We start from the raw sequence: 69,171 nt of genomic DNA, 5'->3' as shown, positions 1-69,171 counted from the left end.
ATAATAGCCAGAACCTGAAAATAGCCTACATGCCCCTCAACCAAAGAATGGATAAAGAAAATGTGTTACATAGCCAGGAGGTTGTGGTGCACGCCTTTAATCCCAGCACTCTGAAGGCAGAGGCAGGCAGATCTCTGTGAGTTCAAGGCCAACCTGGTCTACAAAGTGAGTTCCGGGACAGCCAGAGCTAAACAGTGAAACTGTCTTGAAAAACCAAAAAAGTAAAAAAAGGAAGGAAGGAAGAAAGGAAGGAAGGAAATGTGGTACATTTCATAATGGAGTATTACTCAACTGTTAAAAATAATGTCATCAGGAAACTTGAAGGCAAGTGGATGAAACTAGTAAAAAAAAAAACATCCTGAGTGAGGTAACCCAGACCCAGAGAGACAAACATGGTATGTACTCACTCATAAGTTGATATTAGCTATAAAGTAAAGGATAACCATGCTACTACATACTACAGCCCCACAGAGATTGGGTAACAAGAAGGGCCCAGAGGAATATCTGGTTATCTACTGTAAACAGATTAGACTACCCTAATTGTCATCGAGAGCCTTCATCCAGTAACTAGTGGAAGCAGAGGCAGAGATCCACATTCAAGCATTGGACTGAGCCTGTGGAATCCTCTTGAGGAGAGTGAAAAAGGATTATACGAGAAAGGGAGTCAGGGTCATCACAAAGGAACCCACAGAAGCAACTGGCCTGCTCAGGAGCTCATAGATCATGGACCAATGGCTAGAGGGCTTGCATGGGACCTTCTTAGGCCCTCTGTCTGTGTATGATGGTTGTGTGGCTTGGTCTACTTGTGGTACTCCTAGAAGTGGGAGTGAAGCCTGTCCCTGATGTTTTGTCTGGATTTTGGATACCTGTTCCTAATGCTGGGTTGCCTTGTCCAGTCTTAATACAAGGGGAGAAACTTAGTCCTACCTCAACTTGATAGGCCATGCTTTGTTGGCACCCATGGGAGGCCTGCCTCTTTCTGAACAGAGGAGGAGGGTGGATTGGAAAAGGGGGCAGAGGGAAGTGTGGGAGGGAATGAAGGGAGAAGGGGAAACTGTGGTAAGAATATAAAATAAGTGAAAAAATAATTTAAAATTAAATAAATAAAACTCCAAAATTTAAAAAAAAACCTTTATAACTCAAAAAATAATTTCCATTCGCTGTCATCCAAAATGCATGACAGATAACTATCAAAGTGGGAATAAAATACATTTAATTTATAAAATAGGTAGATCATTTCCATACCTAACAACTTTGGCTATTGTATATATTTATATATTTATATTTATGCCCTGGCAATGCTGAAGCATGCAGGAGCAGCCCATGTGTGGTGGTTCTATTGAACTTATCCATATTGGGTATTATGGTCTAAGTTGATGAGAACTACTGACCGGGTCTCTTCTCAAGAGGGCACCAGATCTCATTACACATGGTTGTGAGTCACCATGTAGTTGCAAGGAATTGAACTCAGGACCTTTGAAAGAGCAGGCAGTGTTCTTAACTGCTGAGCCATCTCTCCAGTCTAACAACTTTGGCTATAAGCTTTCAATTCAATTAGATAACTAGTTTGCCATTTTTTTCTGTCTAATATAGTTTTCACGTTTTCTAATTATTTCTTTTATTTAGAGATCATAATATAATTGCATAATTTCCCTCTTCTTGTTTAATACATCTAGTAAAAAATGTGAACCCAGAGTAAAAAACACAATCCACATATTTGAAATGCTATCAGAAGATTCCAGTTTTTTTTTATCCTCAGACCTATCAGAATCCAGAGCTTAGCCACAGCAAATACAGCATAAATTGTAGAATTTATTGGCATGGAATTACAGATGACTTTTAGCAGGCATACGCCAACAAAGCAAAAAGCAAGTGCGCGTGGTAAAAATACTCCCACAAAACTAAGACGCTCCCACAAAGGTAGTCTCATAAACTGTCCAGAGGCCAACAACGAGTTACACAAACCCAGAGCCTATTTCACAATGCCATGACACACGGGAGCAGAACTTCCAATCACCATTATTTCTGCTCTATATAACTTTACCCCTTTTGTTATAAAACCGAGTTTTGCTCACCAACTCCCGGAGTCTGTGTTATAGTATTCTGTGTCCACTAAACCCCTGTCCCCAGGGCAGTTGGGCACAGTTGGGGATAATGATCATGATGATTGAGAGTTATCAGTTGTGATATTCTCCTTTTTCCTGGTAGCACACCTACCGACTGTAAGTGGGAACATGACCATCATTACACTGACACTGTCAAATGTTCACTGAAAACTCCCATGTATTTCTTTCTCAGGAATTTCTCTTTCTTAGAAATCTCATTTACAACAGTCTGCATTCCAAGATTTCTAACCAGCATTGCTACAGGGAACACAGCTATTTCCTCTAATGCTTACGGGGCACAAGCAATTTTTTGATCCTTCTGGAAGTGACAGAGTTTTTTTCTACAGGCTGCAGTGTCCTATGATCATTATGTGGCCATCTGCAAGCCTCTGAACTATACAACTACCACTAGCAACAAAGTCTGCAGTTGACTCGTAATTGCCTCGTGGTCAGCTGATTTCCTCATCATTCCCCCAGTGATCATGGGCCTCCAGCTGGAATTCTGTGACTCTTACATCATCAATCACTTCACCTGAAACTCTTCTTGCACGCTGCAGGTCGCTTGCACAGATACAGAGATTCTAGAGCTAATGGCATTTTTCTTAGCAGTGTTCACTCTCATAGTAACTTTGGCTTTGGTGATTCTCTCCTACACACTCATCCTTAGAACAATTCTGCAGATAGTCTGCACAGCAAAGGAGAAAGGCCTTTTCCACTTGTTCTTCCCACATGATTGTGGTTTCCATTTCATACAGAAGCTGCACTTTTATGTATGCAGAAAGATCTGCTAAAGAAAGTGAGATTCCATTGCTCCCATGCAGAGGCCCTTTGCTTACTTCTTAAGGAACCAGCAGCTTAAACATATAACAACTTCACCAAAAACTGGTGTCATTCTACAAACACCAATCATTATAAAAATCACAAACAGCCGGGCAGTGGTGGTGCACGCCTTTTATCCCAGCACTCAGGACACAGAGGCAGGTGGATCTCGGTGAGTATGAGGCCAGTCTGGTCTACAAGAGCTAGTTCCAGGTCAGGCTCCAAAGCTACAGAAAAACCCTGTCTTGAAAAAAAAAAGAAATTACAAACATACCATGAATGGATAAAAGTACTCTCTAGATGATGGGTATATATACGCAATTTAATAAACACCAAAATTTATGAATACATAGAGCTTGCTTGTGGGAATAAGTTACCCACATTAAACAGATGTAATAAAAAAGAAATGGCCTAGTAAGTTGGTAAGTGGTAGATGCTTACCAAAGAAACTTTTATAGCGTATAGAAGGAGTGAGGAGTGAAGTTCATAGTAAGTGCCCTGTTCTAACACTTCACACTCACTCTAAAATTCATTTCTAGTACAGTTTTGTACATTCAAATCAATTTTATAGACTTGATGTTTTTTATACTATCTATAAACTCATTTTATGTTCAACTCTTTCATGGATGTCAAGCATTTTGAGGTTGTACATGGTACTTGCTTTCAAAAAGAATAGATACATAAGACAAACCCAGTCTTCACAAACCTTGAATACAGTGAACGGGTTTACTATGACAGGCTTCTCTTAAGTGGTAGGCTTTCAATGCATAAGAAAATCATTTCGTCACTTTCCACATCTAGGTGGGCTATAGTGAATGCCGCAGTTGGTTGTTAAGTCTTTAGGCTCTCTTGGCTCTTTGGGGATCCTCAACCCAGCTCCCAAATAAATCACACACAGAGGCTTATTCCTAGTTATGAATGTCCAGCCTTAGCTTGGCTTGTTTATTTTAGGATAATTTTCCTAAATTATCCCAACTACCTTTTGCCTCTGGGCTTTTGTCTTTCTCCATTTCTGTATACCTTTCTTTCTTACTCCATTGCTGTGTAGCTGGGTGGCTGGCCCTGATGTCTTCCTTGCCTCCTTTTCTTACTCCTCTATATTATCTTCCCAGATTTCTTCTCCTATTTATCCTCTCTGCCTTCCAGCCCCACCTATCCTTTCTCCTGCCTTGCTATTGGCTGCTCAGCTCTTTATTAGACCAATCAGGTGTTTTAGATAGGCAAAGTAACACAGCTTCATAGAGTTAAACAAATGCAACATAAAAGAATGCAACCCATCTTTGCGTCATTAAACAAACATTCTACAACATAAACAAATGGAATACATCTTAAAATAATGTTCTACAGCAGAGTACCATCTTGAATGAGGCTTCTCTGAAAAGGTAATCACAAGTTCGATAACCCCCGGGACACCGTTCCACAATCTATGAGAGACGACAGTGGGCAGTGGAAGGTCATAACTGGGAAGTTACAGCAACACAGGCTCAAACGTTGAAGAGTGAGGTAGCCCGTGGCTCTGCCCTCTGGAAAGAAGAGAAAACCCCATCACATGAAAATAATGAAGACTAACATCCCTAAGGCCATGGCCAGATAGATGACCCTAGAATTCTCAGTCTCTAGAGCTATGTCTTGCATGTATAGCTCACTGCTGGCACTGAAACCTGTGAGCCCGTATCCAGGAGGTCATTTCATTTCTGTAGCCTCCTGCCTAGTATAAGGAGGTCCACTACTGGGAAAAATCTGAGAAGAACAGGGCGAGTTCTGAGTTCCATCAGTTCACCTGCTCCAGGGCAGGTCTCAGTTCTCTGTTTGCCTCCCCCACTCTCCAGTGCACTCCATGGGATGGATCTTAGCCATTCCACATACACAACCGGACAGTCTCTATGAGTGAGAACCTGCTTAGCCCAGAAGTCACACTCATCAGGGTGACTAGTACACAGTAAAGGTAGCTTCTAAAGTAAATGCAGCTAACACAGACCACTGTCTCTCGACAAACTTAGGCTCAGCACCAGCCTGCATGGTCATTGCTGCCGGAGGGACTAGCCTTCAGCAGCTCAGAAATTAAAGGGAAGCCATGGAGTCAGTTTTCCAGACTGAACAAAAAAAGAAAAAGGTGGCAGAATATCCTTTTGAAAATAGGTTAGAATTAGTGAGTGAATGATAAAAACCATGAAGAACATGATGGAATACCTGATGTTGCATGCAAAAATATTTCACTCATCTTGGGTTCTCTCAAGTTCTATTTTTTTAAATTATATTATTTTATTTTTGAGATTATAGTTTAATTACATAATTTTCCCTTTACTTTCTCTCCTCCAACACCTCCCTTGTACCTTTTTCCTCTCTTCCAAATTCATGATCTCCTTTTCTTTAATTGTTGGCTTTGCATTTCCATGTCTCTTATGTTTCGATTTTGTGATTTATTCAAATACTGGATCAGGCATCTTCTTTGGTCTTATTTTTGGGGAAAATGAGCCTTCATCTGGTATAGCTATTCTACTTCTTGGCATATACCCAAAGGACTCTGCATTCTATTCCACAGATACTTGTTCAGCCATGCTCATTGCTGCTCTATTCATAATACCTAAAAAATAAAAATGTTATTCAGTTGATGAGTATCTGATGAAAATGTAGTGGACATACATTATGTAATGCCATTTGGTTATAAATAAATGGGTAGGATCAGAAAAGGTCATATTAAATGAGGCAAAGCCAGACCCAGGAAGATAAATATCACATGTTCTCCATCAGATGCCCCATCTCCAAATTTTCAAATGTGAGTACATATCATGAAGCAACTACAAAACCTGTAGGAACTGTGGTTTTTGAATGGAATTGGCAGCCATGAGTTCATAGAAGTGGCACTAATAGGAAGTGTGGCTTTGTTGGAGGAAGAGTGTCACTGTGAAGACAGGCTTTGAGATATCATATATGCTCAAGACACCACCCAGAGACACAGTATACTTCTCATTGCCTTCTGATGAAGATGTAGCCAGCACCATGTCTGCCTGCAGGCTGTCATACTCTCCACCATAGGAAAACCACACCAGATATGAGAAGCTATCTTTTGAGTTGTTACTCAGGGTTGTCCAAAAGTTTCCAAAGAGATTACAAGCTCTTTCAGTTGCCCTGGGTTATCCCCCAGAAGGTGGAAGGTAGGTCCTTATTGTTAAAGGTACCATGCACCTCAGAGAGAAGCCCCAGCTAAAACTGACCTGAATGCCTCCTTCCTGAGGACTAGCTTTCAGGGTAGCTGAAGGCACCATGTAAGATTCCAGAGGAGAGAGGAAACCAAAAGTCCTGCCCAGTTATTATGCCTACGAACTACAGTAACTACCATCATGGTACCATAAGCCTAATTGTGCAGTACTAACACACATACCTTGATGGGAACAAACAGCTTTCTCTTTGAACTTAAGACTGCTCTAAAAGAGGAAATGATGTCCAGTACAGTAGTGTAATCATGGATCTTGGAGGAGAACCTACAACCATGACTTACACTGGTTTACCAGTATAATCCCTAACAACAATCTAAACATTTGTCCTTGACCCCACAGATATGAGAAGCCCTCAAACCTCGTCAAGAAAACTTCTCTTTGTGATTCCATCTTATCACAATGGCCAAGATCAAAAACACTGTTGACAACTTATGCTAGAGAGGATGTGGGGTAAAGGGAACACTCCTGCATTGCTGGTGGAAGTGCAAAGGTACAGTCCCTTTGGATGTCAGTATGGCAAGTTCTCAGAAAATTAAAAACAACCATACTCAAGACCCAGCAATACCACTTTGGGGTATATACCCAAAGGATGCTAAATCATACCATGAGGGCATGTGTTCAACTGTGTTCATAGCAGCATTATTTGTCATAGCCAGAACCTGGAAACAACCTAAATGCCTCTCGACTGAAGAATGGATAAGGAAAATGTGTTACATTTATACAATGGAGTATTACACAGCAGAAAAAAATAATTACACCTTGAAATTTGCAGGCAAATGGATGGATCTAGAAAACATCATAGAGTGAGGTAACCCAGACCCAGAAAGACAAATATCATATGTACTCACTCATAAGTGGATTTTAGACATAAAGCAAAGAAAACCAGCCTACAATTCACAATCCCAGAGAACTTACATCAATGAGGACCCTAAGAGAGACATACACTGATCTAATCTACATGAGAAGTAGAAAAAGACAAGCTCTCCTGAGTAAATTGGGAACATGGGGACCATGGGAGAGGGTTAGTGGGAAAAGGAAGGGAGAGGAGCAGAGAAAAATGTATAGCTCAATAAAATCAATTTAAAAAAGAAAGAAAACTTCTCTTTGCAACAGATGAAGACCATTACAGAAAACCACAACTAATTAAGGAGCATATCTGTGGAGCCCAGTGCCAATGGATACTGTAAAACACTCCTATATTAAGGCTCAGAGAACACATGGAAGAGCGAGTAGTGAGGTTTTAAGAGCCAGAGGATCAGGGAGTTTGCTGCAGGACCTTGACTCCTGGTAATGTCAGAATTGACGCACATAGAGTCTCACCCAATGACTGCCCAAACCTGAGTTAGGCAAGGACAATAGACATGTCTAAGTAGACAGGGAAAGAGCATGAGGTCTCAACCCTACACATGGGATGCAGGCAAATGAGGAATGTTGAGAAGGGAAAAAATAGTCTTCTCCAGGGAAGAGCAAACCAGTTTATCACCCAACGGTCAGTCCTGAAAACATCCATACAAGTAATATTATACAGACCAAGCAGGTTATATTTATGAATATACTTGCTTATAATAAAAAAAGAGGTCATGAATTTTTAAAAGAGAGCAAGGAGAAGTATATGAGAAATTTTTTTCTCATTAAACTTGTTTTAATGGGTCTCAAAATTCTGTGACAGATTTTGGTCAAGTTGTTTCCATTAAAAAGTACTGATTTTGAAAACTAATAACTTAAAACTGCCACACACAAAAAAAATGGTCCACAAAACATTCTCCTTTCCTTCTGAAGGTTTTACAATGCATTGTTATCAAATTTTTGAGGGAGCCAAAAGAAAGAGGAAATGACCTAATTCTATTAGAATCTAAAAAATAAAAGAAAAATACTTTTAAAAGAAAGCGGGAAACATTGTACCTTTTGCCATCTCTAAAGCCATGTGACTGCCATCTTTACGCATGCCTAGAAAAAAATGTATGCACTATATCCTGTGTTTTCATCCATGTGCTAAGAGCTCTGTCACCAGAAAAATCAGAGCTAAACTTAGAGGATAAACTAGGAGAAGCTTTGCCTCACTCTCTGCTTTCCATTCCTCCTGTAGGAGCTTGAAGCTTGGCAAAAGCTGTGCCATGTGCCAAACCTGAGCTATGAACAAGCTTGGAAGATGTGCTGCTTAGCTTTCTATACTCCAGAAGACATAAAGAAAGGCATGTAGTATGAGTTGGAATAGAATTTAATGAGGGATCTGCAATTTATGTCAAAACACTATCTCTATATACCAATCTCTTCCAACCCTAAAACAGTCTCTACAACCAAAGCAAAACCTCTGTCTTTTTTTTAGTGGAAAAATATTTTCACACATTATGAGATTAAGGTAGTCTTAGTGTGTTCAAGGTCTTTCTAAAAAAGTAAAATTTCAGTTGAGACTTCAGTAATGAAATTTATATGTGCATGTAATAACAATTAGTTAAGAAAGAGGACATTAATCTGAAGGAGAGTTGGGAGGAGTATATAGAAGGATCTGAACAGAGGAAATGGAATGGACAAATGCAATTAATAATTATAATTTCAAAAATAAAAATTTTAAAAAGTCATGTATGGATAGAGCTGTGGTGGTGATGATTATATAAAAGAAGAGTACATTTTAAAAAATTAAAAAAGGAAAAAGAAGATTCCCCCATTGGATTGAGAAATGAGGGGCTGGTTGGTGATTTCAGTCAGAGTGGTGTGGTAAGGACAGATGAAGAAAGAGAGAAATGGGACAACACGTGTCAACCAGTGGGCATCAGGGATTGAGGGAAAGGCCAGGTTGTGTCAGACACACAGAGGTGTTATTTATTCTACTCCCAGACTCTCCAGCTTCCACCATCTACTCCTCCTTCCCCAGACTAATAATATTTAGAAGGCTGAACTCTGAAGTCCTACTCAGTACAACTGGACTAATATGAGAGAAATGGTTTGTCAGAATCCCAGTCCTTCTTAAATAAACCCCTAAAGTAACCACACAGGCAATGAGCTCACTAGAACACTTTTATTTGCAAAGCAAACCCAGCAGGAAGAACAATACGACTAAGTCAAGATTTAGTCATTAACTAAGACTATCTGCCAGAAGTATCTTTATTTATCAGGGATATGAGATTTCATACACAGGAATTAAAGTCCCAGGGGAGAGTCTACACATGAGGCAGGGAGGCCCTCAAGCCTCATGTCATCTGTGACAAAGAGAAGGTCATGGCATCCAGGAGAGGGAACAGGAGAGATGAGAGCAGGGAGAGCCATTAGCTTTTATTTTAAGAAAAAGAAGATAGATATAACGGACATTGGAGACACAGCAACAATTATCTCACCCAATAACACTACCATAGCTCAGTGCCTCCAAAGTCCCCTGGAGATAAAGACACTGTACTAATCTCAAAATAGTTGTGGACACCGCAGCGGCTGACTTTCAAGGAGGAAGAAGAAGAGGATAGCCACTCCTGTGACTAGCATCTCTTGCCCTGACCAGGTGACCACTTTCACATCCCCTGGGTAAGGACCACACACAATGCAGTACACACTTCGTCTGATAAAGCTGGACTCTGCCAGAAACAGAAAGAGAAGGCAAAAGCCAGAGCAGAACCCACTTGGATCTTAGAATTCTGTGTCTGGGGGACCAATACCTGTTCCTGGGCACAGGAGAAAAGAATCTTGGAGAGGGTTTCTGAGTTTTGACTTTTTCTTTACAGATGTACAACCCAGATTTCACATCTTTATGAGGAGAAAATCTCAAAAGGATCTAGGAAACAGTGGGGAATTTCTTCCAGATAAAATTGCACATGACATGTAAATATATGCCAATGTATATATAAGCCGATGTACATAAACAGACAATGCAACCTTTGATATGTACGGTAAGCCAATACACTATTGTTGGGAAGATATGCCAGGTGATGTGTTGTGACTATATGCTGTGTATAACCGTGTTGTGTATGGTGAAACAAAGACTGAATATGGGTCTGAGAATTTCCATGGGACCTGACAAGTGGTAATCAGGATTCCATATTCGATCTCCCTCTCAGGGTTAACAGAAAGAGCTGCCTGTATTCTATTTTTGCTGTCCTACACCTGCCCTGATGAGTGTGCACTCACAGACCACACACATACACAATGCACATACACACATGCATACACACAAGTTTACTTCACAGACACAGTTCCTATTGATACTTTAGGCAAAAACAAATGAAGTCAAAACTTGACAGACCAAAGAAGAATGTCTTGCGGTGCTCCCTGCCCTCACTGACCCATAGGGTCATCACTGTTCTCTCTCCCACATTCCCAACTATTCTCCAGAATCCCCATTTTCTTTGTACACAAGACACCCAGTCTATCGCTCAAGCGTTGTTTTTTGCTATATTCACCCTCTAAGAAACTCAGCCCCTACATTCTACCAGGTATCCAGAGAACCGGACACATTGCTGTCTGTTAGTGGCATCACCTGTGTCTCCACCTGAATTTGCAATAGCTGATCAACGTATCTGGCTGGTTGTGTCAATGAGATTTTTGTTGGAGATGCAGGGGAACCAGCTGTGGGGTATTGTTAAATGGGTACAGTGCTTTAGTTTTGCAAGATGAAAAATTCAGTAGGTCAGTTGCAGATAAGGACAAATGTGATAGCAGTCTTGAAATATGAGAATTAAAGAGGTACGCTTTATATGTCTACCACAATTGAAAATAAAAATTTAAACCTCAGATAAGAGTCTTGTGAGTTTGTGGGATGAATAGCAAGACCTTCTCTTTAAAGCCAAAATAAACAGGTAAATTTTAAAAATCCTTACCCCTGTCTGTGGCTCAGAGTATGGTAATTCTTTGTCACATCTGGGCTTCTGTGGTAAATTTTGAAAAGTAGCTTCAATGCCAGCTTCTTTGTGAACACAGTCCCAACTAAGTTAGACAAATAGATGACAAAGCAAGCTACAGAGAGAAGTAAATAGTCATAATAGAAGCAGTAAGGGGAGGAGAGATGTAGGGAAGGGGTGCTGAAGATCCACCTCTTAGATGACATATTGAAGAAAAATTTAGTCAGAGGATTGAGTGACGAGATGATCACAGTGTGGCCATGGTAACACGGAAATGGAAGAGAGAACAGACAGGTTTCCTCAGCTGTCCTTAGAAAGGAAGATTGGGATGCTTTCAGCAAATCTTCAGGAGATTTTAAAAAACATATAACACAACAGAGCACGAAAAATGTCTACACAACCAATACTTCCATTTCTGGACGGATTTACCCAGAAAAATATGGAACAAAAGTAAATAGAGATACCCACAAAGATATTGTTTGCATCACAGATAATAGTCACAAAATGGAATGGTTTATTAACTGCAAAAGTATACATTGAGTTTATTGTAACTAGAGAAAATCATAGATTACTGCAAGAACTGATGTTTTTATTGTTTGTGTTTGTGTTTTGTTTTGCTTTGCTTTGCTTTCAAGGACCATTGGATCACTACGTGATTTTTTTTCTGTGTAAAAATCATTACAAAAAATATCGAAGTGATTGGCAAAAGGCAAAATATGATGCATTCTATAGTTACAAGCATACACGATAGATGTTCGGTGAAACAAACGCTTGAGAGCAATTTACAGGGAAGGAAGGAATCCAGCAAAGGTGATCAAAATCACAAATTTCTTTATTACAAATATTTTTTAAATATTCTACTTGAAAAAATAACACTTGAGACTTTGTAAAACATATTAACTAAGTGGATGTGGGCACTGGAAGAATCTGTGACCACTGAGGTTAGACACTTCTGTTCAAATTTACTCAATGCAAGTTCATTTCTCCAAAGTAAATGGCTTAAATGTAGATTTAAGTATATTTAAGTAGTTCCGGCTCTGCTTCCCACTACCTGATCTTAGGTGGGTAGTTTCAATCTTAGGGCTCTAGTTCCTTTTCTACAATGACAATTAGATTAGTACTCATGCTTGTATGCAGACAACTGAGAGACCTTAGACTTTCCAACATGTTGAGATCTCTAAAAGTAAGTTTCAGGCAAAAAAAAAAATATGGCAAAAGACAAAGGCAGTGAAGGTCAGATACTTGAGCAATGACAAAAACTGAAACCTTCTTTCCTAAGTAAGAAAGCAAATAAGCAAATGGTTAGACTAAACTCATATAGGATATGACCATAGAGAATGAATGGTTGGTAAATCTTTGGACCTACAGCTTCTGGAAACTAAAGACATAATGTCCTCTTTTCTTAACTAGTTACCTAACTTTTAATTAGTCATGTTGTCTTTCTTTGCATGTGTTCCCATCTATGTAACTGGGGCTCATTATAACTCAGTGACTATGGACACAGATTCCAGAGTTAGAGAAACTCGGACTTGAGCCCAATGTCACTTTCTAGGTACATGGCTTGGGGGAAGTTACTAAGGCTGTTTGTAATTCCATTCCTTCATCTTCAGAACAGAGGAAAGAAAGGTTATATACTGTGCGGTATCCATGCTTTGATGAAAATTAAGCCTCAGTCAGAGTAAATTGTAGCAATGAGGCATCTGGGAATGTTAGCATCTCCTCCCCTCACATCCTGTAGGATCTCACACTGTAAGGAACACTATGAAGTCCCGTGTCTGTGGCATATGTATCTCATGAGAGTGAATAAAAATGTTCTCTTCGAAAATTATATTCTTCAAATAGTTGAGGACTTCCTGGTCCTCAACAATCCGCGACATGTATGTCCAAACACACTTAATTAAGACTTTTCCTGTAGCCAGAAGAGGCCAATGCTGGAAGGAACTGCCTCAGCCCACAGTGAGTTCCCTGTCACCATTACTGTTCAGACACAACAAATAACACCTTTCAAAAATGTTTTACATAAAATGTTAATTCTGTTCATAGACATATTTAACCTTAAATGTTTTTATGATGCTGAAATGACATAGATAAGTATTTCTAAGTAGAATACACACGCTGCCATGGGCACTGAACTGAAGCTTGAAGGAGAAGTGGAATTTTCACCCACATAGACTATTCTAGCACAGTGTAACATGTATAGCTGATCACAAGGACACAGATAAAAAGAAAGGAATCAGAGAAGGTGCCAGATGACCTAATTATGATGTGTCTATGCCATAATGTAGCAAATAATCACATTACTATGGGGCATCCTAAATCCTAGGCACATTGTGATGATCACCAGACTCTACCTTGGGACAGTCCCTACTGTCGCCAATTGAGTTTCCATTTCAGTGTGTTGAGTACAAAGGGTATAACTGCTTCACTTAAAGCCCAAAGCTGGGTCTCTCCATCTGGAAGGTGAAACAGAGAAAGTGACCATGGTAGATACGCAGGCTTTGGAGACAAAAGCCTGGACCAAATCACAGCCTTGCTATTTCCTCATTACTAGTTCAGTTGAGTTTAATCTCTGAGATCCATGGTACATCTAAAAACAAAAGACACCAGCTGTCTTGATTTGCAAAGGAACTGTGTGGAAAGTGTTTTACTGTATTACAGAAATGTTGGTTATTTCAAACATATTTCTCTTTCTTAGCTGTGTAAAGTTGTGCCCTAGAGTGATGGCTGAGGAAAACCAAACTATAACATCTGAGTTCCTCCTACTGGGGTTCTCTGACCTCAGAGCCCTTCAACAGCCACTGTTCTGGTTGGTGCTTCTGGTCTACCTGATAACATTGCTGGGTAACTCAGTGATCATCTTTCTTACACAAGCTAGCCCTGGGCTGCACTCGCCCATGTACTTCTTCCTACGCCATCTCTCGGTAGTGGAGTTTCTCTACACCACCGACATTGTGCCCAGAACCCTGGCTGATCTGACCACTTCTCACCCCCAGACCATTTCCTTCTGGGGCTGTGCGGCCCAGATGTATTTCTTCATTGTCCTGGGCATCTCAGAGTGCTGCCTGCTCACAGCCATGGCCTACGACCGTTATGCGGCCATCTGTCAGCCTCTACACTATTCCTCATTAATGAACCCGCGGGCCTGTGCAGCCATGGTGGGAACCTCATGGATCATGGGCATCATCACAGCTACTACTCACTCCTCCCTCATCTTCACTCTGCCTTTCCCCAGACGCCCCATCATCCCACACTTTCTGTGTGACATCCTCCCGGTACTGAGGCTGGCGAGCGCTGGGAAGCACAGGAGCGAAATCTCTGTGATGACAGCCACTGTGGTCTTCATCATGATTCCCTTCTCTCTGATCGTCACTTCTTACGCCCGCATCCTGAGAGCCATCCTGGCAATGGCTTCCACCCAGAGCCGCCACAAGGTCTTCTCTACCTGCTCCTCCCACTTGCTTGTGGTCTCCCTCTTCTTTGGAACAGCCAGTATCACATACATCAGGCCCCAAGCAGGCTCTTCTGTCACCACAGACCGAATCCTTAGTCTCTTCTACACAGTTGTTACACCCATGCTCAACCCTATCATCTACACCCTCCGTAACAAAGAGGTGACAGGAGCCGTAAAACACATGCTGAGGAGGTGGGTTCCCTAACCCGGAGGGAACTGAGGAGCTCCTCTCCTTCACTGCTCCTCCTCCCAGCGTTCAGGCATCCAACTTAAACTTCAGCCTAACAGAATGCTTAAAGAAATCTCAAACAAGTAAGTCCTCCTGCAGAAAGTGCTAAAACTGAGGAACAAATATGCATCTTAGCTCTGTTTCCATACCCCAGATAGTCTCTCAGAGTGGGGGCTGGGTACTACGAAACAACAGAATGGAAGAGATCCTTGACTTGGGAAAAGAATATTCTCTAGATTGTCCTGTACCCTGGGCAATGTTCCAGAGAATCATGTAAGCCATGAAGGCAGATGTCTTTAAACTTGACCTCCAATAGGCCCCTAGACCCTGGAGAAATTCACCTACTTTTAGTTACATCTTTCTTCTATTTGTGTAAAATTTAGTGATACATTTATTCTGGGGTTCCCTTCAAGAGGAAGAATATATCAGTGAAATAGTCACACAATTTCCCTCCAAAGACACCACTGTGAAGAGAAGACAGCTTAGGACTTAGGATATCTGGTGTTTGGGAAACCTTTTTCCAGGTGATCTTCCAACAGACTTCCACTTCACAGACATCCCCTGGAGGAATAACTTCACCACAAGAATCCTCTTATTCCCTCCTGTCTCCTCAGCTAAGTTCATTTCCACAGAGCCTCCTGTTCCCACTAATTCTTCTTATAGCTCTGTCTTTTCAAAAGCTATTTAAGAAATTCTTCATACACATCTTACCCAATATGTACACCGAGCAAATTTCCATTCATCCTGTTGCTCAACTCCATTATTCCTCATTGAAATTTTTTACCTAAACACATCTCATTATTACTTTATGCCACAACCATTAAAAATCTTTTTCAAAAATTGTAATTATTTTTATATTTCTTCATTTAATATATATGTTAAGTACTAATATTTAAATGCATATAAGGGAAACTGAAATGACTTTTAAGATTCAATACATTCTTTTCTACTTTATAGTTACAAGGAAAATAGAATACACAACAATAGAGTAGTCTTTGAATGTTGATTTTTTTATAAAACTTCCTGAAAAATTTGCTTCTGTGAACATAAATTTTATACTTAAATTTTTTTAGATGCTTCTTCTTTGGTATACAGCTTGCTATATATCTAAATCATACTCCAAAGAAATACCTGTACACGTGTTTAGTATGACATTATTCATAATAGATAAGGATCAATGACTCCTGTATTATTTGTCATTCTGTGATCTGATTGTTTGGCTTAGAAGTGTCTTCCAAGTTCATTTATGTGTTGCATGTGTCAAGATTTACTGATAACATAAAGTTGAATCATATTCTACTACATGATATGTATTTCATGCATTCTCTTTTTAAATTATTTCTTATTTTTTGATATTATACGATGACTTCTTTAATTAGAAATCTTCAGATAGACATTCAGATTATTTATATGTCTTCCTAGTGTAAATAAAGATAAAAATATGTGAGTATAAAAAATGCTTATTGAAGATCATTGTGTCTGTTCATTTACAAATATATCCAAGGTAGGAATTCTGGATCATATGGTCGTTCTGTTTTTAATGTTTCTGGAACAGTCATGTTCTTCTCTGTAATGATTTTTAATGTTTCTGGAACAGTCATGTTCTTCTCTGTAATGACTGTCACTGAGTCAAAGTCAAGCTGTGTCTTCAGACTGGCTTGGAACTTGGAACTTCAGCACCAGTTTCCTCAAAACTAAGATTTCAGGCATGAGCATTGTAGCCTCACCCCATGCTTTGGCTTCACATTTTCCCAATGACAAGAGACTGAGAAATTGTCCCCAAGCAAGATGACTCAGTGTATTCAGGTCCACTGTCTGCTTTATCAACTGGGATATTTTATCCTTTTAAATTGATAGGGTTTCTTGAATATTTTGCAAATTAATGTCCACCTACCATGTTTATGAGTATTTTCTTCTATCCCATGAGTTGACTTTGTCTCTATTGTTTCCTTTGCTACCCAGAATCTTTTCGGTATTTTATTTTCCCATTTGTCTATTTTTGCTGACCATATATATGACAAACAAAACAATATTATACAATTCTTTCACTTGCTTAGTCATAGTTATGCCAAGATATTTTGGAGGCTATTGTAAAAGGCATTATTTTCCTGACTTCTTTCTCAGTATATTTGCCATTTGTATATAGAAAAGCTACGGATTTTGTGTGTTAATTTTGTATTCTGCTACATTGTTGAAAGTGTTTATCAGCTCTAGAAGTTCCCCGATAGAATTTTTAGGTAATTTTTATTATTAAAATATGGTAATCTCTTAATAAAGATACTTTAAATTCTTCTTTTCCTATTTGTATCCCCTTGATATCCTTCAGTTATCGTATTGTTTTAGCTAAGACTTCAGGTATTGTCTTGAATAGGTATGAAAAAAAAGACATCCTTTTCTTGTTCCTCATTTAGTGGAATTGATGTAAGTTTCTCTCTGTTTGAGTTGATGTTTGCTATGTGCTTACTGTAAATTCCCTTTATTATATTGAGATATGTGTCTTGCATCCCTAGGCTCTATAGAACTTTTATTATAAAAGGACATTGGGTTTTTGTCAAAGGGGTTTTCCAAAACTAATGAGATGATAATGTGTCTTAGAGAATGGGAGAAAGTGATGCTACATAGATGGGTTACACAAAATAAGGCAGAACTTCATCCATTAGAATATTCCGTGTACATATTTATCTGGGATTGTGCCCAGATATCTAAGCACCCCTGTTCCTGCTTGGTTCACCCTCAGCCTCTCAGCAGTCCAATAATGGTTGCTGTGAAGGAGGCTTGTTCACTCCTGAGTATCAGAGATCTCTACTTGTTATTGACAGACCTTCCCAAGACCTAACCGTGATGTCATTTATAATAAGGAAGAGGAACCGTGTGTTCTTAACTCTACCATCATCTATCTGTATGCATTTTCAAATAAGTCTTTCTAGTAGAAAGGAAAAATTCTGTTTTTTCTCGAGGCAACACATTAAGATTCTCCCCAAGGTAATCAGACCCACTCAGGTTTTTCCCCACATGGAGGCCTCACAGATTTTTTTAACATATCTGATAAAAACTACCACAACAATATGAAATGTTTCTACCCGAAACTAGGAATGCCTGTATGAATGGTGTGGTATACCATCGCATGTGCCAAAATGGTCACACAAAACCTCGAGACAACGTTTTATTGCAAATAAGAAATACTAACAAATGTCTAAATTCACAATAGACATTGCAATTGTGATAATAAAATATAAATTTCAACACAAAATGATACCCAACAAATTTTTCAGGTTTCCTCCCCTGATTGTTGAGTTTACCCCTGTTTTATTTTGAATTTTTATTTTCCTTTTATTAAATAATTTTCATAATGTCCATGAGTTACTTTGTAAGGATAAAGTCCTCTTATGCCAGTTTTATTACCATGGACAACACAGAAAAACTTTAAGTAGTATTGTTTGACTCCTGCTGTCCAGCACCAACAATGTGTCTAATGTAGTTATATTTTCTCATCCCCTGGGCTTTTCCCAGCTATTGCCTGTGAGGGTGTGATTGCCCAAAAAAATTATCTTGATTCCTAAGTGACTTTTAAATATGAGGCTCCAAGGAGTCTTTTGTTTCTTGCCTCCACTGTCTTCTATTATGGTTGGAATATATAAGATAATAGTAACAGTCTTTAGTGCTAAATGTATCCAGAAACTCAACTATCCTTAATTAATCAATTGCCCATCACAAAACCAGCAATTTATGCTGTGCGTTACTGTATTGTGGCTAACAAGGAAGCAAGAACACATCTGTGTTTTAAGTGACAAATGCTCTCTCATGGAGGAAAATATGTGCCAGGAGCTCATTGTATACTGCAGGACCATTTTAGGATGAGTTTAGCCCTGAGAAAACCTAGTGTTTACATCTCTGATGCGGTCTCACTGTTCAGCCTGGGCCTTGGTGTTAGCACCTACAGATAAATTGTCAACCGATGTCAGGCAATGACCTCAAGCCGAAGGGTAAGAATGAACATGACTTTTACTCCACTTATGTTTATGTGTATTACTGTATGTCTTGTATACACAGTTTCAGGAAAAGATGAGTGAGAAATATAGATATTTTCCCTTTAATAAAAGTTTTAGACTTAGGCAATCAATTTTGAATACTTGCATTAGTATTTCATGGAACCAACCTAGAATCATATGTGAAATTTTTACTGGAAGGATAACCCTAGAAATTATTACCATGCCTGATTTAGAAAGAGGCAAAAATTTCTCACGGACATAGATCTATATTTTTTTTCATAGATCTATATTTTAAAAGATTTTAAAAATTAAACATATGCACACAAATAAAATGTTATTTTACTGAGATTTTATTATTCATTCTAAGTCTCTGGAAAATAAGCACTCAAAACATCACTTAGATGAATATTATGGGATTCTTAAATTTTAAACATTTGTTCAAGTCTGAATTCAGGAAAAGCCATAAATATATGATTAAATCTTAAAGGTCGTCTCTAGATCTAGACAAAACTGAACAACAAAAGAGCAGGGTGGCAAGTTGAGACTGAAAAGAGGAAGATGCGTCCTCATGTAGGGACCTAATTCCCATCACTTAGTGACAAGAGGATAACAAGCTTGAGGTCAGCATGGGCTAGACAATGAATGGCTATAATATATAATTATAATTATATATATTATATATATTAATATATATGAATTATATATATTATATCCCAGTGAGAGGTTCTCACAGTGTGAATTTCAGTCACCTTCTGATGACAATGGACTCACCAATTTGATGTAAGCTCTATCACATTTTATCTCCCATTTTGTTTTTTATATTTATTTTATTTGGCCGGAGACCCATCCAAATGGTGACGCTCAGTATACGTGGAGCCAAGAGTATCTGAATGCAGTGCTCACTCAGACCAAAAAAAGGTATCTAGAAAGACATTGTTCAAAGGTCTACACGTACATGAATCAAGACTTTAAGTTAATAGATTCAGCAGTATAGATACATAGAGGAAATAACCTCCTACATTCTACAGACTGCAATGCATTTAGAGTCCATGAAAACTCATAAACTTTTAAAGGTTCCTACAAGAAAGAAATAATTCTTGACATGATAGAAATGCCACATATTACATACTTGGCTGAAATATTTTACTAAAGTCCATAAACATGCTAGTTACTATGATTCAGTTGAATATGTCACTATATTTTTAAAATAGCTCTCTGATGGAAATGTTTCAAAAGAATAGTAAAACAGCTTAATCTCAAAATACTTTATTTATAATCATGTAAAAAATACTTTGAGCTCTAAAACATAATTTATATGTTAGAAAACATAATTTATAGAAAATATTCTCTAGCAATATGATTGGGGAAATTTTACCTTAGTCTAACTGATGGTTTAAAAAAAAGTCTCTAGCTTCTGGTCCTAACTTTTCATGGAATGAAACATTGCTCAAACATAAAGTAATCAAATTACTAAACAGTCTAAGGAATAAAACAGAAAAAAATTAGCTATATTTGACATTTTTATATCTCTCTGCCCTGATATTAAACATGAAATGAACAAATAATTGTATAAAAGTATGCATTTAAGTTTTGTCCATAACTATTCTATTACATTAGTTATACAAATATTGCTTCTAACTGTGCCTTCCTTTATTTCTCTATTATTTTGGTTTAGACAAAAAAAATGTGACTAACTCTTCCTTTGTTTGGATGACCAATACATAATACTTAATTTGTAAAAATTAAGCATTCAGTCAAGTATGTTCCAATAAAGAGAGTACAGTAACTAAAGCATACTAAGACTCTGAACACTGGCTTGCCACTGATCCAGGAAAGAATGGGCACATACTTTGCCTATTGGTGTCTCAGATTTCACACTTTCAAGTGAATTTAGAGACAATAAGATGTGTGTATAGGTTTCTTGTACTCTTTCTTTGTCTCTTTTTTCTGATTGTTTTCTTGTTTGTTTTGTTCTATTCTGTTTGTTTTTATTTTCTTATTGTATTATTATTATTATTACTATTTACTATTATTATTAATTGTCTTTGTTGCTTGTATTCTAACAAAAGAGAGAGAAAGAATGGGTGTGGATTTAAGCTTGTAAGAAAGTTGGAATGATCTGGGAGGAGTTGAGGTTGGGAAACTGTAATCAGAATATATTGCATTAAAAAACTATGCCCAGTTAAAAAAGTAAACATTATGGCTCAGTAGGTTAAAGATTCTTGTATCCAAGCCTGAAATGCTAAGTTTAATACTTGAGGCTCACATGGTAGAAGTAGATAATCAAGTACCACAAATTGTCCTCTCACTTCAATGTACATACAGTATAGCATGTACATACATACATATATACGTACACACACAAATAAGTACATACACATATACATTTAAAAAATAAATAACCTGGAGATAATAAGCATCCATACTTTGCAGGTTATTGTAAGGTAATGCATATGTGGTACAGTTAGAATATTGCTTGATATATATCAAAACATTTATATTTGTTTAATTGTTTATAATGAGTTAAATCACAGAAAGATATGCAATGCACATTTTAAGTAAATAAGATTAGAAGCTAGGTAGCAACAGTTTGAGAATTAACTAATGTAGAATATAGCTCTGAAGAAATGGGGAAGTGAGGAGTGCAGTTTGTAGTGAGGATATTTTGCAGCTTTGTTTTAATTTTCTCCCTAATATGTTTTATAAACTACATTCACCTGAACAACTAACTCGAACCATGAATATATATGGACAAGCATGTATAGTCTCACTAAAATTTGTCACATTAATAAAAATAGCACACAGACATTCGGTATATTGAATGAATAGTTATGAAGATGCTCATCATTGATGATTTTTGTCATTGAATTCTACAGGTCAAGTCTCCCTGACATTAACATTTAGGTTTGGAAAATTCCTGAAGTTGATAATGAGAAACCACACATCAATTACAACATTCATCCTCCTGGGACTCACAGATGATCCTCAATTACAGGTCTTGCTTTTTATTTTTCTATTTGTCACCTACCTATTGAGTGTAACTGGTAATTTAACCATCATTACCCTCACCACAGTGGATCCCAAACTTAAAACTCCCATGTATTTCTTCCTCCAAAATTTCTCTTTCCTAGAAATCTCATTTACAAGTGCCTGTGTCCCAAGATTCTTATACAGTATTTCAACAGGAGACAGAACAATTACATACAATGCATGTGCAACTCAAATATTTTTTACAGATCTTTTTGGGGTGGCTGAATTTTTTCTTCTGGCCACCATGTCATATGATCGCTATGTGACCATATGTAAACCTTTGCACTATATGACCATCATGAACAACAAGGTATGTAGAACAATGATTATTTCTTGTTGGATAGCAGCATTCATGATTATTCTACCACCACTTAGTTTAGGTTTGGGTCTGGAATTCTGTGATTCTAATATCATTGATCACTTTGGATGTGATGCAAATCCTATTCTGAAAATATCATGCTCAGACACTTGGTTAATTGAGCAGATGGTAATAGTCTCCGCAGTATTGACATTCATCATTACTCTTATATGTGTAGTCTTTTCCTACATATACATCATAAGGACAATTCTAAAATTCCCTTCTCTTCAACAAAAGAGAAAAGCCTTTTCAACCTGTTCTTCACACATGATTGTGGTTTCCATCACCTATGGCAGCTGCATCTTCATCTACGTCAAACCATCTGCAAAAGAAGAGGTAACCATTAATAAAGGTGTTTCAGTGCTTATTTCTTCCATATCACCCATGCTGAATCCTTTCATATATACTCTGAGGAACAAGCAAGTTCAACAAGCTTCTCATGACTTACTCAAGAAAATTGCATTTCTTTTAAAGAAGTGACGTGTGCCCGAGTTGACAAATCAAGGTGTCATCTCTTCTTGTTTTTTCATTATAAATAACAAGCTTTGTACTTTCTTGGACAACAGGCAATTACGTGACCTCTTATGCTTTTTGTTGGTTGTGGTGCTTTTGGTGGTGGTGGTGGTGTAACTACCCACAGAAATCACGAAACTAATAAGGGACCACGGGAGCCATCAGCTTTTAAGAAAAGACAGAGAGATACAATTCACAAGGTATGAAGGGGGAATTGGAGATAACAAAACAATAAAGGTTAAGTGTTGTGGGAGATGGACCAAAAGACAGAAGTGGGATTTGAGAAGTCATAATTAACACTGAAAGTCTTCTGGAAAGAAAAAAAATAGAAACTTTAGAAGCTTCTTAACATTATGTGTATACATATATAAAAGGGCTTAAATAGAATCATTTAATGGGACTCCTGCCACATATCACAGGTAAATAAATAAAAAGCCTAACAGCAGGTATGGAATACCTCTTTTGACCTTGTTGATTGGTGAGGTCACATAGACCCCCCACAAACATTACATACTACTGCCAAGGGTTGCCCTCCAGAAGTAACACCCTGTTGCTGAACACACCAAATGCTTGAGTAACAAAACATAGAGAAATCAAACTGGTGCTCACCTGGAAGCTTCATGCTTTTGACTAGTTGTCATAGTTCCTAAAGGCATAGTGATGACATTTGGGAAGCAAAGTAATCATCAGCCATATCCAGCTGTGAGCCTTGAAAGCTACAACAGTTTGAAAAGTTATAACCACTACTATACTAGTGGCATGAATGTTATGTGAGTAGCCAACCATTTTCTAGCTAGACTTAAGACACTCCACAAAATAAAATTCATTCCCAGTACTGTTAATGAGTCTGGGTAGGTAATAGGCCCTAAGAGAGAACCTGTTACTATTCTGCTAAATAGACCTAGTATTAAACCAACTACTAAAGATAAAGTATTAAATTGATTCCTAAAGACCTATACCCATAGATAAGTTTATCTCTCAATCCTCATCTCAGGGTCTTCTTTTATGGTAGATGATGAATAACATGGAAATCCACAATTGGCCAACAGGCAAGAATTCACAGTGTTCAATCCTTAATTAGACATCTAAACCATGCTTCCTTAACCCAAAGTTCAAAGATATGATAATTATTGAAGAGTATATAGAAAGATTATGAGTTGATGTGAGATTCTCCTCTGTATGCTGTGAATATGTTTTACTACCATTGGTTAATAAAAAAGCTGCTATGGCTTATAGCAGGACAGAATATAGCAATGCAGGAAAATTAAATGAATTCAGGGAGAAAGAAGGCAAAGTCAGACAGATGCCATGTAGCTGTCCAAGAAACAAGATGTGAGGCAACAAACCCTGAGCATTGTGGTAAAATATAAAATAATAGAAAAGGGTTAATTTAAAATGAAAGAGCTAGCTAGGAATACACCTAGCCCATTGGCCAAACAGTGTGGTAATTAAAATAGTTTTGTGTGATTATTTGGGTCTGTGTACCTGGGAAATGAAAGCACAGTATTCATTTACATAATGGCACCCAATGTGGGGCAACACACATACACATACAACCTAAGAAAGCATTTTTTAAAAGGGTGGAGAAGGTTCTAGGCCCACAAAAACAGGAATCAACTGGAGCTTCTTGATAGCCACATTTTTTTCAGTTAGCCTCTGTTTGCTGGCTGTAAGCAGAGGCATAGCTCCTTTAAGAGACAGTTTCCTGGTTTATGCTGGTGGCATGAATGGCTCTGGATCTTTTGGGAAGTCCTGCTACAAAGTTATTAAATGGGGTTTGTGAGTAGAGTGCTATAAGTTGCTTACTGGTGATATAGACCTGCTGTCTCTAGAGCTGGGGCAGTTAACATGGTTCACAGAGGCTGTGAACATACCTCTGCCACAGTGGACAGGGAAGAGCCAACTGGCAAAGCTGCAGCATTAGCTCTAGCCACATCTTCTTAGTAATTAAAAAAACTCTCCAGGTCAGAAAAGATTACAGATATACAATAAGACAGAATCAGACAAAAAAAAAAAACCTTTGAATAGGTCGTACTGTTGGATAAATGTACATGGGCTTAGGAAAGAGAAAAGAAAGAATACAGGCAGTCATAGATAAAAGGAGTAAAAGTAAAATAAATATTAAAAAGTAGTAGAATAAAAAATAGTCATGTAAAGATGGAATATAGAGAGAGAATGGATTATGTGTATCATTGTGTTTTCTTTAGATTTTTTGACTGTTAATGAGTTAATTGCTGGGGAAAATATTTGACTCTTGGACTGCTCAACTAAACCAACATATATATTTTAAAGGTATCTTGACTTCAAAATTTGAGTCTAAGGATATGTTACTTTGGAAAAGAGGTTCTGCTTTTGTTTCCACAGAAGAGAACATGTGAATTCCTTCCAGGCTAATGTAGTTTGATGGAACAAGGCCCACTAAAAGGTGTCCATGAACCCTAAAAGTGCTTTGCCCAACAAACAGCATACAGGAGTTTGGAGAAAACAATGCCTAATCATTCTATAAATGATTGTTTATAAATATTTGTTTTCATTGGGTTGGTTATAAGTAGCTAATGGTCACAATCAATCTCATTCTAAAATAAAATAAAATAATGGGACTTTGATATATACATTGGTATGGACTTTGGTTTATTGATTCAAATTTAAGATCAATTTTATTATATCTGTATTTCTACTCTTGCTTGAGGTATTATGTTTATATACTCATTTTAAAATGTAATGTATAATTTAAAATTACAGATTAATAGACAGTCATTTATAATTGTCAAACATAGTTAGGCTAGTTGGGTCTTCCAGATAGAGATATATTTCAGTTAGATAGATAATCTTCAACAATTTAAAGACACAGAATATGGCATTTAAAGGTTTTAAGAACTTGCACTTCTATTAACAGTGAGACATGACTATTACTAGCAGCACCAATTAATTCAGAGAGGTTGATGGGCATTGAAGAAACTTATTATGGAATTTGCCTTCAATGTGACAAGGCTAGCCATTTGAGGAAGAAATTGCTCTTGGGGGACTGCTTGATGGTATGCTATATAAACTGGGCATGCAGGCCCCACATAAAAATGACTACTGAACTTGCCAAAAGAAGGTGAGATAGCCCTTCAAGATTCTTCCTTCATGAAAAGTTTTCCAGACATTCTGCAGCACATACAAGAAAGTGAATGACAAACTGCCAATATAGACAAAGCATTCTTTCAAATTTCCTGCTTCATAGAAGAGTCTGCCATATAGTATGGGCCTGTAGGCTGCAGATGGATATCCCAATGGTACAGAAGAACTTTGGGTGACTGTCCAGACAGCAAGATGTCTCTGTCAATTCTAGAGTTTTGGAAGTTGCTCACAATGCACTTCCTGTTTACTTAGGTAATATTATATCCTTCTGGGGTCTTCAATGGAATTGAAGACATATAGTTACAATTTTCCTTAGTTATGATAAAAGACAAATTAGATATGAAACCTTATACTCACAAAGATAAAATAGATGATAGACTATTTTCCATATACAAATAGACTAAATATTGTAACTGTAATTCTTGTTGGATACCTGTTTTGTTATACGTAGAAGTTAAACCTTTTCTTTTTATTTTGACAGAAAAGGGGAGATGATATGGGATTCCCCTTTGTATGCTGTGAATGTTTTATTACTATTGATTAATAAATAAGCTGCTTTGACCTATGACAGGGCAGAATATAACTACATGGGAAAACTAAACTGAATGTAGGGAGAAAGAAAGCAGAGTCAGGCAGATGCCATGTAGCTGCCCAAGAGGCAAGAGGTGAGGCAACAAACCACGAGCCTCACGGTAAAATATAAAATAATAGAAATGGATTCATTTAAGATGTAAGAGCTAGCTAAGAACATGCCTGAGCCACTGGCCAAACAGTGTTGCAATTAAAATCATTTTTGTGTGATTATTCAGGTCTGGGTAGCTAAAAAACAAAAGTACAGTCTCCATTTACAATGAGTCAGTGGATGGTTATAAGAAAACAATGTTTCTTGACACATCAGGGCAGTCACACATATTAACTGATAATGGCTGTCACTGCATGCACAAGGCCCACACAAGATCAAGCCAGACATAAATCATAGCATGGAAGGGGGAGGGTGGTCAGGAGGTCTCAACCCTACTTGGGAAGCTATTGGCAACTGGTGGGTTCTAGGAAAGAGATAGGTTTTTTCAAAGATGTGTCCTCTGAAAGGCTACTTTTGCTCCAATAGATGACCCTACACCCATGCACATTCTGTTAGCAATAAGTCATATAAATGGATTCAAAGCCAGAAATCACATGATCATCTCAATATATGTATGATGTGAGATTTCCCTCTGTAACATTGATAAATAAAGGAACTGTTTGGGGCCTATAGCAGAGTTATAGGGGAACAGAGCTAGGCAGAGAAAACTAAACAGAATGCTGGGAGAAAGAAGGCAGAGTCAGAGAGAAGCCATGGAGCTGCTGGAGACAGATACTGGGAACTTTACTGGGTAAGCCACAGCCATGTGGTGAAATACAGATGAATATAAATGAGTTACATTAATATAATAGTTAGCCAATAAGAAGCTAAAATGAATGTGCCAAGCAGTGATTTAATTAATACAGTTTCTGTGTGATTATTTTGGGGCAAGCATCTGGGAATGAAACAAGCGACCTCCTTACAACATATGCAGAAAAGGCTGCTGACAAAAATCAGCATAGCTTTCTGACAAAACCTTCAGGAGACTGAGGAGGAGGGAGCACATCTAACAAGATAAAGGGCACATATGACAACCCTTTAACATGCTAAAGCAGGGGGAAAAGGGAGCATCTCTAACATGACAAAGGGCACATATGACAACCCTTTAACACGCTAAAGTAGGGGGGAAGGGAGCATCTCTAACATGACAAAGGGCACATATGACAACCCTTTAACACGCTAAAGTAGGGGGGGAAAGGAGCACATCTAACAAGATAAAGGGCACAAATGACAACCCTTTAACATGCTAAAGTAGGGGGGAAGGGAGCATTTCTAACATGACAAAGGGTACATATGACAACCCTTTAACACGCTAAAGTAGGGGGGAAGGGAGCATTTCTAACATGACAAAGGGTACATATGACAACCCTTTAACATGCTAAAGTAGGGGGGAAAGGGAGCATCTCCAACATGATAAAGGGTACATATGACAACCCTTTAACATGCTAAAGCAGGGGGAAAGGGAGCATTTCTAACATGATAAAGGATACATATGACAACCCTTTAACACGCTAAAGTAGGGGGGAAAAGGAGCATTTCTAACATGACAAAGGGTACATATGACAACCCTTTAACACGCTAAAGTAGGGGGGAAAGGGAGCATCTCTAACATGATAAAGGGCACATATGACAACCTTTTTACATGCTCAATGTAGAGAATCTCTAGACACAATCAAACCAGTAACAAGAAAACTGTTCATTCTCTCCATTCCTTTTCAACACTTGAAGTCTTAACTAGAGCAAACTATGCAGAGTTGTGGAGCCCAGTCTCAAAGGATACATCTACAAATATTCCCACATCAAAGGATTAAGGAACAGTGTGGGGGAAATGTTGGGAAAAGTGTAAAAGCCAAAGTGTCATGAAGTTTTCTAGAAGACTGTACCTCCTGGTAACATCAGAAGCAGAACCTTCATCTGGTGATGGACGGAGATAGAGACAGAGGCCCACACTGGAGCACTGGACTGAGCTCCCAAGGTCCCAATGAGGAGCAGAAGGAGGGAGAACAAGAGCAAAGAAGTCGGGACCACGAGGGGTGCACCCACCCACTGAGACAGTGGAGCTGATGTATTGGGAGTTCACCAAGACCAGCTGGACTGTGACTGAAAAAGCATGGGATAAAACTGGACTCTCTGAACATGGCGAACAATGAGAGCTGATGAGACGCCAAGGACAATGGCAAGGGGTTTAGATCCTACGTAATGTGCTGGCTTTGTGGGAGCCTACCCAGTTTGGATGTTCACCTTCCTAGATATGGACGGAGGGACCTAGGACTTACCACAGGACAGGGAACCCTGACTGCTCTTTGGACTGGAGAGGGAGGGGGAAAGGAGTGGGGGGAGGGGGAAAAGGGTGGGAGGAGGGGGAGGGAAATGGGAGGCTGGGAGGAGGGGGAAACTTTTTTTTTCTCATTTTCTAAATAAAAAAAAAAGAAGCTATACCCATAAAGCCACATCAACAGGACTGCCTAAAAATGAGCTGAACAAGGGTGACACCAATGAACATATAAGACTGCACGAAGAAAAATCCACTAGACCTCAATCCTGAACAAAGACCTATGAACAACTCAACAAAACTGAGAGAGGTGCCCTCCCCTGAATGCACCAATTGGTTGCCAAAATTATAAACATACATACGAGCAACATTACATGGACTCAATAAGTTATATTTGGAAACTTTTGTATAGGTAAATGTGTATGAAATACATATACACATGGAATAACAATTGATGAAAAGGAATTTAAAGAACAGTGGAGAAAGGAGGGTATGAAAAGAGGAAAGGGAATGGGAGAATGTTATATTTAAATTAAAACCACAAAAATTTAAATTAAGAATGAATAGAATTAAGTTTATGAAGGATGAAGCTGTATTTTTATTTCATTTAGAAGGAAGAAGGGCTCATCAATTTATTTTAAAATTTATTGCTATGACTTGTTTCTAAAAAAACTCTATAAAGGAAGAAGACATCTATATTAGAAAAATGGCTGTTTAATTTGAGTTTTCTCTACATTCTTGAATTCTATTACTATGAATGTTGTTTGCTATCTATCTGTTATGCCACACCCAGGTAAATCAGCACTGAAAAATTTTAGATCAACAGCATGTCTGCCCACATCATTTTCTAACAGTTGTTAAACTGATTAAAGACTACACAGTTTTGGTGATAATCTTTTTAATTATAAACTATGTGTAAGTTCATTCGTTCTTTTTTATTTATTTATTATTTATCTGTAGCTTTGGAACCTGTCCTGGAACTAGCTCTTGTAGACCAGGCTGGCCTCTAATTCACAAAGATTCGCCTGCCTCTGCTTCCTGAGGATTAGGATTAAAGGCATGTGCTACCACCACCCGGCTAAGTTCATTCATTCTATACACTAGGCAAAAAGCATCTTCTAAGCTTGAACACATTTTTCTGTTCTTTCAGTATCTTCCAGATGAACCTGTGAAACAGTGGCTTTTTAAGTCATAAAGTTGGATGTCTTCTTTATTTCTAAAATTTCAAAAACTTTTCATCAATTGATTTGAGCAGTTACCCTGAACTCTTCCTCCCTTGGGTTGAAAAGGTGACATATTTGACAGCTGAATTTTTATCAAGAATATGGAAAAACTTAGGTATCTCCTTTTAATCAATTATATCTATTCTTTGACAAGTATGTGTGTATATGTAACACATTCTGGTCACTCTCATCCCGCACCTCTCATAGCTCCCTCTGCCCACCCCAGTCATCTCCAGCCCTCTACCAATACTTTCCCGATGTCCACGTCTTTTGGATCTGTGCAGAGATGGAGAGAGTAGAGTGGGAGAGGCAGGAGCCAATGAGGAGGGTATTTTAGAAGAGAATATGATGAAATTATTTATTTTTAATGTGGAAAGTATTTACACTTAGATATTAACTTCCTTTGAGTATATTTCTACTTTTTCAATCAAAACAGATATCAAGCAACGTTTTATTTTTTCTTACCTATGAGTTAAGGTAAACACAGAATTTTCAGAAAATTCTAAATTGCCCATTTGCCAGACAGTTATTGATTTATACTTAGAATGTGTCTAATAAAACTGTTGTGTATTACCGTCTCTGAGGACACAAGTCCCATTGTTGCTACTGTTTGATACTCTACCAATTAGTGATTATCACATTCATTAACTGTGTTTGTGTTTGGCCACAAAGGACTCCTTCTTTATCCTCTTCATATCCATAAAAGACTGTATAATAAAACAGTCACCTTTCTTTACAATTTGAAATTCTTTTTGTCCAGAAAAATTGAAAATTATCTACCAAAATACTCTAACAATAATTCTATATGCCTTCATTTCAGTTTGGAGATATAATAAATTGGTTACTATGTTTAGACTAAAATGAAATCTTTAATGTGAAGCTAACCAAAAACAGCACTATCTTCTGTAAAAGAATTCTCTCTCCATGTACATCGTCACAAGGTTACATCGCCCTTGCACTCTCAGCTTCACCTTTAGGAAAACAAATATAATAGATCACCTGAAGTCATGATTGCCTTACAGAAGAGTAAGTATGCTTTACTCTTTTGTTTGTTCTGAAGTTTGATCACTTCCGTTTTTTTTCTTTGCCACCATTCCATTTTCTTAGCCTCTGTGGTAGTCACACTTGTGCATTTAAATATCAGAGGTAGTGAAAAACACTATTGGTGTTGCTGGACAAGAAAATGTATATTTATGATGTCATTTTCTGTTCTACAAAAATTAAATATACAAAATAATAGGATTCATTGAAAAGAATTTATATATGCATCCTCAGAATGAATATGGTCATATCTTACTCACCCCTTCTCTCCTAATTATTTAATGTGTATCAATCATATCATATATAAGAAATATGCACATGAGTAATCTCAGGGACAAGGTAATTTTAAAGGCAAACAGAAGTGACCCACAATGACACTTTCATCAATCTGTATACAAATGGAAACTGTAATATCCTTCAAGAAATCTCCAAAATAGCTGCAGTGTTGTGATTACTTAGTTCACAACAAGTAAACTTGAAATATTCAACATTAAAAGTATACCTAAACTGAATTGATTTATCAGAACATTCATTTCATATTCCGGTTCAAAGTGGAAAGGACATTACTAGTCAGACAAGAGAGTTTTTAAATCTGCAATTCTGCTATGAGTTAGGATACAGCATGAAAACTTAAGAGTGGAATTTTCATATTTGGGCTCAGTTCCTGAATGATCTTCTCTGAAAGGAAGATATCCTAATCATAATTAAGCCTACCTGATTATCAACTAATTGTTTTTCCAGCACTTGAGTTTCTCTTATTCTGTAGAGATGCTTAAAAAACAGATGTATTTGTCTGATTATGAACATCTAATGCTTTAATTTATAACTACCTTAGAAGACACAACATGCCTCAATCCACCAATTTTAAGAAAATGCACCTCTGGATTTCTTCCAGAGTAAAATTCATAAAACATGAGTAACCATTGAGCTATAAATTTCATAAGAAACCTTTTCTAGCTTGAAAAAGAAAGAAAGTAAAATTCTTTATTTACAAAATACACTTAACAGAACAAAATTTTTCATAACACATTTGGAAAGATAATCTTATCTGGATTTGTGAAAAAATTTCAATTGCATTGATAAAGGAGTGAATGAAAGTGAAGACAATAACATCTTCAGAAATAAATCTAGAATCCTCCTGACATATTCTCCAAATTGCAAAAGCCTCACTCCTCCTCTTGTTAATTCACAAGATGAGCATAGAAGGTTATTAGAGGCACTAAAAATTCTCAATTTAATCAAGACTACAAGAACAAAAATATAGTATGCACAATGGCCATTGATTAATGACAAAATAAATTAGCAGAAATGTTGAAGCAAGTTAAGTAGCAAAGGAAGAAAAGTAAAATGAAGACATAAATGGACAAAAGAATTTAAAATATTGACTCTAACTTACGGTCCAAGAAGAATTCTTGGGGAATTATTCAACAAATGATCACAATAATTCCATAAACTAGATATTGTTAAGGATGCTGATGCAAAGAAATCAATAAGAATAGAAAGCTCATAGTTTCTAAAACTTATAAAAGTACAGGAAATATTCTCTCTCTTTATACATTAGTAGATAGAAAAGAATTATAGAGAGTCAGACCAATTACTATAATATTAAAGATAGTCTCAAAATATCAATGAATTTTTGCTATGAGGATCATATGAAAGAAAATTCTTAGAAGTCATTCTATGACTTTATTTGTATATGTAAAACAAATATATTCATTTCAGCATAACTTCTGCAAACTTTTATATAATACTTTCTAGATCCATTGAAATACATATACAATGAATTGCATTGAGTTTGAAGCTATTTTTTGTACTCCCATGTTCATTTTGTCATCATCAATGATTCCATATATAAAACTAAGCATCCATCAATAGATGAATAAATAAATAAAATAAGATACATATGCCAAATAAAATACTGTACAACTTAAGTGAGAAGGAAATTCTGCCATCTGTAATAACATATGTGGAATAAAAGGACACTATTCTAACTGAATAAACCAAGTCCACAATATGGTAATTTAATTTTCAAATAATATGATGGAGAAAATTTTATATATAAAACAAGACATGGAATTTGGAATTGCATCATAATTTTATTTTTATGTTTTTAAAACCTTTATGTCATTTTCTAATATATCTCTACTATTGTGCATTCCTGATAGCTAAATGGTGGGCTGCCTTCTCTCCACGCACTGGCAGCACTTGCTTGTTCTCATTCACTTTTGATATAGCAATAGAAGTCTTCCACGTAAGACCTAAAACAACAAAATAACCAGAAGAAAACATAAGAAGAGGAGACAGACGAGATGGCACCAAGCCAAAAAGTTTCTGCAGACTAAAGGAAAATACTTAGAGATGGAGAAGACAATCTACAGATAGGGAGAGAATGCTTGCCAACTAAAAATCATACAATTGAACAAATGTTTAAAATATTTAAGGAACCCAATAGTGATAATTTTGGACAAAATAGTTTAAAGCATACTTAGAACAAATGAGTTCATGTTTTAAATAGAAAGTGGAAAAGCAAAAACAATTTTGTACAAATAGAATATAAAGGAAAGGGGAAGTGAAAATAAACTTAAGAAATGACCTACTCTCTTGATGTGATATTACTAGGTCACACTGTCATATATAACATTGTATTAAGACTATCTCAAACTAAACCGAGGTGGATCAAAAACAGAATAACAAGAATATAGCTCTTTGATTATGACACCATATTCTCATTCCCTGACTTTCCTACAAGGAACTGAATAAAAATGATGCCCATACAGAGAGTAAATATACTGCTATTGAATGTATTTTAAAAAATAAACACAGAGAACTTCATTTTAGAGTTTTATCTAAAAATATACCTTTATTGAAACACCTTCTTATAAATATATCAAAGGAAAAAATCTTCACTATCTAGAGAACATGCAACTTGCAGCTAGTTGGGGCCACCAGGGTTTTCATCAAGAAAATCAAGTAACCAGGTGAGTCAGTTCCACACTTTCATTTGCACGCTGGGAAAACAATTCTTTGTATGAGCCTGTATTTTTGGTTTTTTTTATTTGTTTTTAATTGATTTTTATTGAGCTCTACATTTTTCTCTTCTCCACTCCCTGCCTCTCCCCTCCCCTTCAACCCTCTCCCAAGGTCCCTATGCTCCCATATTACTCAGGAGATCTTGTCTTTTTCTACTTCTCATGTAGATTAGATCTATGTATGTCTCTCTTAGTGTCCTCGTTGTTATCTAGGTTCTCTGGGATTGTGGTTTGTAGACTGGTTTTCTTTGCTTTATGTTGAAAAACCACTAATGAGGGAGTACATGTGATAACTGTCTTTTGTGTCTGGATACCTCGCTCAAAATGATTTTTTCTAGCTCCATCCATTTTCCTGCAAAATTCAAGATGTAATTATTTTATTTTATTGTTGTGTAGAACTCCATTGAGTTCTTATTTTCCTTATTCATTCATCAATTGAGGAGGATTTAGGTTGTTTCCATGTTCTTGCTATGACAAACAATGCTGCTATGGACATAGTTGAGCACATGTCCTTATGGCATGATTGAACATCCTTTGGATATATACCCAAAAGTGGTATTACTGGGTCTTGAGGAAGGTTGTTTCCTAATTTTCTGAGAAATCACCACACTGACATCCAAAGGGGCTGTACCAGCTTGCATTCCCACCAGCAATGCAGAAGTGTTCCCCTTTCCCCACAACCTCTCCAGCATAAGTTGTCATCAGTGTTTTTGGCCTTGGCCATTTGTAGAAGTGTAAGCTAGAATCTTAGAGTTGTTTTGATTTGCATTTCTCTGATGAATAAGGATGTTGGATATTTACTTAAGTGTCTTTCAGTCATTTTATATTCTTCTGTTGAGAGTTCTCTGATTCTGTTTGTACTCTATTTTTATACTGAATTATTTGTTCTTTTGATGACCAATTTCTTGAGTTCTTTATGTACTTTGGAGATCAGACCTCTGTCTGATATGGGATTGGGAAGATCTTTTCACATTCTGTAAGCTGTTGTTTTGTCCTTTGCTTTACAGAAGCTTTTCAGTTGCAGGAGGTCCCATTTATTTATTGTTTCTCTCAGTGTCTGTGCTACTGGGGCTACTGATTATTTTGGGTTAATCTTATATCCTGCTACATTACTAAAAGTGTTTAAAAGTTGTAGAAGTTCCTTGTTAGAATTTTTAGGGTCACTTATGTAAACTATCTTATCATTAGCAAACAGTGAGAGTTTGACTTCTTTTCCTATTTGTATCACCTTGATCTCCATTTGGTGTCTTATTGCTCTAGCTAGAACCTCAAGAACTATATTGAATAGCTATGGAGAGAGTAGACAACCTTGTCTTGTTCCTGATTTCAAGGGGATCACTGGGAGTTTCTCTCCATTTAGTTTGATGTTGGTTGTTGGTTTGCTGTATATTGCCTCTATTATGTTTAGGTATATTCTTTGTATACCTGCTCTCTCCAAGACCTTTTACATGAAGGGATGTTGTATTTTGTTGAAAGCTTTTTGAGCATCTAATGAGATGATCATGTAGTTTTTATTTTTCAGTTTGTTTATATGGTGGGTTACACTGACAGATTTTTGTATGTTGAACCAACCTTACATCTCTGGAATGAAACCTACTTAATCATGGTGGATGATGGGTCTGATGTGTTCTGGGATTCAATTTGCCAGTATTTTATTGAGTATATTTTGGTGTGGAATAATGGTCTGTATTCTATCAATTATACTTTAAATAAATGCTGATTGGCCAGTAGCCAGACAAAAAGTATAGGCATGACAATCAGACAGGAAGTAGAGGTGGATCAATGAGAACAAGAGAATTCTGGGAAGAGGATAGAGTCCTGACCCAACCCCAGAAGAAGCAAGATGTGACTGATGGCCACATAAGGCACCAATCAACGTGGATAACACAGATAAGAATAATGGGCTAATATAAGTTGTAAGAGTTAATAAGAAGCCTGGGTTAGGCCTATCAGTTTATAACTAATATAGAACTCTCTGTGCTTTCTTTGGGACTTAATGACTGCGGGAAACAGGCGGGACAGAAAACTCAGTCAACAATTTTTGCATCAATGTTCATGAGTAAGAATGGTCTGTAATTCTCTTTCTTAGTAATATCTTAATGTGGTTTGGGTAATAGGGTAATTGTAGCATCGATTCCAGCTAGACTGCAGATATCAGTATGAATTCTATGATTCAAATATATGAGCTGCTGTGTGACACAAAAGGAAGATCAAAGACCAGCATGCACTGTGTGCTTGCTTCTTCACTACCCAACGGCAGTAGAGGAATGGTAAGGTAACTTGTCGTGAGGTTGACATCTGACTAAATTCTGAAGTCTTGTAAATAATGTCTTTCTTCTTTTTCAACCAGGCTGGTCAAGAGACAATAATCAAAAATGAGAAACCGAACAGTGACAACATTCATCTTGCTGGGTCTGACAGATGACATTAGGCTGAAAATTCTTCTTTTTATCTTTCTGCTTCTTTCTTACATGTTGAGTTTTTCTGGGAACATAACCATCATCACCCTCACTCTGACTGACCCCAGCCTTAAAACACCTATGTATATTTTTCTCAAAAATTTCTCCTTCTTGGAAATTTCACTAACAACTGCTTGTATTCCCCGATTTTTATATAGCATTTCATCTGGGGACAAGTCCATTACCTATACAGGTTGTGTTGCTCAGCTACTGTTTATAGACCTCTTTGCAGCAACAGAATTTTTTCTTCTGGCTATTATGTCCTATGACCGCTACGTGGCCATCTGTAAACCTCTGCATTACATGACTATCATGAATAGCAGAGTCTGCAAGAATTTCATCTTCTTCTGTTGGGTAGCAGCATTGGTCATCATTGTCCCACCTATTAGTCTAGGCTTGGGCCTGGAGTTCTGTGACTCAAACATCATTGACCATTTTTGTTGTGATGCAGCTCCTCTCCTGAAAATCTCTTGTTCAGATACATGGTTGTTAGAGCAGATGGTGATAATTGGTGCCGTGCTGACCTTCATCATCACCTTTGTGTGTGTTGTCCTTTCCTACATTTACATCATCAAGACCATTCTGAGATTTCCCTCTGCCCAGCAAAGGAAAAAGGCTTTTTCCACCTGTTCTTCCCACATGATTGTAGTTTCCATTACTTATGGCAGCTGCTTCTTCATCTACATCAAACCTTCATCCAAGAGTGACGTAGCTATCAATAAAGGGATTTCACTTCTCATCATATCAATTTCACCAATGTTAAATCCTTTTATTTATGCACTGAGAAACAAGCAAGTGAAACAAGCCTTCAATTACTCAATTAAAAAACTTGTACTCCTCTCAAGGGTGTAAAATAAATTGAGGCATGCTAGACTGAAAGACGGGTGAAAGAGCAAAGAATCTGAAGCTGTACTATATTTTTATACATACTTGTTTTTTAATCTTTTTATACTCACACTTTCTCTTTCAACTTAAATACTATGAACCTCGATATTCTTTGCCTTCATTAAAAATAAACTTTTTGAATATGTTAGTCTTGCAGGGAACCTAAAATTATTGTCTGGCTGTTATTCCTGGAAACACAATAGTTGGTGGTTTTCTACCATTTTTTCCACACTTTCAGGTCTGCCTTTTTACTTTATGCTGAAGCTAATCAAGTGAGTGTGGAAATGATATGTACCATTGACAGATATGGCCTAAAAAGTATTCATTACCCATTTTGACACTTAGAAAAAAGATTGCACTTCTTAAAATGACTTTTTATGCTTCGTGTTAGTTATGAAGGATCTTTTTAATATTTCCTCTCAAAAACACTCTAGGAAGACCTTCCCAATGACCAATTTGAAACCTCCGTAAACCATTTTAGGTGAACAAGAAACTGATTTAAGTTTTTGTTAAACAACTTTTCCTGGGATTTCTCTGGGGATAGTTAGCTGTGATAGCAAAACCCTAAGACACGTGGCATTCATATAAAACCAGGAAATGAATGGAAGACTAAAAACATGAAAATTAATGCAAAACAGTAGGAAAAACTGATACAGCAGTTACTTAATTCCCCCTACAGCCATGATGGCTGAGCAATAAAGTAGGCAATCTTCACTCTCCTCCTCTCCTCCAAATACATTCCCCCAAGGTCATTCCCAGCTCTGTAGCAGATCACCTTCTGTGGTCACTTGTACTTCTCTGTCACAATTCCCAGTGGTCTATCAGATCCTGGTGGTACACTCTCCTTTACTCCTTCCAGTGAACATGCTAAGAATCCGCCTTTTGTGGTGACTGCACAGAGCAAACCAAGAGGTTAGTGACCAGCTCCCCAGATGGATAGAACAGTCTCTAGGCTCTCTCCCACCCACCACAACTTGACTAGTTGGCCAGCAGGCAACCCTCCTGCTGACTGGCAGTTTGGCCGTTTAGCTCAGGCTTATTATTAACTAGCTGTTAGAACTTAAATTAACCCAGAATTCTTGTCTATGTTTAGCCATGTGGCTTGGTACCTTTTCTCAGTGAAGCATTCTTATCTTGCTTCCTCTGTGTCTGACTGGTGACTGTGTCTCTGAATTTCCTCTTCCCAGAATTCTTTTAGTCTAGTTGCTCTACCTAAACTTCCTACCTGGCTACTGGCCTACCAGTATTTTATTAAACCAATACAAGCAACAAACCTTTGCCATGTGCAAGATCATTGTCCCACAGCACATTCTACATTATTTGTAATAACGTCACCCTTTTGTTGATCACCAGGATCTCAAGCCTATAAGCTTCTGTGGATTCTCCTGCCTTCACTTCCCAATATCCATAGGAGAAGTGTAATTAGAGGGTCACACTATTGTAACCAGCATCAAATGGGTTCTGGGAATTAGAATTAGAATTAGAATTCAGGTCATCGTATTTTCACATCAAGCACTTTACTCTTGACACTGAGCCATCTCCTCTGCCTCATAGTTTGACTTGCAAAAATAATATGCAGGACCATCAAGATTCTTTATGGAGTAGATACTTATATAGGCCTGGAAACTTGAATTTGATCCCCTAAATCCATGTAATAGTGGAAGAAGAGAAACAGCTCAACAAACTTGTTCTCAGACATCCACACATCACTGTGGCACACACATCATGTACACATATACAGATTGATATTTATTAATTAATTTTTAAAAATAATGTTAAAACATTTTTCATAGAATAAAACAGTGATATTTTAAACTATGTAATTTATTTACTGCATAACAAATTGATAATACAGAAAATGAGACCAAAATATTTTGCACCCGATATAACAAGAATTAATTATAAAATAATGGACTTGGTTTTCTTTTGATTAGATTCTACATTTTCCTTGCAGTTTATTTTCAATGATTTTGATGCTTCCTTGAATCTCCAAAGGCCCTGCTCCCACAGATAATTCATTAATGATTTCTGAGTCTGAGCCACTGAGGACTCTTGGGTTTTTTTATTTGCTGTAGACATGGTACATTAATAAGTATCAAGCTTGATATTAGAAAACCCTCTCTCTGAGAAAAAGGGTTCAGAACATCAGCTCTTCTCAAACTTCCAGACATTCCTTTGAAACTATTTTTCTGGGATAGAAGAAGTAAGGAAATTACTTTCTTATGATGGTACTGCATTCTTAATTGGAAAGTTGATGCAATTGATTAAAAACGGAAAATTTAAACCCATATGCATTCCCAGACTACTATTTTTGTAGACATGAATAGATTTAGTCAGTGATCACCAGAAATAACAATTTTCAAATCATATTTAGAAGAATCATTGTGGTTAAATAACTAAGAGAGGAACGAGGCTATGAACAATTGCCAGAAGTTTGAATAGGATGAATTCTGTCCTTTCAACTACAGGTTCTTTTTGAGATTCAGATCCCATGTTTCTCTAGTTAAAGTCTTCACAGACTGTGTTAAAATTAAGAATGGGAACTCTAATGTAGTCCCAATTTAAATGCTATTTTAGAATGTTTGATATTGGATAGGTATAGCGATTCATAAAGTTATATTAAGCAACAATGAGAACTGAGGCCACAGCTCAACTATCATTAGAGGATACGCCTTTCTTGCTAGGATTGGTTGATGACCAAAAGTGATGAACAATTCCTTCTACCCACTTCTGCCCTCAAACTCCTGATATAAAAAATTATTGCTGAGTAGGTATGCACCCTAAAGACTTAAGGTAGTGCTGAATGGTTGTTTTCCATGTATAAAAGTGTATATTTGTGATTCTTTTAAGATTCTTTATAAGATTACCTTTCAAGATAGGCAATAAAGTGGTTGGTCTTTTCTTTGTAACTACAAAATGCAAAGTGCCAGTAAAAGACATGACAGAGAAAAATAGCTTGTTTACTTTTACTCTGTTACTCTATGACAAGTTGATTGGGTAAGAATGCATGTGGTTTCTTGGGGACAATTTTTCCCCTGTATCATGTAAAATGTTTAATCATGGAAGGGATAAGGATAACATGCTGTTTTTCACTTGTTTTTACTGTCATCAGGTACTTGAAAAGCAGAATGTAAACACATTGTAGTTTTGATATTGTGTAAAAGATTTTGCTGGGGTATTTAAGCTGTAAGGACAAAAACATAGAGTTAGAAGGGAAACATCAGAAATGAGAAAATAAGAAAGCATAAAGATAAAGTTAGAGGAAAAACATCAAGAATAAAGATTGAGTTAGAAGTAAAACATCCAGAATGAAAAAAGGGCCACCAGAAAACAAGAATAGAGAATAAGGAAGAATATAGAAGGAAACCAGAGAGAGAGAGAGAGAGAGAGAGAGAGAGAGAGAGTCTTTTGCCTTACCCCCTCACATAGTATGGGTTCCCTTTGAGCCCTGTGCTGTTGGAGGCTGGATCACAGACAATAAAAGATAGCTAAGTATGTAACCTATTATAAAGGTTTAGTGAGAATGTAACCTATTATAAAGGTTCAGTATGTGTGTAAGTATGTAATTTATTGTAAAAGTTCAGTAAGTATGTAAGTATGTAACTTATTGAAAAGGTTTAGTGAGTATGTAACCCATTGTAAATGTTAAGTAGAATGTAAGTATGTAACTTATTGTAAAGGTTCAGTATGTAACCTATTGCAAAAGTTCAGTATGTAACATATTGTAAAAGCTTAGTGATCATAACATATTAGTTTGACTTAAAGATACAAAGTAAAATAGAATACAGGTATGGACATCAAACATTTAATTTTGGACATGTGTTCCAGGTATACTCTGCTGTATGACTGATATGAGGAGTAATAATTCTTAGAGATTAAAAGTTCAAGAAAACAGAGTTATGTTAACAAATAATAAAGCACAATGGGCTACATAAAGACATCAGCAAGAAAAAAAATGTCTCAAAACTACAGTGAAGAAAGATGAAAGATAAAACACACATGGAGCTACAAAGGTAAGCTATGAAAGAATGCTATGAATGTTGTGTGGTTGAAAATACTCACCGTACTCAAAGTCCATAAATTCAAACAAAAACTTATAGTGTTCAATTAATTCTACTAAAAATTGTTAGATATAAGTAACAGACAAAATATGACTTTGGTATATTGACAAGAGAACATGTTAACAAAAAAAAAATCATGGGTCAGGATGCTGAAGTAGTTCAAATGTGTCTGCTTCTCACAAGCACCTCATTTTTAGTGTTTCAGCGTAGAATATGTATGAATAATATTATTATTTCCATAATAACCTAAGTGACAGTGAAGCTGAGATATCTTTGAAGACGGGCTTAACAATGAAATATGGCATTTTTACTTAATAGTATAGATAGTGATATTTTCAGTGCATTCCAAAATATAAGAGCACTAGTGGTGATCTAAACAAATGTATAATTTATATATAACTTATCATACGATACAATAAGCCTGCCCTCAAAATGTTTCCTTTCTTTTCTTCCATGATAGGATAATAATGTAATTTTAACCTGAAATTTTCAGAGGAAGAGATGGGATAATAACTAAGGGAGGGATTGTTTAAAGAAAGCATGAAAGTTCATGATTATAATACTAGTCTCCAGCATGTTAGACAGCAAATAAAAGGCCTATAAGAACGTACTTGAAGCTATGTGTGATTTTTATAAATAACAAAACCTCAAGAAATACATGAACAGGACAAAGAGAGGATGAGATTTGACTTCAGGATTCAGCCTCTAAGAAGTAACTAAGTCTCGTGAAGCATAAGCATCCAACACAAACTGCTTGGAAATACATAAACTCAAAGGACAATTTAAAAAATGATAAATTAAGAATCAGACACATAAAGAAGGAAGCACCCATAACATTTTGAAATGTGGTGTAGATAAGGCAATTTGATTTTCTAAATCTACCCTATTTGTAGGACCAAACTACCTATTTGTAGGACCTAAGCAACCGGCATGTTTCTGTCTTGAAACAGAATGAATGAACGCATATGAGTAGGGTTTCATAATATTTCTCCTTTAATTGCTACTCCTGAACAGAGAACTCTGAATTTTCAATGCAGACTGGATAGAGGGAACAATTCAATTATGAGAAACCGCACAGTAACAGCATTTATCCTCCTGGGACTGACTGATGACCCAAAGCTGAAAATTCTGATCTTCTTCTGTCTGTTTCTCACCTACCTGCTGAGTATAACTGGAAATCTCACAATCATCTTTCTCATCTTTATAGATTCACACCTAAAAACTGCCATGTACTTTTTCCTGCAAAATTTTGCCTTCTTAGAAATCTCATTTACAACTGCTTGCATTCCCAGATACTTATACAACATCTCAACAGGTGACAGGACAATTACATATAACAACTGTGTCTCTCAATTATTTTTTACTGATCTTTTTGGTGTGACAGAATTTTTTCTCCTGGCTGTTATGTCCTATGACAGGTATGTAGCCATCTGCAAACCCTTGCATTATGTCACCATCATGAACAGCAAGATCTGTAAAAGGCTTATCTTCTGTTGCTGGGCAGCTGGCTTGTTGGTGATCCTGCCACCACTTAGCCTGGGTCTCAATTTGGAATTCTGTGACTCTAATGCTATTGACCACTTTGTCTGTGATGCATACCCTCTCCTGAAGATCTCATGCACAGACACGTGGCTCATAGAGCAGATAGTGATAGTTTGTGCGGTGCTGACATTTATCATGACCCTTGTGTGTGTGGTTCTTCCTATGCATACATAATCAGGACCATCATCAACTTCCCTTCCGCCCAGCAGAGGAAAAAGGCCTTTTCTACCTGCTCTTCCCACATGATTGTGGTGTCCATCACTTATGGCAGCTGCATCTTCATCTACGTCAAACCATCAGCAAAGGACTCAGTGGCTATCAACAAGGGTGTGATAGTGCTGACCACTTCCATTGCCCCCATGCTGAACCCCTTCATTTACACCTTGAGGAACAAGCAAGTCAAACAGGCCTTCCATGTCACAGTTAAAAGAATCACACTGTTCTTCAAGAAGTAGAGAAATCTACTACTCTAAAGAGTCAATTTTTCATTAAAAATATATGCCATTCATAATATATATCTTTAAAATTTTTATCTTAACTTTCTCACTGAGAAAATTTATTACATTTATTTTTTCTTTTATTCAAAATAAATGTTTTTATTTTACATAACAACCGCAGTTCCCCATCCCTCCCCTTCTTCTGCCCCCTTACTTCCCCTGTCTCACCCCCTTTCCACTACCTCAGAGGGGTATGGCCTCCCTTGAAGAGTCAACAAAATCTGACATGCCAAGTTGAAGTAGAACCAAGCTCCTCTCCGCTGTATCAAGGCTGAACAAGGTATCCCACCATAGGGAATGGGCTCCAAAAAGCCAGTTTATGTTCCCAGAATAAGTCCTGGTCCCAGTGCCAGCCTCCCCCCGACAACCAGCCAACAGATAAAGCCACATATCTGTCCTCCATATTCAGAAGGCCTAGTTTGGTCCAATGGTACAAGGTCCCCAGTTGTCAGTCCAGAGTCTGTAAATTCAACACGAGCTCAGGTCAGCTGTCTCTGTAGTTTTTCCCATGATGAGCTTGACTCCCACCCCTTGCTCATATGATCCCTCTTCCCTCTCTTCCACAAAACTCCAGAAGCTCAGTCCAGCATTGTCTGTGGGTCTCTTCATCTGCTCCATCAATTACTGGATATAGGTTCTATGATGACAGTTAGGGAATTTACTAATCTAATTATAAAGAAGGCCTGTTCAGGCACCCTCTCCACTATTGGTAGGAGTATTAGCTGGGGTCATTCTTGGAGATTTCTGGGAATTTCCCTAGTTTCTCATAATAGCTTTAAATTTCTTAATTATGTATGAAACGCGTCCAGGAAATAAAATATGCCTTCACACACAAAAAAATGCTAAAACAAACAAATGTTAAAGCAATTTCAATGAATAATTTTGTATATTGTCTAAGTCCAGCTTTCATGAGGACCTTGGCTCCAGGTGGCATGTTCTATCTACTCCGAGTATCCTCGGGGAGTTGGTTCAGAAACCCCCATGAGAATGCTGAAATATATATACTAGAGCCTTACATTAAACGGATCAGTATTTCCATATAAAATGTCCATCTTCTTGTATACTTTAAATCATCTCGATTACTGAAAGTGTTGAACATAGGCTAAATTCTATGTTAATAGTTACAGTGTTTAGGGAATTAATACCACAGGCTGAGCATGAAGGCTATATACACAAATTTTTGTTCAAATTTTTCCATCATTTGGTGGGGGTTCCTTAGACTTCCCACAGGACAGGAAACCCTGATTGCTTTTCGGGCTGGGGGGAGACTTAATTGGGGGAGGGGGAGGGAAATGGGAGGCGGTGGCGGGGAAGAGACAGAAATCTTTAATAAATAAATAAATTAATAATAAAAAAAGAAGATAAATTTTTCCATCATTTGATTGACTCCGGCATAGCACGTGTGTATGGAGGGACCCCTGGTCTTTTATTGTTTACTCTAAATAATAGGCTAAGAAAAAAAGAATGAGTTTAGAACAACAGATTTTATATTACAGATATTTAAGTCTTGGTTTAAATGTCCTTAATAGTTCCATCTTTGTACTACAGTAGCAATGGTTGTTATATAATTCTATTACTTTTATGATTTGCAATAATAAGTATAAATGATGTTTCATCTTGTGTTTAATACTGCGTTTGACACCTTACTAAAATACTTCTAGCATAAAGATATCCTAAAGTATAGTTTCAGAAAACTATAGACACCCAATAAGAATATTGACTCATCAGTGAAAATTTATCAAAAATGAGTTTTAAAAACTGTGGGGACTAGAGAGATAGATCAGCAGTTAAAAGCGGGGGCTGCTCTTCCAGAAGAACCAGATTTGATTCTCAGCACCAGCCTGACAGCTCACAGCCATCTGTAACTGCAGGTCCATGATCTCTGACTTCTTCTGGCTTCAGGAACAAGTCACAAACTTGAGCAGAAATACAGTCAGACGAAATATCCATACATATAAAATAATAAAAATTCTTTTCATTTTTAATTATAATACAATTACATCATTCCCCCCAGTTTCCATTTCCTTTCTCCAACCCATCCCATGATCCCTTCCTCTGATTCTTCAATGTCCAGTTCTTCTTTAGGCAACCAAACTGAGGTATCATGACTAAGGATCTCCTGTCTTTATAAGAAACACCATCTCATAGTCGAATTCATGCCCATACAATCTTTCTGTTCCCTATTCCTCATTGCTTCCTGAACCTTGGGAGCAGGAGTTGCATTATAAATGAATCCACTGTTGCCGGGCACCTCACAGTAGCTTGATCTCTGCATTTTGACCAGCTGTGGGTTTCTACAATGATCTCCACATGTTACAAAGAGAAGTTTCCTTAAAAAGCGGTAAAAGCTACACTTACCAGTGAATATAGGGAAGGTATATAAAATGCAGTTAGGAATCGTGCTGAGCTAGTCAACTGCTGATAGCAGGTATCACCTAGAGTTCCCTCTAGGACCCACGGCCTTACTAACCCTAGGTAGTGACTTAGATTTCCAGTAACCGACATGATCTTACTCAAACTGATTAGATAGTTCTTGGTTACAACCATTATGTAAGTTCTACTACTTCCACTAATGCTGGCTTCTTTAGAAATATCTTGCCATGCTGGTAATTGCTCTGGTTTCTAGGTGTTACATCTGTGAATGATATTTAGTGCTAACAAATTTATTGTTTATTCATAAAATAATTAAAAATCAAGAAAAATTTATAAAATATACTATGGTATTTTATCCTCATGTTACTAGTTCTTTTACAAATTTGCATGATATTTTTATTACAATAATCCCTACCCCAACTCCTCAATAATTCATACCCTCTTCCCAATCCACCCAATTTTGTGTGTTCTTTTTTAAAACCATCAACTAAAGTTTGTGCTACCCATACACTCGTGGCTATGTGTCTTTCCCCTGGAGTATTGGTCAACTCCTAGGGTCCATACTCTTTAAAGAAAATAAACTCTCCCTCTCCTAGCAGTCATAAGTCTTGTCTGCCTCCCATCTCCACGTTGGAATTTCCCACCAGCAATTCAGGAGTGTTCCATTTACCCCACAACCTCTCCAGCATAAGTAGTCAACCTAAATGCTTCTCAACCGAAGAATGGATGAGGTAAATGTGATACATATGGAGTACTACACAGCAGATAAAAACAATGACATTTTGAAATTTGCAGGCAAATGGATGGAGCTAGAAAACATCATATTGAATTAGGTAACCCAGTTCTGGAAAGACAATTATCATATGTACTCACTCTTAAGTAGTTTTTAAACAGAAAGCGAAGAAAACCATCCTACAAATCACAATCCCAGAGAACCTAGACAACAATGAGGATCCTATAAGAGACACACATGTATCTAATCTACATGAGAAGTAGCAAAAGACAAGATCTTCGAGTAAAAGGGGAGCGGAAACCATGGGAGAGGACTGATGCAAGTGGAGGGGCAGGGAGGTGAGCAGAGGAAAAAGGTATAGCTCCGTAAGACCAATAAAAAAGAAGCACAAGATGGAGAATACTGCTATTTTCTAATTGTTCCATTTTTTATTATTTTTATTGACCTATACATTTTTCTCTGCTCCCTTCCTTTTCTCCCCCTCACTTCTTCCCTCTTCTATGATTCCCATGCTTCCAATTTGCTCAGGAGATCATTTCTTTTTCTCCTTCCTATAAGATCCATGTATGTCTTTCTTAGGATCCTCTTTGTTGTCTAGGTTCTCTGGAGTTGTAGACTGCAGGTTGGCTTCTCTTTGCTTGTATAGAAGTCACTTGTGAGGGAGTACATATTATATTTGTCTTTTTTAGTCTGGGTTACATCACTCAGTGTGGTTTTGTTTCTAAATCCATCCATTTGCCTGCAAATTTCAAGATATTGTTATCATTTTTTACCACTGTATAGTACTCCATTGTGTAAACGTGTTACATTTTCTTTAGCTATTTTTCAGTTGAAGGACATATAGATTATTTCCAGGTTCTGACTATTACAAATAATGCTGCTATAAACATAGTTAAGCCTATGTACTTGTGGTATGATTGAGCATCCTTCAGGTATATATATACAACACTGTATTGCTGGGTCTTGAGGTAGATTGTTTCCTAATTTTCTATGAAATTGCCATACTGATTTCCAAAGTAGCTGTACAAGTTTCTACTCCCACCAGCAATGAAGAAGGGTTACCCTTACCGCACATCCTCTCCAGCATAAGCTGTCATCAATGTCTTAGATATTGTCCATTCTGACAGGTGAAGATTAAATCTCAGAGCTGTTTTGATTTGCATTTCTCTGATGACTAAGGACGTTGGACCTTTCCTTAAGTGTCTTTCAGCCATTTGAGATTCATCTATTCAGAGTTCTCTGTTTAGGTCTGTCTTTTTCCAATCTGAAGGCAGCTGTCTTGTCCTGTTGACTGTCCTTTGCGTTACAGAAGCTTCTCAGTTTCAGGAGGTAACATTTCTCCTGGAAATGGTACAGCTATAGTACTCATGATGTCACAGCAGCTGTGCTTACCTGCACAAGACCTGTACAAGTGCAAGCCAACCAAAATCCCAGCACAGAGATGGCAGATGATCTCCAGACCCCACCCCTTACTGGGGAGCTATTGGCAGTGTACAGTTTGTGGAAAAGAGAGATTCATTGCTTTTGAGGCTGGGACCACTGGTAGGTTGCTGTTGTTCCGGAAGGTGGCCTCACATCCATGAACATGTGGGCAGCACTAATTGACTTTTGAATGAAGAAGGAGGGAAACATCATGAGGTTAGAAGAGAGTGAACTACAAGGAGAAACTATGGATAGATATATTTCATCATAAACATGTGAAATTCTTAAACATAAAAAATTATTATTAGCTACCAGCTAATGAATCAATGCTGAACTCAGAAATTTCCACCATCTTCTATACTGATACAAAGATATATATTTACCACCAATTCTCATACAATTTTATAACAACCAGAATGGATGGTATAGTGTCAGTTTCAACTTATGACAATGATCTGATTCCAAGAAATTAGCATTTATAAAAACATTCCCCCTCTTTTTACCACCAGCTGAAGGGACGAATTTATTGCAATGATATTGCAGTGGACTGGGCAATGAGAGATGGCTCAGTGGTCAAGAGTGCTTGCTACACAATTGGAAAAAGCAAAGTTTTGGCATCAACAGCCACAGACAATCTGAGCACAGTCCCATGCATGCCTGTGACCCAGGAACTGAAGGAAACAGAAGCAAGGGGCTCACTGTGGCTTGTCTGTGGTGAGCCTAGCTGAACTCCAGGTTCAGTGAGAAATTCTGCCTCAAACAAAAAGGCAAGAGTGATAGACACTCTTCCTGTCTATAACTCAATACTGTCTTCTAGAATCCATATACACAGGCATGCACAATCACACATATATACACATACTCCTACATATGCACAACACCCCAAATGCATACACAAAAAGAAATAACCATAATAGAATACACATAAAATCTAAAGGAATATAAACATAATACAAATTGGAATCAAGATTAGAAAAGGAAGATTGACAGACAGTGCCCAATAAAATGAAGAAGAAAATGATAACAAGCAAATGCATTTTACCATTAGCATCATACTTTTAGAGACAAAGATTATAACTAAACACAAGTTAATATTCCACAGTATCAAAGTCTATCAACTGTTCCAAAAAATGTTACACTGATCCTCAATGCCTACAGGATGTAAAGTTTGAATAAACTCGTAAAACATGAGTAACCATTGTGCTAGAAATTTCGTAAGAAGTCTTTTCTAGCTTAATATATTTTATATCTACTACGACATAAAATTTAAACATTGTATTATGCCAGAATTTAAATAATAACTGCAGCAGCTTTGACCTGAGCATATTTCTTGGGTGCTCTGACCATTAAGAGTTAATAATGCATTGCTCGAGACATGGCAGCATTGCCAGGAGGGCTTCAAGATTGTTTTGGTCAAATGTCCTTGCAGCCAAAGAAGCAACTAGCCTGAGAACAACTTGCCATATTCTCATAGAATCCTTTAAAAAATGTGTTATGGGGTTAGTGAATAAAAATGAAAATTCTCTTTATCAATGACATCAAAACTTGAGGGAAATGATTGGAAATGATAACTCTGTTCTGTCAGTTTATTAACAATGACTAAAAGATGAGCAAAAGGAAGTGAAACATGTTCAAAAACAGAAATGATATAATCTATGTTTTGGAACAACATGAATGTATACATACTTACTAAATTCTGTATAAATAAAGAAGCGCTCTGGCTGCTAGTCAGTCAGGCTGCAAGACTCTCCCAACCATCTTGGCCTGGCTCACTTCCTTCCCTCACCAACTCCTTATACCCTCTGCTGGGACGGCTGGCTGCAACAAACATCTAAAAATGATACTATTTGTAACAGTGTCAAAATAATAGAGGACCTGGAAGAAAACCTTCTACAAGTCTAGACAAGAAAGTAGATTTTTCTCTACAAAGAAAACTACAAGAAAGTGAAAAAATAGAACTTGAGGTAAACACTACAGAATGGGAAGACCTTCCATCTTCATGGGTAGGGAAAAATAATGTGGAAATGGGTGTATGACTGAAAACAATATACGGATTTAATGCATTTCCATTAAAAATTCAATGTCATTCTTCATATAAATTTTTAAACCACTAAAGTTCATATGGAAGAACAAAAGATTCCAAACAACAAAAGTATTCTAAAACAAAAGAACATTTATCCAGTATCAGAATACCTGATTTCTAATTGTACTGAGCCAACAGAACCAAAGAGCATGTCACTGGCACACACAAAAAAAGACTAAGGACAGACATATAAATCAATGGAATGGAATATAGAACACAGATATAAATACATTCAACAGAAGCCACCTGATTTCCAACAAAGGTACCAGAAGTATACACTGAAAAAAGGTTATCTCTTCAACAAACCATGCTATAGAAATGGGGCATAGATAAATGAAACTAGTACTATATCTCTCACCCTGTACAGAAACTAGTTCAAATATGTTGACTTTAATGTAAGACCTGAAGTTTTGAAATAGCTACAGGAAACTTTATTGAAAACATGGGTAAAGACTTTTTAAAGAATTTGCAAAATTATTCCAGTACTTCTGGAAAAACTCATAAGAGTGGAAAAATGGGATTACATGAAATTTCAAAGTTTCTTCATAAAAAGGGAATGATTATGAAATTAAAAATATCACCAGAAGAATGTGAAGAAATCTTAGACAGCTACAGATCTGACTAATGTCTCAAATATCTACGGAACTCAAAAGACACCAGATATATCACCCAATCAATAAAAAGACAAATTAATTACACTGTAAATTCTCATCAGAAAAAAATATGAATGATCAATACACATATGTTTTAAATGTTCAATATCAAAAGCAGCAATTGTGGAAATGCAAATTCTAGCCATTATACCACTATAGGTATCTGGGGAAAACAAATCTGAACCACATTGAGATTCCACCTCATCCTAGTCATAACTTTTAATCCAAAATACAACTAATCCAAACATGGACACAGGAATAGGACAGGGGATTCTCTTAGTCACTACCACTGTAAATAAAAGTAATACGAAGGTTCCTCAAGCAACGGAACTACCATGCAATCTGTCTACTGTAGGAATCCACCAACAGAATAGAAGGATCTAAGCAAACCACAAAGACAACTTGGTACATCAATGCTTATTGGAGCAAGAGCAACTTTCTTAGCTGGGGGTCATCCTGGAGGATTCATGGGGATTTCCCTAGTGCCTGTTTCTCGATAACCCAATAACAGCCCCCCTTTTCAAAGTGTCACTTTCCTTTCTTTTCCTCTCTTAAAGGGATAACTTCCCCAGTATAGATAGAGGGGGAAGGGTCTTGGTCCTGCCTCAAATGCTGTGACGGATTTTGTTGACTCTCCATGGGAGATTTCATCTTCTCTAAGAAGTGAATGAGGTGGGGTGGGGAGTAGAAGGGTGGAACAGGAGGATGGGAGGAAGAAGGAACTGGGATTGGTATGTAAAATAAGATTGTTTTAAAAATAAAAAAAGAACAAGTTTCAAATTTTGTGGACACTCAATGGATTTGGAACCATAGAGATTCTTAGATAATAAAATGCTGTATGACTTAAAATATTAGATCTGTTACTCCATAAAATAAAATTTATATTTCTGAGTTCTTTTAAAATACTTGCAGCTGTTAAAACAGCAAATGTAAGTATTCATTTTGACTGTGCAGTTCATACAGTTCATACAGCACATGTCATGACACACTTGTGGAGATCAGACGACAATCTCTAGTGTTGCTCTTAGCCTTCTTGTAAATGTACCACCTGCAGCCTTTTAATACCAAAGAAATAAACAGAGGCTAATATTAATTATAAACTGTTTGGCCTATTAGCTCAGGCTTATTATTAACTAGCTGTTAGAACTTAAATTAACCCAGAATTCTTGTCTATGTTTAGCCATGTGGCTTGGTACCTTTTCTCGGTGAAGCATTCTTATCTTGCTTCCTCTGTGTCTGGCTGGTGATTGTGTCTGTGTCTTTCCTCTTCCCAGAATTCTCCTAGTCTGGTTTCTCTGCCTAAACTTCCTGCCTCGCTACTGGCCTATCAGCATTTTATTAAACCAACACAAGCAACAAATCATTGCCATGTACAAGATCATTGTCCCACAGCACATTCTACATTATTTGTAATAACGTCACCCTTTTGTTGATCACCAGGATCTCAGGCCTATAAACTTCTGTGGATTCTCCTGCCTTCACTTCCCAATATCCATAGGAGAAGTGTAATTAGAGGGTCACACTATTGTAACCAGCATCAAATGGGTTCTGGGAATTAGAATTAGAATTCAGGTCCTAGTATTTTCACATCAAGCACTTTACTCTTGGCACTGAGCCACCTCCTCAGCCCCATAGTTTGACTTGCAAAAATAATTCACAGGAAACCATCCAGATTCTTCATGGAACAGACACTTATGTAGGCCTGGAAACCTAAATCTGATCCCCTGAATCCATGTAATACTGAAAGGAGAGAAACAGCTCCACAAACTAGGCCTCAGAATCCACACATTACTGCGGCACACACATCATGTACACATATACAGATTGATATTTATTGATTAATTAACTTTTAAAAGTAAAATTAAAAAATTTTTTCATTAAATAAAAATAGTGATATTTTAAACCTATGCAATTTATTCACTGCATAACAAATTGATAATACATAAAATTAGACGAAAATATTTTTTACCTGCCATAACAAGAATTAATTGATTATTAGAAACTGGGCTTGGTTTTCTTTTAATTAGATTCTACATTTCCCTTGTAGTTTTTTTAAGGGATTATGATGTTTCATCGAATCTCCATAGGCCCTGCTCCCATAGATAATTCATTATTTCTGAGTCTGAGCCACTGAGGACTCTTTTTATTTGCTGTAGATATAGTGCATTAATAAGTATCAAGCTTGATATTAGAAAATGCTCTCTCTAAGCAAAAGGGTTCAGAACATCAGCTCTTCACAAACTTCCAGACATTCCTTTGAAACTATTTTTCTGGGATAGAAGAAGTAAGGAAATTACTTTCTTATGATGGTACTGCATTCTTAATTGGAAAGTTGATGCAATTGATTAAAAACGAAAAATTTAAACCCCTATGCATTCCCAGACTACTATTTTTGTAGACATGAATAGATTTAGTCAGTGATCACCAGAAATAACAATTTTCAAATCATATTTAGAAGAATCATTGTGGTTAAATAACTAAGAGAGGAATGAGGCTATGAACAATTGCCAGAAGTTTGAATAGGATGAATTCTGTGCTTTCAATTACTGGTTCTTTTTTGAGATTTGGATCCCATATATCTCTAGCTAAAATTTTCACAGACCATATTAAAATTAAGAATGGGAACTCTAATGTAGTCCCAATTTAAATGGCATTTCAGAGTGTTTGATATTGGATAGGTATAGGCATTAATAAGGTTATATTAAGCAACAATGAGAACTGAGTTCACAGCCCAACTATCATTAGAGGATATGTCTTTCTTGTTAGGATTGGTTGATGGCCAAAGGTGATAGTTTATTCCTTATACCCATTTCTCCCCTCAAACTCCTGATTTAAAAATGATTGATGAACGGGTATGCACCCTAAAGACTTAACGTAGAGTGGTTGTTTTCCATTTATAAAAGTGTATGTTTGTGATTCTTTTAAGATTCTTTAGAAGATTACCTTTCAAGATAATCGATAAAGTGGTTGGTCCTTTCTTTGGAACTGTAAAATTTAAACTGCCAGTAAAAGACCTGACAGAGAAAAATAGCTTGCTTGCTTTTACTCTGTTACTCTATGACAAGTTGCTTGGGTATGAATTCATGTGGTTTCTTGAGGAGAATTTTTCCCCTGTAATATGTAAAATGTTCACTCATGGGAAAAATAAGAATGATGTGCCATTTCGCAGTTGTTTTCATTGTCATCACTCACTTGAGAAACAAAATATAACCACACTGTAGTCTTTATATTGCATAAAATTTTTGCTGGGGTATTTAAGTTGTAAGGACAAAAACAAAGATAGAGTTAGAAGGAAAACATCAGGAATGAGAGAATAAGAAAGCATAAAGATAAAGTTAGACGTAAAACATCAAGAATAAAAATAGAGTTAGAAGTAAAACATCCAGAATGAAAGAAAGAAACCACCTGGAAAACAAGAATAGAGAATACAGAAGTATAAAGGACAAAACCATCAACAGAGAGAGAGAGACAGAGAGAGAGAGAGAGAGAGAGAGAGAGAGAGAGAGAGAGAGAGATATTCTTTCCTCTTACCCCCTCATATAGTATGGATTCTCTTTGAGCCCTGTGTTACTGGAGGCTGGATAACAGGTATTGAAAGTTAGCTAAGTATGTAACCTATTGTAATGGTTTAGTAAGTATGTAAATATGCAACCTATTGTAAAGATTCAGTAAGTATGTAACCTAATAAAGGTTTAGTGAGTATGTAACCCATTGTAAATGTTAAGTAAGAATGTAAGTATGTAACTTATTGTAAAGGTTCAGTATGTAACCTATTGCAAAAGTTCAGTATGTAACATATTGTAAAAGCTTAGTGATCATAACATACTAGTTTGACTTAAAGATACAAAGTAAAATAGAATACAGGTATGGACATCAAACATTTCATTTTGGACTTGTGTTCCAGGTATACTCTGCTGTATGACTGATATGAGGAGTAATTATTCTTGGAGATTAAAAGTTCAAGAAAACAGAGAGTTATGTCAATAAATAATAAAGCACAATGGGCTACATAAAGGCATCAGCAAGAAAAACAAATGTCTCAAAACTACAAAGAAGGGAAAAAAACTACAAAGAAGGAAGTTGAAAGATAAAACACACATGAGGCCGCAAAGGTAAGCTATGAAAGAATAGTATGAATGTTGTGTGGTTAAAAATACTCACTCAACTCACAAAGTCCATAAATTCAAACAAAAATTTCATAGTGTTTGATTAATTTTGCTAAAGATTGTTCAGTATCAGTAATGGACCAAATGTGACTTTGGTATATTGAAAGCTGAACATGTTAACAAAATAAGCATCATGGATCAGGATGCTGAAGTAGTTGAAATGTGTCTGCTTCTCACAAGCACCTCATTTTTAGTGTTTCAGCTTAAAATATGTATGAATAATATTATTATTTGCATAATAAACTAAGTGACAGTGAAGTTGAGATATCTTTAAAAACAGGCTTAACAGTTCAATATAGCATTTTTACTTAATAGTATAGATAATGATATTTTCAGTGCATTTAAAACTTAAAAAGTAATAGAGGTGATCTAATCAAATATATTTTATATATAACTTATCATATAATACAATAAGCCTGTCCTCAAAATATTTCCTTTCTTTTATTCCGTAGAATAAAAGAAATAGGATAATAATGTAATTTTAAACTGAAAAATTAAGAGGAGGAGATAGGGCAATAACTAAGGAAGGGATTGTTTAAAGAAAACATGAAAGTTGGTGATTATAATACTAGTCTCCAGTATGTCCGACAGAAATAAAAGGCCTATAAGAACATACTTGAAACTATGTGTGATTTTTATAAATAACAAAACCTCGAGAACTACATGAACAGGACAAAGAGAGGATGAGATTTGACTTCAGGATTCAGCCTCTAAGGAGGAACTAAGTCCCGTGAAGCATAAGCATCCAACACAAACTGCTTGGAAATACATAAACTCAAAGGACAATTTTAAAAAATGATAAATTAAGAATCAGATGCATAGAGAAGAAAGCACCCATAACATTGTGAAATGTGGTGTAAATAAGGCAAATTGATTTTCTAACTCTACCCTATTTGTAGGACCAAACTACCTATTTGTAGGACCTAAGCAACCGGCATGTTTCTGTCTTGAAACAGAATGAATGAACGCATATGAGTAGGGTTTCATAGTAATTCTCCTTTAATTGCCATTCCTGAACAGAGAACTCTGAATTTTCAATGCAGACTGGATAGAGGGAACAATTCAATTATGAGAAACCGCACAGTAACAGCATTTATCCTCCTGGGACTGACTGATGACCCAAAGCTGAAAATTCTGATCTTCTTCTGTCTGTTTCTCACCTACCTGCTGAGTATAACTGGAAATCTCACAATCATCCTTCTCATATTTATAGATTCACACCTAAAAACTGCCATGTACTTTTTCCTGCAAAATTTTGCCTTCTTAGAAATCTCATTTACAACTGCTTGCATTCCCAGATACTTATACAACATCTCAACAGGTGACAGGACAATTACATATAACAACTGTGTCTCTCAATTATTTTTTACTGATCTTTTTGGTGTGACAGAATTTTTTCTCCTGGCTGTTATGTCCTATGACAGGTATGTAGCCATCTGCAAACCCTTGCATTATGTCACCATCATGAACAGCAAGATCTGTAAAAGGCTTATCTTCTGTTGCTGGGCAGCTGGCTTGTTGGTGATCCTGCCACCACTTAGCCTGGGTCTCAATTTGGAATTCTGTGACTCTAATGCTATTGACCACTTTGTCTGTGATGCATACCCTCTCCTGAAGATCTCATGCACAGACACGTGGCTCATAGAGCAGATAGTGATAGTTTGTGCGGTGCTGACATTTATCATGACCCTTGTGTGTGTAGTTCTTTCCTATGCATACATAATCAGGACCATCATCAACTTCCCTTCCGCCCAGCAGAGGAAAAAGGCCTTTTCTACCTGCTCTTCCCACATGATTGTGGTGTCCATCACTTATGGCAGCTGCATCTTCATCTACGTCAAACCATCGGCAAAGGACTCAGTGGCTATCAACAAGGGTGTGATAGTGCTGACCACTTCCATTGCCCCCATGCTGAACCCCTTCATTTACACCTTGAGGAACAAGCAAGTCAAACAGGCCTTCCATGACTCAGTTAAAAGAATCACACTGTTCTTTAAGAAGTAGAGAAATCTACTACTGTAAAGAGTCAATTTTTCATTAAAATATATGCCATGTATGTCTTTAAATTTTTTATCTTTAGCTTTCTCACTGAGAAACTTTACTGCATTTATTTTTTTCTTTTATTCAAAAAAATTTTATTTTACATAACAACCGCAGTTTCCCCTTCCTCCCCTTCTCCTGCCCTATATTATCCCCATCCACTTCCTCAAAGGCGTAAGGCCTCCCTTGAGGACTCAACTAAGTCTGGCATGAAAGTTGAAACAGGACAAAGCTCTTCCCCGACCAGGATCAAGGCTGGGCAATGTATCCGCCATAGGGAATGGGCCCCAAAAAGCCAGTTTATGCACAGGGGATAAGTCCTTGTCCCACTGGCAGGATGCCCCACAACCTGCCAGCAGATAAAGCCACATAACTGTCTCCCACAATCAGAAGGCCTGGTTTGGTCCTATGGTACAAGGAAGGTCCCCAGTTGTCAGTGCAGAGTCTGTGAGTTCCCACGAGCTCAGGTCAGCTGTGTCTAGTTTTCCCCATCATGACCTGGAACCCCAGCCCATGCTCACATGATCTCTCCTCCCTCTCTTCAGCTGAACTCCAGGAGCTCAGTTCAGCATTGTCCGTGGGTCACTGCATCTGTTTCCATCAGTTACTGGATGTAGGATCTATGATGACAGTTAAGGTAGTCACTAACCTGATTATAAGGAAAAAAAGTTCAGGCACCCTCTCCACTATTGCTAGGAGTATTAGCTGGGGTCATCCTTATAGATACTGTGAATATCCCTAACACCAGGTTTCTCACTAACCTCATGATTGCTTTAAATTTCTTAATTATGTTTGAAAAACTTCCAGGAAATAAAAATATGCCTTCACACCAAAAAAAAAATATTAAAACAAACAAATGTTAAAGCAATCTCAATGAATAATTTTATATATTGTCTAGGTCCAGCTTTCATGAGGACCTTGGCTCCAGGCGCCATGTTCTATCTACTCCAAGTATCCTCGGGGAATTGGTTCAGGAACCCTCATAAGGGTGCTGAAATGTATGCACTAGTGCCTTACATTAACTTGCTCAGTATTTCAATATAAAATGAACATCCTCCTGTACACTTTAAATCATCTCAATTACTGAAAGTGTTGAACTTAGGATAAATTCTATGTAAATACTTACAGTGTTTAGAGAATTATAACCACAGGTTGAGCATGTGCACTATAAATGAAAATTTTGTTCAAATGTTTCCCACCTTTTGATTGACCCCTGAATAACCTGTGTGTATGGAGGGGCCCCTGGCACTCTATTGCTTACTCTACATAATAGACTAAGAAAAAAGAATGTGTTTAGAACAACAGATTTAATATGACAGATACTAATTAAATTTGGTTTAAATGTCCTTAATAGTTCCATCTTTGTACTACAGTAGCAATGGTTGTTATATAATTCTATTACTTTTATGATTTGCAATAATAAGTATAAATGATGTTTCATCTTGTGTTTAATACTGCGTTTGACACCTTACTAAAATACTTCTAGCATAAAGATATCCTAAAGTATAGTTTCAGAAAACTATGGATACACAATAGAAATATTGATTCATTAGTGAAAACGTTTTTAAAAGGAGTTTAAAAGAAAATTGTGGGGGATGGAGAGATGGCTCATCACTTAATAGCACTGGCTGCTCTTCCAGAAGACCCAGATTTGATTCTCAGCACCAGCCTGACAGCTCACAGCCATCTGTAACTCCAGGTCCATGATCTCTGACTTCTTCTGGCTTCAGGAACAAGTCACAAACATAACACTCAGGCAAAATACCCATACATATAAGATAATAAAAAAGGTCTTCTCATTTAAATTGTAATACAGTTACATCATTCCCCCAGTTTCCCTTTCCTCTCTCTAACCCATCCCATAATTGCTTCTCCTAATCCTTCCATGTCCAGGTCTTGTTTAGGCAACCAAACTGTTGAGGTATCATGGCTGCGGATCTCCTGTCGTTATAAGAGACACCATCTCACAGTCGAATTCCTGCCCTTACACTCTTCCTGTTCCCGTTTCCTCATTGCTTCCTGAACCTTGGGAGCAGGAGTTGCATTATAAATGAATCCACTGTTGCCGGGCACCTCATAGTAGCTTGATCTCTGCATTTTGACCAGCTGTGGGTTTCTACAATGATCTCCACATGTTACAAAGAGAAGTTTCCTTAAAAAGTGGTAAAAGCTACACTTACCAGTGAATATAGGGGAGATATATGAAATGCAGCTAGGAATTGTGCTGAGCTAGTCAACTGCTGATAGCAGGTATCACCTAGAGTCCCCTCTAGGACCCATGGCTTTACTAACCCTAGGTAGTTGACTAGATTCCCAGTAACAGACATGATCTTACTCAAACTGATTAGATAGTTCTTGGTTACAGCCAAGACATAAGTTCTACTACTTCTACTACTGCTGGCTTCTTTAGAAATATCTTGCCATGTTGGTAATTGCTCTGGTTTCTAGGCGTTACATCTGTGGAGGACTATTTAGTGCTGATAAATTTATTGTTTATTCATAAAATAATTAAGAATCAAGGAAAATTTATAAAATATACTATGGTATTTTATCCTCATGTTACTAGTTCTTTCAGGATTTTGTATCATATTTTATTACAATAATTCCTACCCAACTCCTCAATAATTCATGCCCTCTACCCAATCCACCCAATTTTGTGCATTCTTTTTTAAAAACATCAACTACAGTTTGTGCTACCCATACACTCGTGGATATGTGCCTTTCCCCTGGAGTATGGGTCACCTCCCAGGGGCCATACTCTTTAAAGAAAATGAACTCTCCCTCTCCTAGCATTCATAAATTGCAAATAGCCACTCAGACAAGAGTTAAAATCTTGTCTGCCTCCCATCTCCACGCTAGAATTTCTCTGACTCCTTGAATAAATCTTGTGCATGCTGTTACAACCACAATCACTGTGAGTTTATATGGACCACTGGTCTGCTGTATTTGAAATACCCTCTTTCCTTTTGTCAACTCATCACTTCTTGCTCTTACAGTCTTTCCTCTCCCCTTCCACAACGATACCTTAGCCTTGAAAGTGGGGCTGTTGTCAACCCACCCTGGCCATCAAGGTGAAATCTTCACAGATTGAAGGATGTACCAAAATAGCAGTGGAGTAACCAAGGCCACCAACCATTAGAGTTCACAAGTAGTGCAAAATGCTTCTCAGTTTTGTTATTAAGGCAATCAAAACAAAAGGTGACCTTTGCAGTTATTTTTAAAAAAATAAAATCATAGAGAGGGAAGACACCCAGTGTTACAGCTTATCATCTTTGATGATGTGCAAAGAGACAGAATATTCCTCCCAAGTCTTTGCCTTTTCCACGGAGATTCTGTTCATGGCCTTGCTTTGAAATACACTCACTTATCATAACTTGTGTAATTCTTTCTAAAGGCCATCTCCTTGGAAAAACATTCTGTGCTCTGTCCTGATAGGGGAAGCCCTTCTGTATATGTGTTGTTTTTATTGGTTAATGAATAAAGAAGCTTGGGCCTAGGCAGGGCAAAATAGAACTAGATAGGAAAACTAAACTGAATCCTGGGAGAAAGCAAGTGGACTCAGAGAGGCACCATGTAGCTGCCAAAGGAGAAAGACCCCCGCCAGAGCCTGCTGGAACTTTGTCTGTTGGCAACAACCTTGTGGTGATGCACAGAGTAATATATATGATTTAATTTAAGATGTAAGAGCTAGCTACAAATATGCATAATCTAAAAGGCCAAGCAAGGTTTTAATTAATACAGTTCCTATATGAGTATTTCACATCTGGGCAGCTGAGAAATGAAAGAGCAGACTTGGCCTACACTGTCCCATCCAGAGTTGACACTGAGTCCACAGCTTCTTTACACGGACTCACACAGGCTGTGATACAGATGCCAGTTTACAGCTTAACATTCTGAAGTCTCTTGTCCCCTCGTTCTTGACCAACTGTGTGTCCGTTTACTGCTACCAACTAATGAGGCTGTTCTGATGATAGTTGATTTTTTGTTCATCTTTGAGTACAGTGATAAGTCACTGGGAGTCAGTGTCGTTCTAGGCCAAGTTAAAACAGTAATAGCAGTAGATTATTCATCAGGGCCAATCCCTGTCGGGTTACAGATGTTTTTGGCTCCTATAACAGAGGCCAGCTCTCTAATTGGGTTTTAGATGCATACCACAAATGGAACCCATGCCTAATATTGTCAACGTGGCCATGAACCTGAGACTAGATGGACCATAAGCATAGGAAAAGCCAAATACTATTATTCTGCTTAATGGTTTTACCAATATAATGACTCATAATATTTTACTACACCCATAGAAACTGTCTTGCTCAGCCATCATTGAAGAAGCTTTCTTCTGCAGTAGAAGATAACAAATACAGAGACCCATGACGTGGGATGTCCTTTTGTATATATGTTGCTTTTATTGGTTAATGACTAAAGCTGCTTTGGCCTATGACAGGGCAGAATATAACCAAGCTAGAAGGGATAGGGAGAGAGTAGGCAGAGTCAGGAAGATCCATGTAGTTGCTGAAAGAGAAAGACACCCACCAGATCCTTACTGGTAGGACACATGGTGATACAAGATTAATAGAAAAGGCTTAATTTAAGATGAAAGAGTTAGTTAATAAGAAGCCTGAGCAAATAGGCCAAGCAGTATTGTAATGAATGTAGTTTCCATGTGATCATTTGGGTCTGGGAGGCCAGGAACAAATGAGCAGTCTCTGCCTACAAACCCACAACTGAAGAATGTACAGAGAGTGAGACACTTTGGATCACTCAGTTCTAAACAAGATGTCTCCATCAAACCACTTCCTTGAGGGCTTAGGGAACTCTGCAGAATAGGGTAAAGAAAGATTACAAGAGCCAGTAAGGATGGAAGAGACAAGGGAAATGATGCCTTCCAGACACAACAGGCTGGCATACATATCAACTCACACACACTGTAGAACCATGCACAGAGCCTGTACACAGCTAAGCAAGATTCAGGGGGCAGGGGTGGGTGTCAGCACTGAGATGGGCAAGTGACATAAATTTTCCATCCCTAACAAAGAAGCTATCACCAATTGGCAAATGTTAACAAAGGAAAAATTAGTTTTCTCAAATGGAATCTCATTAGGGATACAAACCACATTTAGGGACAGGGCCCATACCCTGCAGTAGATAACAAAAACAAAATGAACTCAGTGGTGTTTTGGAACTGTTTGGTCGATTAGCTCAGGCTTATTATTAACTAGTTCTTTTTTCTTTCTTTTATAAATTTATTTATTTATTAAAGATTTCTGTCTCTTCCCCGCCACTGCCTCCCATTTCCCTCCCCATCCCCCAAACAAGTCCCCCTCCCTCATCAGCCCAAAAAGCAATCAGGGTTCCCTGCCCTGTGGGAAGTCCAAGGACCACCCACCTCCATCCAGGTCCAGTAAGGTGAGCATCCAAACTGCCTAGGCTCCCACAAAGCCAGTACGTGCAGTAGGATCAGAAACCCATTGCCATTGTTCTTGACTTCTCAGCAGTCCTCATTGTCCGCTATGTTCAGCGAGTTCGGTTTTATCCCAGGCTTTTTCAGACCGGGGCAGCTGGCCTTGGTAAGTTCCCGATAGAACATCCCCATTGTCTCAGTGTGTGGGTGCACCTCTCGTGGTCCTAAGTTCCTTGCTCGTGCTCTCTCTCCTGCTCCTGATTTGGACCTTGAGACTTCTCTCCGGTGCTCCAATGTGGGTCTCTGTCTCTGTCTCCTTTCATCGCCTGATGAAGGTTAATATTCAGGAGGATGCCTATATGTTTTTCTTTGGGTTCTCCTTATTTAGCTTCTCTAGGATCACTAATTATAGGCTCAATGTCCATTGTTTATGGCTAGAAACCAAATATGAGTGAGTATATCCCATGTTCCTCTTTTTGGGTCTGGTTTACCTCACTCAGGATAGTGTTTTCTATTGCCATCCATTTGCATGCAAAATTCAAGAAGTCCTTGTTTTTTACTGCTGAGTAGTACTCTAATATGTATATATTCCATACTTTCTTCATCCATTCTTCCATTGAAGGGCATCTAGGTTGTTTCCAGGTTCTGGCTATTACAAACAATGCTGCTATGAACATCGTAAGAGCATATACTTTTGTTGTATGATAAGGCCTCTCTTGGGTATATTCCCAAGAGTGGTATTGCTGGGTCCAGGGGTAAGTTGATCCTGAATTTCCTGAGAAACCGCCATACTGCTTTCCAAAGTGGTTGCACAAGTTTGCATTCCCACCAGCAATGGGTGAGTGTACCCCTTTCTCCACAACCTCTCCAGCAAAGGCTATGATTGGTGTTTTTGATTTTAGCCATTCTGACAGGTGTAAGATGGTATATTAAAGTCATCTTGATTTGCATTTCCCTGATTGCTAAGGAAGTTGAGCATGACCTTAAGTGTCTTTTGGCCATTTGAACTTCTTCTGTTGAGAATTCTCTGTTCAGCTCAGTGCCCCATTTTATAATTGGGTTGATTAGCCTTTTACGGTCTAGTTTCTTGAGATCTTTATATATTTGGAGATCAGATCTTTGTCAGTTGCGGGGTTGGTGAAGATCTTCTCCCAGTCAGTGGGTTGCCTTGTGTCTTAGCAACAGTGTCCTTTGCTTTACAGAAGCTTCTCAGTCTCAGGAGGTCCCATTTATTCAATGAGGTCCTTAATGTCTGTGCTGCTGGGTTTATACGTAGGAAGTGGTCTCCTGTGCCCATCTGTTGTAGGGTACTTCCCACTTTCTCTTCTATTAGGTTCAATGTGTTCTGACTGATAGTGAGGTCTTTAAATATTTGGACTTGAGTTTTGTGCATGGTGATAGATATGGGTCTATTTTCATTCTTCTACAGGTTGACATCCAGTTATGCCAGCACCATTTGTTGAAGATGCTTTCTTTCTTCCATTATATACTTTTGGCTCCTTTGTCAAAAATGAGGTGTTCATAGGTTTGTGGGATAAAATTCGGGTCTTCTATATGATTCCATTGGTCGACTTCTCTGTTTTTATGCCAGTACCAAGCTGTTTTCTTCACTGTAGCTCTGTAATAGAGTTTGAAGTCAGGGGTGGTAATGCCTCCAGAAGATCCTTTATTGTATAGGATTGTTTTGGCTATCCTGGGTTTTTTGTTTTCTCATATAAAGTTGATTATTGTCCTCTCAAGATCTGTGAAGAATTTTGATGGGACCTTGATGGGGATTGCATTGAATCTATAAATTGCCTTTGGTAGAATTGCCATTTTTACTATGCTGATCCTCCCAATCCAAGAGCAAGGGAGGTCCTTCCATTTTCTAGTATACTCCTCAATTTCTTTCTTCAATGCCTTAAAGTTCTTGTCAAATAGATCTTTCACTTCCTTGGTTAGAGTTACCCCAAGATATTTTATGCTGTTTGTGGCTATCGTGAAAGGTGAAGCTTCTCTGATTTCCCTCTCTGCTTCCATATCCTTTGTGTATAAGAGGGCGACTGATTTTTTGGAGTTGATCTTGTATCTTGCCACATTACTAAAGCTGTTTATCAGCTGTAAAAGTTCTTTGGTGGAGTTTTGGGGGTCACTTATGTACACTATCATATCATCTGCAAATAACGAAAGTTTAACTTTTTCCTTTCCAATTCGAATCCCCTTGATCCGCTTATGTTGTCTTATTGCTATTGCTAGAACTTCAAGCACTATATTGAAGAGGTATGGAGAGAGTGGACATCCTTGTTGTGTTCCTGATTTTAGTGGGATGGCTTTGAGTTTTTCTCCGTTTAATTTAGTGTTAGCTGTTGGCTTGCTGTAAATAGCTTTTATTATATTTAGGTAGGACCCTTGTATCCCTATTCTCTCCAAGACCTTTATCATAAAGGGGTGTTGAATTTTGCCGAATGCTTTTTCAGCATCTAATGAAATGATCATATGGTTTTTTTCTTTCAGTTTATTTATATGCTGGATTACATTGATAGATTTTCATATGTTGAACCAGCCCTGCATCTCAGGAATGAAGCCTACTTGATCATAATGGATAATTTTTCTAATGTGTTCTTGGATTCGGTTTGCAGTATTTTGTTGAGGATTTTTGCGTCGATGTTCATGAGTGAGATTGGCCTATAATTCTCTTTCCTGGTTGAGTCTTTGTGCGGTTTTGGTATCAGAGTAACTGTAGCTTCATAAAAGGAATTTGGTAATAACCCTTCTGTTTCTATATTGTGGAATACATTAAGGAGTATAGGTATTAGCTCTTCTTGGAAGTTCTGGTAGAATTCCGCAGTGAAACCATCTGGTCCTGGGCTTTTTTTGGTAAGGAGGTTTTTTTTTTTTTTTTTTTTTTTTTTTTTTTTTAATTTTTTTATTGATAAAAGGAGGATAAAGAAAAGAAAAAAAAACAAATTTCCACCTCCTCCCACCAGCCTCCCATTTCCCTCCCCCTCCTCCCACTCTTCTCCCCCTCCTCCCACTCTTCTCCCCCTCCTCCCACCCCTCTCCCCTTCCCCCCATTCCTCTCCCCCTCCCTTTTCAGTCCAAAGAGCTGTCAGGGTTCCCTGCCCTGTGGTACGTCCTAGGTCCTCCCCCCTCCATCCATATCTAGGAAGGTGAACATCCAGACTGGCTAGGCTCCCACCAAGCCAGTACATTGCATAGGATCAAAACCGCGTGCCATTGTCCTTGGCGTCTCATCAGCCCTCATTGTTCGCCATGTTCCGAGAGTCCAGTTTTATCCCATGCTTTTTCTGGTAACAGTCCAGCTGGCCTTGGTGAGCTCCCAGTAGATCATCTCCACTGTCTCAGTGGGTGGGTGCACTCCTCGTGGTCCCGACATCTTTGCTCATGTTCTCACTCCTTCTGCTCCTCATTGGGACCTTGGGAGCTCAGTCCAGTGCTCCAGTGTGGGTCTCTGTCTCTATCTCCATCCATCGCCAGATGCAAGTTCTAGGATGATATGCAATATATTCGTCAGTATTGCTCTAGGGTAGGGTCATTTCAGGTTCCCTATCCTCAGCTGCCCAGGGAACTAACTGGGGACCTCAGCTTGGGCACCTGGGAGGGTAAGGAGGTTTTTGATAACAGCTTCTAATTCTTCGTGACTAACAGGTCTGTTTAGATTGTTCACCTGGTCCTGGTTTAACTTTGGTATATGATATTTATCCTAAAAAGTGTCCATTTCTTTCACATTTTTCAGTTTTGTGTTATACAGGCTTTTGTAGTAAGATCTAATGATTCTCTGAATTTCCTCTGTGTCTGTGGTTATGTCCCCCTTTTCATTTCTGATCTTATTTATTTGCGTGTTCTCTCTCTGTCGTTTAATTAGTTTGGATAGGGGTTTGTCGATCTTGTTGATTTTCTCCAAGAACCAACTTTTTGTTTCATTGATTCTTTGGACTGTTTTCTGTGTTTCTATTTTGTTGATTTCAGCCCTCAGTTTTATTTTTTCCAGTCTTCTACTTCTCCTGGGCGCGTCTGCTTCTTTTTTTTCTAGAGCTTTCAGGTGTGTTGTTAAGTCCCCAATGTATGCATTCTCCATTTTCTTTAAGTGGGCACTTAGTGCTATGAACTTTCCTCTTAGCACTGCTTTCATTGTGTCCCATAGGTTTGAGTATGTTGTCTCTTTATTTTCATTAAATTCAAGGAAGACTTTAATTTCTTTCTTAATTTCTTCCTTGACCCTGGTGTGGTTCAGTAGTTGACTGTTCAGTTTCCATGGCTTTGTAGGCTTTCTGTGGGTAGCATTGTTATTGCCTTCTAACTTTAATCCGTGGTGATCAGATAGGACACAGGTGGACACTGATATTTTTTTGTATCTGTGGAGGTTTCCTTTGTTTCCGAGTATGTGCTCAATTTTTGAGAAGGTTCCATGAGCTGCAGAGAAGGTATATTCTTTCCTATTTGGGTGGAATGTTCTATAGATGTCTGTTAAGTCCATTTGCTTCATTACCTCCAATAATTCTCTTAATTCTCTATTAGGTTTCTGTCTGATGGACCTGTCCCTTGGAGAGAGAGGTGCGTTGAAGTCTCCTACTACTAGTGTGTGTGGTTTGATGTCTGCCTTGAGTTCTAGTAATATTTCTTTTACACAAGTAGGTGCTTTTATATTGGGGGCGTAGATATTCAGGATTGAGACGTCATCCTGATGAATTGTTCCTGTTATGAGTATAAAGTGACCATCTCTGTCTCTTCTGATTGATTTTAGTTTAAAGTCAGTTTTGTTAGAAATTAATATGGCCACACCTGCTTTGTTCTTAGGACCATTTGCTTGAAACACCTTTTCCCAACCTTTACTCTGAGTAGGTGCCTGTCTTTGTGGTTGAGATGTGTTTCTTGCAAACAGCAGAATGTTGGATCCTGTTTTCGTATCCAATCTTTTAGCCTGTGCCTTTTTATAGGTGAATTGAGCCCATTAATATTAAGTGATATTAATGACCAGTGGTTGTTTACTCCGGTTATTCTTATTGCTTTTGGCAGTAGAGATTGTGTCTCCCTTCTTTGAGATGTGCTGGTGAAGGGTTACTAGATGCCTGAGTTATTGTAGGCAGTGTTGGCAGTGTTGGATTCCTTGGGTTGCGATTTTCCTTCTATTACTTTCTGTAGGGCTGGATTTGTGGCTATTATTGTTTAAATTTATTCTTATCCTGGAATGTCTTGTTTTCTCCATTGATAATGAACGATAGCTTGGCTGGGTATAGTAGTTTGGGTTTGCATCCATGGTCTCTTAGCTTCTGCAGTACGTCTATCCAGGACCTTCTGGCTTTCATAGTTTCCACAGAGAAGTCAGGTGTAAGTCTGATTGGTTTACCTTTATAAGTTACTTGCCCTTTTTCCTTTGCAGCTCTTAATATTCTTTCTTTAACCTGTATATTTTGTGTTTTGATTATTATATGGCGAGGAGATGTTTTTCTTTGATCCAGTCTGTTTGGTGTTCTGCATGCTTCTTGAATATTTAAATGAATATCTTTCTTTATGTTGGGAAAGTTTTCTTCCATAATTTTATTGAAATTATTTTCTGGGCCTTTGAGCTGTGACTCTTCTCCTTCTTCTATTCCTATTATTCTTAGGTTTGGTCTTTTTATTGTGTCCCATATTTCCTTAATGTTTTGTGATGAGAATTTGTTGGCTTTGCAGTTTTCTTTGATCAGTGCGTTTATTTTCTTTATGGTGTCCTCAGCATCTGAGATTCTTTCTTCTATCTCTTGTATTCTATTGATTATGCTTGTTTCTGTAGACTCTGCTCATTGACCTAGATTTTCCATATCCAGTCCTCAGTTTGTATTTTCTTCCTTGCCTTCATTTCAGTTTTCAATTCTTGAACTGTTTCCATTACCTGTTTGATTGTTTTTCTTGGTTTCCCAGGGTATCATGTACGTATTTACTCATTTCTTCAAACTTTTTGTTATACTTCTTATCCATTTCTATAAGGGCATTTTTTACATGTTGTTTAAGGGACTCTATTGCATTCATAAAGTCAATTTTTTCCACTTCTGTGTTAGGTTGTTCAAATACTTCTGTTGTAAGATCATTGTGTTCTGGTGTTTTCATGTTGTTTTTCAGATTATTGGGTGAATTCTTGCCTTGGCGCCTGCCCATCTCCTCCTATTGATCCTATCTAATGGGCCTTTTAAAAACCGGATCAGGTTTCCCTGCTGGCCAAGGGCTCCACTTACGAAATGCCCTTGCTCTATTTCCTGGTTCCTGCCGCAGGCCAAGAACCCTCTCACCCCTCTGAAGGGTCTTCAGGACAGGACCAGGCTCCCCGTTTGCCAGTGACCTGGCTAACCAGAAGCCTATCTCTTTGATTTAATTGTAGTAGGGCAATCTGCTCTCCTTATTGCAGGCCTGTCCCCGCCGCTTGCATCTGCCTCCGCGCTGGTCCCCGCCGCTTGAGTCTGCCACCGGTCCCCCAAAGCCTCTTCCTGAATGTGGTGTCTCTCTGCAGCGTCTGGACGCCGCGGCCTCTCCGCTGTGTCTGGTCGCTGCAGCCTCTCCGTCGCCACCGCGGCCTCTCCGCCTCTGTGCCAAATGTACTCACTCTTAAGTGATTTTTAGACATAAAGCAAAGAAAACCAGCCTACAAATCACAATCCTAGAGAACATAAACAACAATGAGGACCCTAAGAGAGACATACATGGATCTAATCTACACGGAAGTAGTAAAAGTCAAGATCTCTTGAGTAAATTGGGATCATGGGGACCACAGGAGAGGGTTGAAGGGGAGGGGAGAGGCAGGGAGGGAAGCAGAGAAAAATCTATAGCTCAATGAGATTAATAAAAAAAAAGAAGCAGAAGATGGAGAATACTGCTATTTTTTAATCTTTCCATTTTTTATTTTTATTGAGCTATACATTTTCTCTGCTCCCTTCCCCTACTCCCCCTCCCCTTCTACCCTCTTCCATGACCTCCATTTTTCCAATTTACTCAGGAGATCTTATCTTTTTCTCCTTCCTATGTAGATCCCTGTTATGTCTC

At 37.7% G+C, this 69,171-nt stretch overlaps 4 protein-coding genes and 1 pseudogene across 4 annotated transcripts; all 5 read left to right on the top strand.

Moving 5' to 3' along the window:
- The first annotated feature begins 13,685 nt into the window (after window positions 1-13,685).
- Window positions 13,686-14,621, top strand: LOC142838887 (olfactory receptor 10P1-like). The gene has a single exon (XM_075954573.1). It carries the CDS (start codon window positions 13,686-13,688, stop codon window positions 14,619-14,621), a length of 936 nt encoding a protein of 311 aa, XP_075810688.1.
- A 6,942-nt stretch (window positions 14,622-21,563) lies between these two features.
- LOC142838654 (olfactory receptor 6C68-like) lies at window positions 21,564-22,502 on the top strand. The gene has a single exon (XM_075954206.1). It carries the CDS (start codon window positions 21,564-21,566, stop codon window positions 22,500-22,502), a length of 939 nt encoding a protein of 312 aa, XP_075810321.1.
- Window positions 22,503-36,220: 13,718 nt separating this feature from the next.
- LOC142838704 (olfactory receptor 6C2-like) lies at window positions 36,221-37,156 on the top strand. The gene has a single exon (XM_075954297.1). It carries the CDS (start codon window positions 36,221-36,223, stop codon window positions 37,154-37,156), a length of 936 nt encoding a protein of 311 aa, XP_075810412.1.
- A 5,156-nt stretch (window positions 37,157-42,312) lies between these two features.
- On the top strand, window positions 42,313-43,247 carry LOC142838680 (olfactory receptor 6C2-like; annotated as a pseudogene).
- A 12,540-nt stretch (window positions 43,248-55,787) lies between these two features.
- Window positions 55,788-56,723, top strand: LOC142838685 (olfactory receptor 6C2-like). The gene has a single exon (XM_075954250.1). It carries the CDS (start codon window positions 55,788-55,790, stop codon window positions 56,721-56,723), a length of 936 nt encoding a protein of 311 aa, XP_075810365.1.
- The last annotated feature ends 12,448 nt before the right edge of the window (window positions 56,724-69,171 follow it).

Source organism: Microtus pennsylvanicus, chromosome 20 (genome assembly GCF_037038515.1).
Source record: "Microtus pennsylvanicus isolate mMicPen1 chromosome 20, mMicPen1.hap1, whole genome shotgun sequence".
Taxonomy (NCBI): Eukaryota; Metazoa; Chordata; class Mammalia; order Rodentia; family Cricetidae; genus Microtus; species Microtus pennsylvanicus.
The sequence above is the reverse complement of the archived record's forward strand: the minus strand, read 5'-3'. Positions and strand labels throughout refer to the sequence as shown.

What these genes read in the sequence shown, in the direction of transcription:
- LOC142838887 (XM_075954573.1), top strand. Translation starts at nt 13,686, where the DNA reads ATGGCTGAGGAAAACCAAACTATAACATCTGAGTTCCTCCTACTGGGG.
- LOC142838654 (XM_075954206.1), top strand. Translation starts at nt 21,564, where the DNA reads ATGAGAAACCACACATCAATTACAACATTCATCCTCCTGGGACTCACA.
- LOC142838704 (XM_075954297.1), top strand. Translation starts at nt 36,221, where the DNA reads ATGAGAAACCGAACAGTGACAACATTCATCTTGCTGGGTCTGACAGAT.
- LOC142838685 (XM_075954250.1), top strand. Translation starts at nt 55,788, where the DNA reads ATGAGAAACCGCACAGTAACAGCATTTATCCTCCTGGGACTGACTGAT.